The sequence below is a fragment of the Ptychodera flava genome, chromosome 14 (genome assembly GCF_041260155.1).
Source record: "Ptychodera flava strain L36383 chromosome 14, AS_Pfla_20210202, whole genome shotgun sequence".
NCBI lineage: Eukaryota > Metazoa > Hemichordata > Enteropneusta > Ptychoderidae > Ptychodera > Ptychodera flava.
Genome location: NC_091941.1, coordinates 34515657 through 34575162, shown reverse-complemented (window position 1 = coordinate 34575162; position 59506 = coordinate 34515657). Strand labels below are relative to the sequence as shown.

The 59506-nt window shown below is 36.8% G+C and overlaps 2 protein-coding genes across 4 annotated transcripts; one reads left to right on the top strand and one right to left on the bottom strand.

Annotated features, from left to right (window-relative positions):
- Positions 1-7441: 7441 nt before the first annotated feature.
- On the bottom strand, positions 7442-30446 carry LOC139150268 (serine palmitoyltransferase 2-like). Its single transcript, XM_070722527.1, has 12 exons — positions 30283-30446; positions 28435-28605; positions 21274-21428; positions 19895-20040; positions 19159-19283; positions 16844-16937; positions 15517-15622; positions 14800-15019; positions 14290-14416; positions 13607-13742; positions 12524-12653; positions 7442-11896 (listed from the first exon to the last, which is right to left on the bottom strand). The coding sequence occupies exons 1-12, from the start codon at positions 30400-30402 to the stop codon at positions 11777-11779; spliced, it is 1650 nt and encodes a 549-aa protein (XP_070578628.1). The 5' UTR covers positions 30403-30446; the 3' UTR covers positions 7442-11776.
- Positions 30447-30968: 522 nt separating this feature from the next.
- Positions 30969-58632, top strand: LOC139150267 (reticulon-1-A-like). Of its 3 annotated transcripts, none has more exons than XM_070722524.1 (9): positions 30969-31565; positions 31976-32014; positions 33377-33487; positions 42230-42437; positions 44628-44766; positions 52723-52792; positions 53887-53933; positions 56638-56696; positions 57137-58632. In XM_070722524.1, exons 1-9 carry the CDS (start codon positions 31166-31168, stop codon positions 57177-57179), a joined length of 1116 nt encoding a protein of 371 aa, XP_070578625.1. In that variant the 5' UTR covers positions 30969-31165; the 3' UTR covers positions 57180-58632. The 3 variants fall into 3 exon arrangements, with proteins under 3 accessions (XP_070578625.1, XP_070578627.1, XP_070578626.1); XM_070722525.1 differs by having other exon boundaries at positions 30991-31565; positions 33380-33487; XM_070722526.1 differs by lacking the exon at positions 33377-33487 and having other exon boundaries at positions 30974-31565.
- Positions 58633-59506: the final 874 nt, after the last annotated feature.

Genomic DNA, 59506 nt, shown 5'->3' with positions numbered 1-59506 from the left:
TTAGCCTTAGGCCCAAGTGTTCAGTTGACAATTGAATTGCTGGCATCGCTTGCTAAAATCCACTGCAGTTTTATAATAAACCACCAATGAAATCTTGTTCGCGATCTCAATATTTCACGTTTTCGAGGCTCAAACTGCCATAAAATTGAATTAGAGAGCATAACATAACAAACAAAATCGCAGCTTGAAAGAGACAACAATACGTCTTTTATATATATGGCTTATTTTGTCTTTCAGTTACAACGATAACCCGGTGGCACACCGTAAACGCAGAGTGATAACGTCTGAACGATGGAAGCCAAATCTCAGGAGATGTACGTTCGAATCCCGGTCGGAGCCACGAGTTTTTTTTCCCTCTTTATTTTTCTGTCAGTTACTTTGTAATTTTTCCCTTCTCGCTCTTTTACTCTCCTTTCCCCTTTTTTCTATTTTCTCGCTAAATTCATTGCATTTGACAATTTCCGCCGATCCACTGCCAGTAATTTGAGTCAAACTAACAAACCCCGCAAGCAAAGCGCTACAGTACATACACAGCCGATGTATGGAACTCACCATCACTCGTTTGCGACATTTCCAGGATAAAAGATGGCCGTCAAGTTTGAAACGTCGCGCGTACATTTTTTTTGCATTTTAGCTTATTTATATGTAATTTAGGGGGTTGCATGCTGTAGGGATAGAGTCGCCATTGAGTCGCGGACATAGTCACCCAAACATGCAAACCTTTCTAACTCCATGACCAGACCGAGTACGCCCATATTTTTTTTAAGAAACATATTTTCTCTATATTCAATATTCAAGTTTTCTAATTGAGATGATAATTAAAGTCTTGAGATGTAAAAAACTGTAAAAAGGATGTTTCAGGAAAAGCAAAATGATCGTGCAAATAAGTAAGAAAACCCGCTTATTTGCACGATGATCGTGTCTATAAGAAGCATTTTCCGCCTATTTGCACGATGATCGTGCAAATAAGCGGAAAATACTTCTTATAGACACGATCATCGTGTGGATTATCCGTTTGTTTTTCTTATCTACACGATGATCGTGTCGGTATGTGTTGTTCTTTATCAAAACGATGATCGTGTCTTTAAGAAGCATTTTCCGCTTATTTGCACGATGATCGTGTAAATAGGCGTAAAATGCGTCTTATAGACACGATCATCGTGCAAATAAGTAAGAAAAACTGCGTATTCGCACGATCATCGTGCAAATAAGCGGGAAATGCGTCTTATAGACACGATCATCGTGCAAATAAGTAAGAAAACTGTGTATTTGCACGATCATCGTGCAAATAAGCGGAAAATGCGTCTTACTGACGCGACCATCGTGTGGATAGGTAAGAAAAACCACGTTATCCACACGATCATCGTGTCGGTAAGCATTTTTTTTGGGTCTATTCACACGATCATCGTGTCGGTAAGCATCTTTTTTCGTCTATTCACACGATGATCGTGTCGATAGGCGCCACCGGAGTGTTGACCGCCCTTCGCAAAACCATGATATATACCGGTTATCGTCGAAATTGCAAGCATACCGACGAAAACTATGTAGTCCACGACACCATACGGCACGGGATCGTTCATCGATACCGTTGACATTATAACGATACTTCCCTGCAATATCGTAATAATGACTATAAGGGAAAATGTCTGAAACAGTTAGGTGGACTTGGATAGCAATTATGGTGCTAGTAGCAGCGATTTACCATGTTTGTAGATAACTACCCTCGTACAATGAAAGTGTCTGTATTGTAAATACACAACTGTGGAACACACGCAACGCAGTGTAGCCCTTACTTTTGAAAGAATCGTCTGATGAATAATAAGCTTGTAATTTCTATACAGTTCAATACATGTTGTTCAGAGTGCCTTCCAAAAAATGAACTTGAGGAAAACTAACACAATTCATTGGTTTTGACGCAAATAAGGTAACTTTAATGTGTTGAAAACTCTTACTAGTTCAGCCATGGATTTTCCGTTTGTCCATTAATATAGTTATATTTGCAAAGGGAGTGAAACACACTGTTTACAGGGAGCTACATATATAAAAGTTACAATTATAGCAAAAGCGGCAGTACGGAGACTTACCTATTATGGGCGCAATCTAGACAGTAGTTTACAAAATGCATAGACATTCACGAAACCCCATAAAAGCGTCGTTATCGTCCATGCGCAATCAGGGTAATCAGTTTATTGTAAAGAACTGAAAAAGAAGTAAACACATATTTTAGACGTCAGCTGATATTTGCATACGTTATACCGACCTGTAACGCCCCCCAACCGTTATAGAATCTCCATATTTGACGAAGCAGTGCATATGGAGAGTTACATACATGTATCGATTGTATTCAAACTACTCTAATACACATCTTTCATGAAATTTTTTTCTGTTCTCTGAAGGCTAATGTGCAGATTGTCGGGAGCTTTTAGCCTTTTGGTTGGCTCAAACTCATTGTTCTAATTGAATTATTTTCGAGCAGCCAATCAGGTTGAGGACAGCCCTAGTCTCAGACTCTTCGGTTGCTGTAAATAATTAGTCTCTAACAATCAGATATTAGCTTAACCTACCTATGTAAATTGCCAGAGAATTATTGGCACATCAGTGATGCAGCATGTGAGTAGAATCGATGTGATCGAATCATCACTTTTCCATCGATTATCTTTTTACGTCTCAGTGATAAAATTTGAAGACAGTCTTATCGAGGCAGAAATCATTGACATGGTGAATTGCAAACTTCGCTAGTTAACAGTGCCATGTGTACGACTCCGAGGGCGGAAAACTACGGTGCCATCTCTCAAGCAGGCTATAAACTCAGGCTAACTCTCAGCTAGAACGGCGCAAACACCGTATGCATAATAACCAACATTATGTAAAGTATACCAAGCCAACTTCCTTCCCGGTGATATGGAATTTATTCCTGAAATTGAGCACAATTCAATTGATATTGACGTGACATATTGCTGAGGCTAGTATAGTAACCATCTTTAAGGTTAGAGACGTTTTTCACTAGTTTTATAAATAACTAAATTTCAATCATGAAGTATACAGTCACAGTATGATATATGGGAGTGACAGTAACTTTAACATCGTGTGCTCATTATTACCGTCTCTGCGACGCCACATGGAAAAGTTCACCAGTCCCACAGTACTAGCATGTTACCAGCTAAAATTGTCGCCGTATCTTCAACACTTTACATTGATTCTCCCAGCTCACTCTACAGAAACACATCTATGATCAGAACCTTGCTCGCAATTAAGATAACGACAGCGTAGTATGCACTGATGATCTCAGAGTTATCATGCTAATAAAATTGAAATGTTATTACCATGAGAAAATATTGACTGATGAAGATATTTATTGATTACACTATAAAAAGAACAGATGAACTAGTTCATCCGTAAGGTCTTACATCAAAATTAATTTTAAGTTTTAAAGTAGTTGAATAATTAAAGAGTTCCGTGCACAAATTATTGCATTCTTAGAAATATCCGACGTTCTTTTACTTCCTTTATAATCTAACACTGGTTTACTGCACCAGTGCACTGCTCATTGGAATTCTTACCTGGTAGTCCGGAAATAGTCACATTTTCACTACAATTAGAAAGCGACCTCACCAGGGACAAATAACAATTTCACTTGCTGACAAGTCTTTGCCTGTACCGACATTGTATACATACAATGTAAGTGACATCAAATTTTCATCGCTGTCTCAGATCTTTGCAATGCCAAAGTATCTGCCCTTCCTGTATCTGTATTCATCCTCCACTGTTTCCTCGCCTTGAAAAGTCCAATTAATTATAAAACCGGATACATCAAAGAATCTTTAGCTCTACAATGACGAAATGGCTTACGGGTTTGAATTAGCGGAATCATATGTTTCACTTTGTTTCGAGGTTCTGAAATGGATCAGCACATGAAGTTCACAAAAAACCCGCATTTGCATTGAGAAAACGAAGTCCCGATTTCGGAATACGAGAATTCTTTCAGGAATATACAAGTTTTCCTTCCTCAATCCACTGCCGACAGCTTTTGAAGCTCAGGTATCACTTTGTTGCATAATTGTAAAATATTCCAGTAGGTACAGTTCTTCGAATACGCAGTGTGATTATACATCATACGATTACGTACCCGCAAACGGAATTTGGTTTTGTCACGGTTCCACTTGGTTCACGTGTATAGGCTGAAGAAAATCTGTCACTTACAGTTTAGAAATAACTGCATTCTGAGAAAGAAGGGTATATTGTTTGAGATTGACCATTAAATCGTAGAGCAACTAATGGTGATTAAATCTACAAAGTAAAAATTGAGATAAAACTGCAGCGTTGGCATTTATTGCTTATGCAAAATAATCACACAATAGGAAGCATGGAGGGAAAGTGTACAAGCTTTGCCAACTCACAAAAGATAATGTTTTGGAACGCGAAAAAGGGCATGTCCCTCTTCTTACTAACCACTCCAATATCTAATGATCTGGCCCTCAATACGGATTCTTCCGTTCAATGTGAACCTTACAACCAGCATAACGTCATTAAACAAACCTCGTCAATGTTCGTACACGCTAAAATACACAGAGATTGTCCCGGTCCCAATCGATACTCTCATTGCTTTGCTCCATACATGTTTACTTTCTATCCATTCATCTCAGCTCCCAAATTGATATTCTTGCTTATGATCCTTTATCATTTATTTGGTTTCCCCTTATTTATTTACAAAATCACTGGTCAGCAGGTGTGCACCTAATAGCAGATCTGGAAGAAACGTGTACACAACGAAAGTTGGCAGAAAACACAAAGAAAGCAAAAAGAAACAAAAACTAAGAAATCACAAGACATGTAAGAAACACTTTAATTAATTGACAGCATATACATTATATACACGTCAGCGAACCTTAGATAAGATTTGCGGAAATGCCTAAAGCTAGTCTTCTGAGAAAAATATCTCGATGCATGTGAGAATGGTTTAATTTCGACGCTGATTACAAGCTCCAATTCTTCTTGCTAAGAAACGAAGATTTTCCAATAATTATTTATATTTTAAAAGGTTTGAGGAAAAAAAAGTCTTCAAACAGTATGTGTATAGAAACGGAATAAGCCTTCACGAATGGGACAATATGATTAAGGCTATTGTTAATAAAATAGGCAAAACATTACATTTTAAAAATCCACGTTTATTATATAATAAGGCCAAAGTTAAAGCATAGCGTCAATGACACTTGGCTCACATTTTGTTCGATGTGACAGGCTAGAGTGAGTATACTTAACTAAGTTTACCCCTGGGAACATGCATACCAAGTTTCAAAACAATTGGACGAACGATCTCGGAGAAATGATTTTTGGACTAAAAGTGGGAAAAATTGGCCCAAAAAATACAAATACGAGAATTTCACCACAATTTGAAGACACTCAACTAATGCTGCCTTTAGGTAAATGAATACCAAGTTACAAAGCAATCAGAATTGTAAATTTTGAGAAAATTATTTTTTGACCAAAAATCTGAAAAGTTGCCCAATAAAAATATGGAAATTTCACCACAATTTCAACCAATTCGACAGACGACAACCCTTGGATCAAGAGTATCAAGTTTCAAACAAGAACTTTGTAAGAAAATTATTTTTTAAACAAAAATGGCGAAAATTGCCCAAAAAATACAAATATGAAAATTTCGTCACAGTTTGAACAAATCTAACTGAAGTCAACATAAAGAATCTACATACCAAGTTCCAAACCAAATCTGGCCCGTGATTAAAGAGTTTTAAAAATTTGCTGGATTTTCCCTTTTACCTCATTTGCATATTTTTGACACTGACATGTTCATTTGAACAAATTCAAATCTCCACCCTTGGTTGCACCTGTACACCAAATACTAAGATGGTAGGTGCTTTGGAGTTTTTGATGTGGACGGACATACATCCACACATATATGTACTAACATGCGTACAAACGTACAGACATACAGACACTGCCAACTTACTATATGTAAAGCCCTCTTTGGTATATATACATATACCAAATGTGAGCTAAAATTCATGTAGTTCCGGCTATCTGACCTATTCTACTTTTTACCTGCCAACCCTAAACTTTTTAAAGCCATACACAAACACAGAACTAAGAAAATACAAAATTAAGCCAAAAAAATACAAGTTAATTCGCGAACGTTTGGTGAGATTTGTCAATTGTTGCATGCTACAAACAAGCCACATGGCAGCTAGTGATCCCCCCACTCCCATAATAACGTGATTTCATTCTGCAAATATGATCCCGGAGATGTAAAAAAATCTTTAGCCACTTTTTCTGGCCGCTGTTCAATTAAGTGGACTTTCGAAGAAATTTTTTAGGAAGGTCATTCAAGTTGTCCTTATTGTACAACTATTATGTGTTGGATGTGCTGGCATAGTTGCATAGGCTGTGACTACTGCTGTTGCATGTTGGTGAGGCCATGGAGAAATTCAACATAAAATATATTCATTTCAGTTTTGAGCGATTGCAAAAATTTTGAAGATGGCAAAAGCGAAGGAATTGTGATGGAAACTAAAAAGAAAAACAAACTTAAGGGTTTCATGTTAATAGATGATTTCATATACTTTACAACAGTGTTACAGTTTGCTATCATTTTGGGTATGGCGATTCATCAGACCATGGACAGTAGAGAAACTTTGTCCATGATCAGACTAAGAGTTTTTGAAATTCTTTCACTTATACTTTGATTATACGAAAAGTTGATGTTTTTTATTCATTTTAAAAAGGCACGTCAGTGAAAAAGTGCGAGTTCTCAGCGACCCTGCTCTAACAGAGTATACTACATACTCATGACTACCAGTATGTATAATGTATATGTTCTTGACTGCACGATGCATGTTGATAAAAAAGTTAAAAAATAATTAAACGTCGCAAGATGTTAACTCTTTTTACCAGTTTCTTTGGTCTGAAGTGGTTTTTAGCAGCTATATTAATTTATAATAGCTTCCTAACCCTATGCACTGCGCACCCCTTATTAGAAATATCCTTTCACACAACACACACATACTTCTGTCATTGCTGTATTGCTCAGTTGACATCACCCCGAGATACAGCCTGTGAAGACATCTTTCAAATCAGCATTTGGTCAATCGGCTGCCAGTTCACATATCCGATCGATCTAGCCCTACTCTCGTTGATTTTTTGAATTCTATATTTTAGCTAAACTAGCCAGTTAGGGTAGGGACTTATACACAGATGTTCAGCATTTTCATGTGAGCACTGATTGTTATTAATTTTGATAGAGAATTCTTTCAACTTTAAAGCATACATACTTTAACTAGAGATGTCTTGCTACAATACCCGGAGGATGGTTACAACCAGACTGGCCATTAATTGGCATCTTTGGTGGGAATCTATCATTCAAAACAACAGCCTGAAATTGAAGGGCAGTCAATTGTGCACAAAGTACCATAGCCACACCGCTAAATTGTGAGAATCAGTCATTTTTTTATTTGCAGTGAAAAAAGTGCCTTGGCCATAAAATCAATGCACTGGTATTTTTGTTCTACTAGCTGGATTTTACTACTTTTTGTCATTTACAAATTACTCATTATGATCATTCATACATTAAAAAAATTACAGTGATACACAATTTTATGAATGAAGCTGCAAGAGAGTATGTGGTACTGCATACATATTTCATGGAGTCATAGCTGTAAATATAAATCAATAATAATTTTCTTGTTAAGCCTTCGTATACAATGTTACAGATTAGATTTACTGTCATTTTCTCAAATGTAAAAGACTAGACATCTAACAGAAACAACACAAAACAAAAGCTAGCATGATTGCACAACACAGTAAATCATAAATTTTGAATGTAATTTCCCCAACACAAAATACATCAATGCTCTACTCTATGTTTCAGGTTAGTTATATTGCAGTTACAATGTCTGCATCTTATGACTTTTTTCTCCCACTCATAAAAATTTTACCTGAGCGCGGCTACTCTACACCAAGAGTAGCCGTGACTTGAGTGAACACATTCTTTGATTATCAGCGCCACACATGCATTAATATCAAGGATGGAAAACTACAGTCTTTGTTTGACTTGTTTTCTCTGGCCTTTCATTGTAAAATGAAATCGACATCGTATGAACAAATGTGATTTCATAGAATTTTGCATGCATCAATTTTATGTGGAAATTCAAACGCACTCCTTTTAAGGAAAACACAGCATATGTTAGGTCACTTTTGCTGCAGGGAATGTGTAAGGATTAGTACAGACATGTTCTGTAATACCCTGTGCAGGATATGTATCAACTGCAAGGTTATATGTGTAATCATTGGCACAGCTGGTGACCTTGATGTTAAACTCTGTGCAGTCCTGAGATGTTAAAAAAAATATGACAAAACCCTTCATAAAAAGTTGAAAAACATACAAATATAAAGATAATTGGTTTAGTTCACAGGTCTGATTAAATACCAAAACAAACAATCATGATTACTGAAAGACCTTACTTTACATAAAATGACAAACTAAACAAAGTCACACAAGTAAAAGATTGGTTTTACAGTAAAATAAAGTACTGCCCCCTCAAGCAAAGCATAGCTCAATGCCATAACAAAGCTGCCCAATGATTGGTGCAAAATTACATATCCATATCCTTCAGAGCCAATCAAATGACAAGGCATCTCTTTTTAAATATTGTTTTCCCTCTATCAAATCTAACATACAGTTCAATGTGGTACATATTGTTCTATACATATGTACAATGATCTAGTTCACAAGTTCACACTAGGCTGAACCTATCTTTTATACTGAAATTCACAACTAGCAAAGTGATCAGAAATACGCCTCTTCACTGGTGTCAAAATCTAACACCGTTCTCTATATACTCACACACATTTACACAAAATTTTTTCACTCATGAATATTTCTCTTGACTCCTAGACAAGCAATACTCTTTCTTTTCCTTTGATTACAGCTAGGAATCTATCTAGTTGATGAAATCTATGATCAAAAGAACACTTTTCAGTTATTTCGTGGTTGCAATGATGGGAACAACAGCACTGCAGAACTCCAGTTCTGTCATTTTGACAACCGCAGCATTCTATAACCCGATGTTCAAAACAATAGACCACATTATTTCATTGAAAAGCTGTTTTTCTGTTTTTGACTCATTGAGAACCACTACACACTTTACAAAAGATCACGTCAACCTCACTTTGTGGTCAAAGCTTGATCCCTGGCAGACGGTTGAATATTTCAACAATTAAACTGAGAAGATGCAGTACAATTTAAAAGATATGGGTCCAAACAGACTATTCCATGTGCAATAACACTTTTGGGGTATATACTTTTCACAGCAAAGTGCACAAAATCACGCAGAATCACAAAACAGTGTACAGCTATTCATTGAGCCTGCCCTTTATCCTCCAAAAACATGCTGTACACAATATATAACTATCAATAATTTACATCCACTGTCACTGAAATTGAAAAAAAAAAAGTGAAAAAGTTCAACAAAAACAATCCAGTTTACAATGTGGAGAGGATTGTTTTGACAGTGCAAAGGATAAATATTCCGTAATTATGCTCAGTATGGCATTACAATTCTCAGTTGAAAAGGAAAACATCATTCTGGATATCAAAAATTGTATCTGTTCATATCAGACAAGCTATTTGAAGATCAACATACACACACATTCTCACCTGTACACATGAAAACTAACAGCACAGAATGTGCTGGTCTCAGTGTGGCAACTTTGTACAATATTGTCTTCACACTATGACTTGTCATACAAAATACTGAATAAAAGAGAACAGAACCACTTCAGAAATTTAAAAAAAATTGAAACTGGCCCCACAGCTTTGAGAGTTGGAAGAACTATGAACATCAGATGAACAAACAGAGCATTCAAATCCCTGCAATCCGCAGTTTTCACAGATCAGATCTGACACTGGATTGTCATTCACTCTGTTGTCGTCTTGAAGGGCCAAACTGAAGTTATGAACATGTTGACAAACTGCTCTACAGGTGCACAGGCCAAAATGAAACACATATTTTATGTACCTTAACTACATTTGCCGTACAAAAAAGCAAGCATTAAAGCTCTGGAAAATTTGACCAGCGGACTCTGTGATAGTTGGTTACACCTGTCAAAAATGACACACTGATAAGTCGAAGACTGAGTAACATACACAGAAATCTGTTATAAAAATTCATTGAGGGTTTTACCAACTTTGTCAAACTAATAAATACAGAAAATACTAAAACTGCAACGGGAAGAAGCATGGGGGGTCACAGTGTAAAGTGTTATACAATATAAAACAAACTATCATTACGAGAAATATTTCTTTTCACTCTCTTCTTTGTGGTGGTTTGTGATCCAAGAGAATTTCACTGTGTATAATGAACAGAAAAAAATACATACCAGGGTGTGTAGGTGAATGTAACAAAACACTGCAAGTATAAAATGTGAATTTTCAAAACTGACAGATTTGCATAACGTATGCTAATTAATATCTTGATATTACAGCTGCTTGTTACCCATCAGAATGTACATGAATTTTTCTGTCTCTAATGACAGTTATTGATGTTTTTCTAACTGTTTACTGTCATGAAAGCTACTTGCCGACTTGTTCTATATTCTGCCTAAAAGTAGACTGAGTGCTAATTTACCTATACACAGTTCCACACTTCAGAATTTATCTCAAAATATTGAGGAACCACATAAAATCATTGGATTACTCAGTAGTTTGTGACTTCATATGGCACTGATGGAAGTATAGTATTTCAGTGGTTTTGGACAGTTGTCTTTAAGTCCATTGTCCTGATTTGGAATTATGAAGCTTTGGATTCACCGAGGAAGACATTTTAAATACTCAGGAATAAGTCAAGTGGGTTTCCTCATCATTTTGAGATAACAACTGTACACCATAACAATATCAGGCTTCAAGATCGCCCTCAACATGTACAATGTGGCCTTACATTACTTTCACCTACATCACAATATCTCAATCAATAGATCAGTACACCCCTCTTGTATTATGCATTCTACCTACTGTAGATGAGTATAAAAACAATTTCTTTGATGATTCAGTGTAATACTCTTTGGTGCAACAGTTCTGTTGGTGTAATGGTTCTTTTGTTAATTTTCCTTGCTGTTACAAATGAAGTCTCTCAATCCACTTCAAAAAACAAAGCAAGTAAAAGTAGACTGAGTGCTAATTTACCTATACACAGTTCCACACTTCAGAATTTATCTCAAAATATTGAGGAACCACATAAAATCATTGGATTACTCAGTAGTTTGTGACTTCATATGGCACTGATGGAAGTATAGTATTTCAGTGGTTTTGGACAGTTGTCTTTAAGTCCATTGTCCTGATTTGGAATTATGAAGCTTTGGATCACCGAGGAAGACATTTTAAATACTCAGGAATAAGTCAAGTGGGTTTCCTCATCATTTTGAGATAACAACTGTACACCATAACAATATCAGGCTTCAAGATCGCCCTCAACATGTACAATGTGGCCTTACATTACTTTCACCTACATCACAATATCTCAATCAATAGATCAGTACACCCCTCTTGTATTATGCATTCTACATGTACCTACTGTAGATGAGTATAAAAACAATTTCTTTGATGATTCAGTGTAATACTCTTTGGTGCAACAGTTCTGTTGGTGTAATGGTTCTTTTGTTAATTTTCCTTGCTGTTACAAATGAAGTCTCTCAATCCACTTAAAAAAACAAAACAAAACAAAAAACAAAACAAACAAACATAAATAAATGGCCAGATTGCAGTATATCAGTCTTCCCTGGGATATTCTTCCAGATCTTTCTCAGTGAGCATGGTTTTCTTTTCCATTGGTAAACGTGAGTAGTGAAGACGCAACAGGTACACAACTTCTGCGATTCCTTCCAAAGCCTGATGGGAAACAGCAAAAATGAACAGGTTCTTTTTCAATTTTTCAGACTTTGACAGATTAATTAATTTATGCAGTCACTTTTATAGACATTCTCATTCTCGGTATAGTTGATGGCATACTGATGACAAGACTCTGAGCACCGTACATGATATACAGACACACCGCATCTTAAAGGTACAAAGCCCAGTTGCAAGATGTAATCTTTACATTTGAATGCGATGCAATGATTTGTCATGGTTGTGTTGTATGAGATCATATGCTAAGGAGAACTCTAGCAGACATTATAACACCTGCCAAATATGAGTAATACACACACATAATTAAAGGAGTAAGTTTTTATTAAATTTTATCTCTACACAAATTGACTAACTGGACACAAATTTCAAATGAGATCAAATAACTAACTTCACAAAGTCAATGTCAGAACAAGGGATAGAAGACTACAGCCCTAAATTACTACTCTACATACTTACTGACAACCACTGCAATAGAATGTACGAAGATTTATGATACATCTTGTGCAATGGTAATCATACCAAAATTACTTCCAATAGAAAACCAATGGAGGTCAACTGGGGATGAATGTTCACCGCAGACTGAATTTATAAATCAAATGTAATATTTACCTTGTCCAGAGTTTCTTTGGTGTGTGCTGCTGACATACAGAACCTAGCTCGGGACTCTATGATTGGTGTGGCCGGGAAACCAACCACCACTACTCCCAGGTTCCTCTTCAGACACTCTCGACCAAAGCATCTGTGGCAAAATAAATGATGACAATAGATAACACTGCATGTGTTGGAGCAAAGGCAACTCATTACAAGTCATGGACACCAAAGATTCAGTGAAGGGAGAGATGCTGTAGATACATTGGGACCTGACTTGGAAGACCAAAGGGTAAAACTTTTCTCACCCTAAACATCGAACAGAGTCATGTGTTTGTATCAATCTTGCAAAATCATAGAAATTTTCAAGTAAAAATTACTATATATCTGACCTCTAGTTCCCTAGAAATTTGTAAAAGTACAGGAATCTACATATAGATCTTGAGTTTGGATGAAAACTAGGAGATTAAATTGTTTGCCAGGTGATTTCTTAAAAATTGGATCAAGTCCTAAATTTAGCACAAGTACACTTGGTATTTTGAGTGAATACCAGTCAGCATGGCTTGACATATGGATTAGACACCTTCAAAATCTATACATAATTTGGGTATGAAGGTACTTTTAGGGTTACTGTGTGGGATTGGTTAAATATCCATACAGCTAGCACTTTCTAATGGTACCATAAGTAGCTACAAGTTTTGATGACTGTTGGCCAGTATCTATGTTGTTGAGAAATCATAAATGGAACAGTAAAATAACCTGTGGGCGTTACACATATTGGCATGCAGCTTCATGTAACTACACTGCATATCTCTTTAACGGAATAGCAGGGTATTTGTACAAATCAACAAGCGCTGATATACAGCAACACTGCTCAATTCAGGTTGACCATACTCTGCAGACTGTATCCAAACTCCATTCTTTGAGTATTACAGTTACATAGTACAGTGATGTACCTACATTTACCTCCGTCAGTGAAACAAGACATTTGGTTTGTTGTAGAACACACTGCAGATGACAACGCAATGATCGGACATCGAGTCCTTTCAGACCATTGCACCATAATGGCAGATGCAACCCTGATAGCTATTTGAAGATACTCACGCTATCTTTGCCGGCATGTACAGCAACAAAGGCACCACTGGCGAATCATCATTACCATAGATGATGCAACCCATCTCATGCAGTCGACGACGGAAATATCGCGCGTTCCAGTTCAGCTGTCGAATCCTGTTTTGTCCTGTGCAAGACAAAGTTTTGAAAAATTTAGTGCATATACTGGGAATACGCTTTTCACCTCTAAGAAGATACATGGAAATGTTTATGTGATCTTCCTAGCTTAGGAAGATCCATGGTTTACGGCAGATACTTGAGACGAATGAGCGCCTTACTGATGACATCTATGACTGCCCTTGGAAGATCATGGATCTTGTGCAGACTTTATATCTCGCACAGGGCAATAAAACATAATTAACGAATCTAAATCTCAGGTTTTGCCAGACTATACATGGTAAGATTTCCATCTGGACCTCTACAATTTCTGGTATCAAATTGCAACAAACCTAACAGAACTTTTTATTCAGTTGCTGGTATCTATGGTTATGCAATACATTCCTGCAAGCCTTACTATTGAAATCTGTTTGGCAGTGCTGTGCATATTATAGCCGTTGCAAAGATTTGTGCTTGACTCAAATACATGGGAGATCAATTGAACACCTTTCCGGGCAACATGAAAAGCCTTTGCACAATGCAGATAGGAGGTCAACGTTACGATATGGAAAACTGACCTAAGTTTGTGCCATCCAATCCCATGATGACCTTCATACTTGAGATAATTTGCTTGGCAACTGGTGCTGACATGGATGTGGCATAACATGTGCTGTGAGAACACGCCTTCAGATGGTCTATCACTTCCTATCAAAGAAACAAACAACAAACGTGATTAGACAACTGATATAAAGCCTATACTGAAAACATACTATTCTGGAGTAAAATTGGTTGCTTTATGAGGAATTTTTCTTGATCAAGTTGTGCAGTACATGTGGGATCATTTCTTTGTTCCTTTAATATCATATCCAATGACTTCTATGGTATATCTGTGCCTTCATACTTATCCTACAGCAATATTACAAATAAAATTACTCTACAAAGTGCAGTTATTCCTGTGGAGCACTTAGAAATTTAACTTTCTCACATCACATACAATTAGGAAAATATTTTAGAACATGAAATAGGAACTTTGTTACTGCAGCTATATCATAAACAATAAATTCATTGAAGATATTTGTATAATTTACCTTGGTTCCTGCAATGTAACCTCCAGCCGCACCAAAACTCTTGGTAAATGTACCCATCAATATATCAATGTCTTTGGGATTCAATCCATAGTATTCCACAACACCTCTACCAGTTGCCCCTAATGCTCCAATACTGTGTGCTTCATCCAAATACAAATAGGCTTTGTATTTCTTCTTCAACCTCACAATTTCAGGCAGGTTGACAATGGAACCTTCCATACTGATGAAGAAGAGATGTGTTTCAATTTTCCACAATTTTGGTTTGATGGATGAAGATTGACCAGCGTTTTTATCGGCCAGTTGTTGATTGTTTTTATTGTTTATTTACACCAAAGCAATGACTCTGATTGGCCAATTGCACATGTACTTTGGAATGTAACAAAGTATTTTGCAATGTCTTGTGTCATTTTTATTGCTTTTGAAAGAAAGATACACAAATTCACCAAGTATACCATTGCCAGACTGACACAACCTGTTCTGCTCATCATACCATCAACATACTGATAAAAGAAACATGTTAACCTGCTGTTCATGATAAGCCATAACCAGCTCTGTTTCTTTTTTTAAACATCGATATCTACTAATGTAAAATATAGATACAGGCTAACAACAATAAATGCCAGTTTTGTCCTGCCAGATCCTGATTGCATTGTTTATTGAAAATATTAGAAAAATAATAATTCCAGTTTAGGAACTTTTCACCAGTTCTGTCATTACCTGTAGATTCCCTCCGCAATGATGAGAATTTTCTTCCATGGTCTGTGAGTACGGGGCTGGCCATTCACTACTGCATCGCGTAACCTGGACTCAAGGCTCTTCATATCTATTAGTGTCAGACAGAGTGATAGGTCTATGATAGCGGAATTATTTTGGTAAGGGTGCACTGATCCTATAACCTTTGGCCTTTCACCTTGGTGAGCGTAACAGAGCAGGTTAAATTTTGAAAAGGCAGAGACCTCATTCTTTGAACATGAATATCCAATCACATGACAGCCATTCTTAGTTGTTGAAATGTCTAGCTGTTGGCTACAACAGTACAAAGCCTGTATAAGTTCGGACTTTCATGAATGAATATACAAGCGTTATTCTTTGGGTTTAACTATGTTTTGAATGACTGAATTTGATACATGTATGTCCTTATTGGGGTAAGCATTAGGGTACCCCTTATCTACAGCTGTCGACCTAATCAGTGTTTGTATAGATATGTAAAACAGGGGCATGTCAAGGACAGAGTTTATGGCTCTCACTGTGGCATGTGACACTATCATTTCTGAAATTAAGAAAATTCAAAAATTTGCACTGTTACCATTGTAACACTGTACATACATTATTGGACAACAATGCAAATAGCAATAATGACTTGAAGTGTGAAATTCATGGTCATATCTTGACCAGAAAATATTGGGAATGATTGTGAATATCATAAAAATCTGATTGATATAGAGATTTCATGTCTCCTTGAAACTCAAAACACAGACTGGCTGAAGAGTGAAATGACACAATAGACTGAACCACATGCTTAAACTGGCTGTAATCCATGGCTAGGCGTACATGTAGCTGAAACATTTCTGATGCTACACTGCACTGTGTCATGGAGAGTTCTAATCATGTGCATCAATGACTCAGCAAGCTGAAAATCAATAAGTTTTGTGCAGCAAGATACAAAGTTATGCAATCCTAATGTTTTCTCTATTAAAAGATGTGAAAAGGCAATCAAATTAAATCACTCTTAAAACTAATTATTGGTACCCATAAGAATTCGCAATGTCTTACAGATATTGAACAGTGACACTCTAAATGATTTTCATTGCAATGGTAAAGCCTGACAGCAAAATGCACATAAACACTTCGTAAATTCCAAAGCCCTCTCGTGAAAATAAAATGATGCCCTAAAAAGACAATGGAAACCACACATTTCTCATACATAGATGTTTTCCATTTTGAATCTGATGAAAGGTTGAGGCTAATGCTTATCGCTCTGAGCATTCAATAAAGTTAAAGTATTGATTATTAATGAGCGGAATTTTAGTTGCTGGTGACTTACCATTGTGTTTGAAGGTTCTTATGGAAGCACCTGACAGACGACATCCCAACACTACCGAGGCATGGTTCAGTTCATCGCTCAGAATCAGAGATCCCTGGATACAAAAGAATGACTTTATTAATACATATACATGGGATGGACTGGGCTATAAGGACAATTTATTTGAATATGATATTATTCTTATCATTTAAATTACATTACATTTTTAATTTCCATGCATTCACAAACCTAGAGTTGACTGACAAGAACAGACCACAGTAAATTGCCTGAGTTTGATTCACTGCATACCTGTATAATAATGCTAATTCAAATGCTCCTTAATTTCATAAAATTTTAATGTATTCAATTCAATTGAGAGTTTATACATGTTACACTATCAGAATTTAATGTAGCTGACCGGCATGAAGACATTTCCTGACACTGTCGGGAACATAAGCATATACAACAAGATTAGAAAGTGTCCAAAAAGATTGCGTTACATTTAAGGGTATTAAACAACCAGCACTTTTCAACTAATCAATTACTTATCTACATCGAGATATGAATGAGTATTCAATATTTGTAAAATCACAACCATGTTCTTTTTAGCTGTCACAAAAGGCAGGATGCGGGATACCTGCACTGTTAAGCATGTCTGGGATGTTATTACGTATGCCTATCATGAATCTCTAAAAATAGATTCCTGTCTATCAGAATAACAGTGTGTTTCATGCATGGTAAATTATTACATTCCCTTTGCAGTGTTGCAGCCAGGATGCGCCCATGTAACAATGTCCCCAAATGGAACCCGTTGTTCTGCATTCTCACGCACTGCACTGAGGTTACCTCGGGTGCGAGTCGACTGTGTTCAATGGATGTAGTCTGCAAGTAATGTCTGTTACTGACAATGACCTTTGTTTTGCATTATCATTTTTGAGCTTGTACATTTAGTACTTTCAAAATTGTGATTAAAAGTGATTTAAACGCTGCACTTGGTTGTAGTCCGTCCGACTGAGCTCTGAGTGGAGGTAGATAAAGTATACTGTTACGATTGCTAGAAATTAAAGCATAGCAACATTTTGTCCCTAAAATGTGCAAAATGTCCAAAAATATAAATGGTAGTGGGACACAGTGTCCCCTGCTTTAAAACTTCTGGCTGCAACACTGCCTTGTACAAAAATTATTTTCCTATTTCTTTGTGAAATTGCTTTATGTGTTTATGTTTTGGATTGAAATCCACATCATTTGAATAGATACATACCATGACTACATCATTTATTGTGACTACCTCTTTGCCATTTTTTATCCAATTCTTTAACTCTCCTCTCCTTATATTATCACGAGAACAACTGAACAAGTTGTCTTTTCATGAACATTATATGTAGATGGTGAGAGCAAAGAAAGTAAAGTGTCCAGTTTTTCCCATATTCATCATGGTAACAGGGAAAACAATTCATGTGAAAATGGCATATACATTATGCACTGTGAAAATATTATTATAACATTTCACTTGAGTATACAGTAACCAAAAGTTAAAATCAGGATAGTTGCTGTTTCGAATTTTAAAAATATTTGCAAATATTACACAACTTGTTTTTTCTAGTATCAAAATTTTGTATAGTGACCCTTGATTTTAACACTGAATTTCAGACAAGAATGGTTAAGAGTTTCCTTGACGAGGCTTTAACCCTTTCACCACCATGGTTTATCCCAAATCCATTGTTTTCTATGGTAAAGTTGGACATGTGTATACAGGGAACTGGGGGTGAAAGGGTTAAGCAAAGGTTGAAATCTTTGAGTTTTCAGGCACATACTACACAAGTCATGTCACAACAGAAATATCACATAGCCTCATGCATTTCAGTAATATTAATCATGTAGAAACTAATAGCGTCGATCGCATTTCCAGGTTTGTTACCAAATATAGCTCCACACGCCCAACTTTGGACGACGCTGCCTTAAAGATTTGGACAAATTTTGTTGTTGTATGCGCTGCTGCTGTTGCAGCTTGTAGTCTGAGCCAGAAATTCATACAAATTAGTGTGACTTTGAGTAGCCATTGAAACACTAGCAGGTTTTATTTTCATCATTTATGCGGAAAATGCTGACAAGTATTTATTTATTCATATTAATGACAGAAAAAGTGACATCATATGCGATCAGCGCTATTCTGACATTATGTGTCCTGTGAGTTGACAGAATACCTAGTAAAGTTTACATTCTATGCATCTTTTGATGTAACTCAATTTATCATTGAGGATTACCTAATTTTTAAAAAAAGAACTTTCCCAAGTTCTGGTAGTCACTCCATTTCTAAAAAATCATGCTTGACTTACCTTTCCCAGCAGTGTCGGAATGTTGAGAGCATTGGTTGCAAAGCCCATTCCAAATGCCATCGCAGCCTCCACTCCAAGAAACTTGGCAATCAAAGTCTCCAACTCCTCATGTACGGCCAGATTGCCTGCAAGAAAAATACAATTGACAGAATGCATTTTAAGTTTACACATCAAACTGCTAATGGAAAGCTGATGCCTAAAGCTGTAAGAATCTTCATGAGTACTTTGATAAGATGGCACTACATACACAAGTATATGAAAGATTACACACACAGAACTAGCAAATGGATGTTTCATGAGCAATCAACTTTTATTTGTCAACAGCAGAGAATGTTTTTACATCTAGGCTAAAAATTAACATTTTAACTTTTTATGTAGCATCATTTTCTTACCATGAAAATCTCACAAAGGTTGCAATTGCAGAGAATATATTTTGAAGTTCCATAAAGATCACTTTTCCGTGGACCTACACCAAACTGTGATAAACCATAGTCACTCCATGGAGGACCCATTGATAAACCTATGCTTTGGTGATGTTTCACAATTTTTTAGTCAGTCACTCCGACAGTTTTTCCAAAAAGGGTTTCTATACCTGCAGCAGAAATATCCCGCAAACTCTGTGTTTGATGAAAACTTTTAAAACTAAATTACAGAAATGATAAAGAAAATATGGTATTCTAAAATATTTGAACCATTCTAAAACATTGTGTCCTACATTTTCTGATCAAATTCTTACCTAATTCTTGTCTGGTACTACAAACACCAGCCCCGTACTCTTTCAAGGATGTCATAGTTGCATCCACGCAGTATCCGGTATTCTCCGCAAATCCTAGATAGTTATAGGATCCAAGATTGATGCAGCGTATTGTCTTTCCGGTCAAGCTGAAATTCAATTAATCAAACCAGTCATGAAGAACCTGGTGATCATTTTTAAAAATTTGACCAGCTGGGTCTGCTAGATTCTGTCTAGCTGTGTCTCCACCGGGACTTTACTTAATTCATACTGATTTGCTGTGCCGAATAATAAAGATATCATCATGCCTATGATTAGAATCTCCAACACTTTCCACACATTCAAAGTACTTTGGTGTTGTGGTTCAGCCGTGCAGCTGTTCAGACTGAAGGTGAAAGGTCAAATGTATTTTTATCACAAATGTACAAACACATCAAGTAATAACCATGTGACATTCTCTGCTTCTATCCTGGCCATACTAAGTCATGGCCTTGATATACATGTGAGAAATACATGTACCAACATACCATGTTTACTTTGAGTCTGTTGCTATACAGAAAGGTTTGAAGATCCAGCTTCAGAACAAAGTTTGACATTCTAATACAAACACTAGCATTGTTTAAAACGTTTCAGTCAACAGACACCCATGTTTCTGATTTCAGAATTAAAATTGGTATATATGGTTCATAAAACATTTGTTTTTCTACTGCATTTGTTAATTAGCTGCTATTCATGACATAGACAAGGATAAAATGCTTTAACAATGGATGGCATGGAGTGAAATGACATACAGAAGTACTGCTGAACTTTGCCATACATCGTTTGCCCTCAAAAGTTCTTTTGTTTTCCTGTTACTGTTTACAGTGAATGATGTGTCACAGCATACAAATAGAGCTGGTACCAGGAGATACCGTCAATTTCATCACAATTGAAAATATACGCAACTCACTTGAAACGCAGTGATTGACAAAACGTGTAGACTGAAAGACGTCATACATATAAATGGTGATATCTAAACTATTCTAATGGATTTCCAGTCAGACCAGAAGAAGAATTTACTGTTTTATATTTGTTTTGTCCAGCTTTGATTAGGAACAATATGCACACAAAATACTTCCTCCTACATAGTTGCCACCTTAGTTAAAATGCCCTGAAAAAAATTCTTCATATAACATTGTGAAGTGGACATTGAATGATTTTTGTTGATTTTTTTTTCCTGTTTTCTGGATTTTTTTTGTTTTTGGTTTTTTTAAGTTGAAAAAATTTATCACAGTTAGATATTGGTGAGCATTATAAGTATTACTCTGGCATAGCTTTGAATATTAATGATATTTAAACGAACAAAGTCGTTGACAGGTGAAAGCTGGGACACATCATCTCACCTCATGTTCCAATTATAATCTTTGCTGCCTCTTTCCATAACATCAAATTCACCACCTGGAACACTACTGATCGGCCGGTTCCAACAGTCTCTGATACGTCTGTACAGGTTTCTGGTGTAAAAACTCTCAAAGTCTGAATACAAGGGCACAAATCCCTGTGCAAAGAAAAAAGGCAATTTTAGTTTTGTATGGATAACAAAATCATATCTTAATATTTTTTATGAGGGTGTGCATTTATCAGGCTTTTCTGCATGTTCTGATATTTTTGTACTTTTGTTCTCTGCTTAAAATATGCTGAGCCATTACAGTTCATATTATGTGTTGAATGCTGAATCACATATCATGTGATGTGTGAGCGTAAATGTACATGTGCTGTACTTTAATGATTTGCAAAATACATGTCTGGATTTAGATGAAACTCTGTTTTTCCAAAACAAATATCACGCTCTAATTCACATTTTAAATAGTTGTTAATTCATGAGGTAACACTGGTGGTGTTATAGGGACATAAGCTGTAACTTGTGGCAAGTTTTTCAGTATTCTGCTTCTGAATATCAACTACCGTGTCTGACCCTAATCCGTTTGTCATGCTGAAATTTCAAGTATTCTTTTTGTCAACACAGCTTGTATGTGTGTAGTGTTCATTGTTTATTGTTTACAAATGAATTCTAGTCGGACTTGAATACAATTTTCAACAATAACAATGGAGATTATACTCATATAGGTTGTGTTGATATGCTAAATACTTGGCATAGGGATTCAATGCAGAAAGTGTAGGGAAACCACGAAACAAAAGTTCTGAAAAAATTGCCAAAAGATACAGCTTGTGGAGCTTTATTAAGTAAGAAAACGTTCATGACACTGTAACAAAACCTCACAGGTTTACAAAGAATTTCATCTTTACCATTGCAATATTCAGATGAAAGGAAACTATCATCTTGTTTGGATGCTCCTGAAATTTTTAACTTAGGAAATCATGCTACAGTACTACCATAGACAAACTTCATTTCATGTTTTTTGATTAAAGCATAAGAAGACATACATTAATTAATGTTGTTGTAAACTTATTACAGTACACTGACCATTAAATTAAAGCTGTCATAAAACTGATGAAAACTGCCATCTTAAAGTATAGTGTGGGGCAGAAGATTTGTCTTTTCATTTTATAATACTAAAATAAGAGTTAGTATTTACATGGATAGATTTGTAGCTCAAGCAAAACTGCCTCAGTCAATTCCTATTTGCTCAACTTCACTAGTGTAAGAAGAACTTGAAATAAACTGTTTGACATAATTTCTTAAATTCATACAGTAATTTTTATGATTTTTCAACAATAAAACATGTTACTTGGTTTGTATTAAATATACGTCTGGATGTATGGTGTATGTTTTGAAAACTTTACTTTCTTTATAACTTTTGAGTTACACTCCTTTGATTCCAATGCAGTCCTAACCTAAATTTAGCTTGATACAATGGTACATGTACAATGTACATCATGGAGTTGAAATACAGAAAAGAGATTATGCAATACCATATGACGTTTAACACTGAAAAACACATACCAGTAGGTTTGAACTTTAGCTTGAATATGAAGTATTCAAGCGTCAGGCTAATCTTGCCCCAAATCTATGGGATTACTACTGTATTATTGGAATAAATTAACAGGGCTTGACAATTCCTATTGCCCGACGCCCGGACAAGTGAAATTTACGTTCGGGCAAGTCAAAAATAAAATCTGGTCGCCCGCCGGACAAGTTGTTTATACAACTTCTGGCGCAATCAACGCGAACCTAAGTTGCGGTGTCGCCCGATTTGCATTGTCGTTCACACAAAATAAATGTCAATCACTGACTTTTTTAGATACAATTGTGACGTTCTTCTGCGATTCATTTGCCGACTCACACAATGTTGCAATTTTTCGATGATCGACATGAAATTGTTTCATCGTCCAATTAAAAAGTTGCTTAAAACTTGACGTAAACAGCATTTCTTTGTTGTATGCTGACTGCTCCGCCCCAACAAATTAGGTAAAAAATTGCAAAACCCAATGCCATAGTGCTTATTGGCAATCGACCGTGCAGTACTTCAAAATCATTTATGCGGCCTCGCGAGGTAGATGAACATTGTTGGCAGATAGTTTGTGGAGTGATCGCTGTAATATGAGTATTTTACGGAAATATTTCCACTAATGCAAACAAGGCATTGTGCATTTTCGCGAGCCAGAGCGTAATTTCCGCTCCGCAGACCTACGCAAAAACCAAGCAAAGTTGTTGCCGTAAAGAGGCACGTAGTTTACGACGATGGGCATTGTGTAACTCTGAGAAACGACATTGTGATGATTTACGACGGCGCCACGAGGGCCAGCGTGAGTGGGATCGTCTGAGAATCGACGACTCGATGTGATGATCGATGTTTCTGACAAAAGATCTAAACATAAGCGTTATGATGAGGAAAAACGCCGTAGACGTTATCTCCCGAAATGGAATTTGAAAAGCACAGTGGCCTTGGTTGAAATATGACGGTTCCAAAATGTTCAGTACGTTGTGTCTCAAATACCCACCATTGCCAAAGCATGGAGGTAGGAAGAGACTACCTCCATGACCAAACCAAGCGAAATGCTTTTCTTGACAGATACGACATGTTTCGCGTTGAATCGATAAGGTCTCACGAGTTTAGTCAACCGCATTTGGACTGTTTGGCGCATCGCAGATGAGATCGTGACGGGGACAATGATTGTGGAAATTTTGGGGGTCCCGCTGAGCCCGATAGAACGGTTTCACTTGCCAACAATCCCGGTCGCATGCACTCGCAATGCGTGAACCGAATGACGACGACCAGCGATAGAAACTGACCAATCTTTTTACGACGGCATTTATGCTTGCCAAAAACGGGAAGCCGATGTATGATATAGTACCTTCAAATTAAATGTTAGCTCTGCGTACAGGTCTGTGAGTTCCCAGCGTTATACGGCCTCTTGTGGTGGAGGCCGTATGACGCCGGAAACACACAGACCGTACGCAGGCCTACTTCAATGTAAACTTTTGAAAAAAATCGGCGTCAACATCGGCGAAAATTACCAAGATAAGAAAGCCCTGAAAGCCGCTACGGACTTCGTCGCAAGCATTTTGGTCTTGATTATTACAAATGGAGGACAAGTAAAATTTTTGAGAGGACAAGTGAAATTGAAAATCCACTTGTCCGACGGACAAGTGAACTGGAAAAAAAATTGTCAAGCCCTGATTAACCGAACAATTTTTGTAAAAGTTGTCATCTTTTTTGGAATATAGGTTGACTAAAACACTTGACAGTGGTATGATACACTGTACCACTCTCCATTATTTTGAAAAACCTATTCAGTCCATGATTTGGTGTGCTGCAACAAATAGGCTACCAGTACAACAACTTAAAAGTGGGGCTTGTGTGGTATCCTGAATCATTTCTATCACCTTTTCCACACAATTACTACATGTACAGTTACAAAGCTTGGACCTGTCAAGATTAAATTAACTGGTCACAACTGTGAGCATGTGCATTTCTATAAAAATACACGAATTTTCCTGATGAAGCAAAACTAACACAAATAGGTTTGGAGAGAGTAGATGACTTCTTACGCTTCCAGAATATATGGCAATATACGCAAAAGGATAACCATATGCTGAGTGACATAAATCAACATATCACGATGCCAATCGGATGAAAGCTGAATGAAGTTAAACATTAACTTATTGTATAACATCTTTGACCAATATTTGAATGATTCACATTTTAACACCTAGTCAAATGAAGATTTCATATCATACTAGCTACTTGGTTAGGTTCACCATGCTAAATTATATTGCTACTTGATCTTTGCTTGTTATGGTTCTACGGTAAATGGTCAATTTTTGTACCTCGTTTATAAAACGTCTATCTTTTTTCCCCATGCGGGGGTCTATGTACAAATGTGCAGGCCACTAATGTACATGTATGTCAATTTGCATGGATATGGCTGACATTATTTTACTTGTGTGCCAGAACTGTATTGAAGCACATAACAGTATGCTGCCCAAAGCAAGCAAAGCACATTGGCAACTACTTTTTATTTTGGGATAAGAAACTATAGAAATTCATTTACATAATGATAATTGTAGTGTTATTCAAATTAGTTGTTATGCTATCAGAAATTCCTGGGGAGAACACTACATAAAACCGTTTTTTTTTTGTCTTTTGATCACCAGTATTTACAGTGTTAAGACTTCAAACACTATCTAGTGTATTTATGACCATCAGACTGTTTGAACTTTTAAGACCAAATTTCCTTGATCAACTTGACTTACAATGTAACATAGTAAACCTGTACCCCTACTGACTGCCACAGACACTGTATATGAGCACTATACAGGTATCATTAATGAAATTGAATGTTCACTGCTTCTCTGACAAGCAACATCACCAAAAGATACACTATACCTTGGGCTAAGATGGAAATATCATTCAAACAGCAGCAAGATAACAGTAATTTCCTAAACATATGGAATGACACTTGTCTTTTATTCTTTGTCCAATGAAGTGCCCCTTAGGGCCCTTATGTTCACAGATAATAAGCATATAGCCAAAATGAGAAAAAGAGTTTTAAGAGAAACTTGTGTATTGCAGAGTTTACCTCTTTCTGTCAAAGTTTCGATATTGTTTGTGTTTTGGAAACGTTTTGTACAAAAGAAGATACTCGTCATTTTCTTTCCAATTATAACTTGTTTTCCTTCGCAGCCACAAGATAGCAGTGTTCTCCCCAGCGGACAAATAGCGTGGCGGTGCCGCCACGCTTACGGCCACACCCGCCACGCTTTAATCAAGGCCGCCACGCTTACCACTTGACCCGCCACTCTGTGATCACGGCCCGGTTCTTTGTAAATCTTTTCATTTTCACCGACATTCGTTGTTTGAACGTCCTGTTCATTGTCCTCTTTTTTGTTTACGTTCTATAGGCCCTAATTATCACGTTTACACCTCGTTTTGTCAAGTTCAATTCCAAAGAATCTTAATTTTGAAGGTGTTATAAACGCAATTTGATGGTGTAAACCATTTACCGACATAAATAAAAGACGTTCAATTAAAAGACGTTGTCACCGCGGCCAGCGGCAACGCTGATTACTTGGCCTGGGGGTGACAAGGATGGCGGTAAGGGTACGGATAAAGTACTTCAAAGACTTTTGCCGTGAACATGAAAGGCCGTGAACTCACCATCATCACAGAACAAGAGAAGAGTAACTGGTGTTGACCCGACATGGGAAAAATTATTTCCATGGTTGATTGTAACTCCAGATGAAAAAGGTAGGTGAAATAAATACAGTCGCCCGTTTTCGTTTACTCAGATTACTGTACAGGCCTGTGCTACGTCCGTATAAAATTTAAATACGTAAACATAGTTTTTGTGTTCGGCATGCGGCCGATTACCCGCAAATTTCACTCCCCGTTCACCAGTTTGAGGGCAAACTTAACTCTAATGATTAAAAAATAAGAGATCGCGATTTCACTTACTTCCAAATGCAATCGTAGCACGTGTTCAATGGCGGCCATTTCTTGTTATTGTTTACTATCCGTCAATCATGTGATATCGTTCGAGACGTGTTTTGAGTTTTATTCATTCGTCCTGTCATGGGACTAGTTGTCTTGAGATTTTTTTCGCGATTTTAATAAACTAAATGTCAGATCGGTTCGATAAATGTCTTTCGTCAAAACCTTGCGTCGTGTATTGTCAAAATTGATCTGTGTGTTTCGAGGGCGCTCGTGCCGATCCGAGCACTGTATGACTGGAGGAGAGTACTGGAGAGTACCAACTAACAGTTCAAAGTGAGAACGCAGAGATCGTTTGGTTCGGCGTGGTTTCTGATATCTCTCATCCTTTCAGGGGAACAAATGTAGGTCTCCTATTCTAGAAAGTTATTTTTAAGTTTCAAATGCCACCGTAACTTGTGAGTGTTGATAATTGCTATGTCTCTCTAGAATCTATCGTGCAGGGCGGCGGCCATTTTGTTTCATGTCTGTTTACGTTTATGGCTGTAGGGCTTCAATAACAATTTTCACTGGAACGAACGGCTACAGCGTTTTGTAAATCATCGTCGCATTCCTTCGTTTTACGTTTTATGGCAAATATTGCCACACTATCAACCGAAAATAACAACTACAAAATTATATTCGCGGTGTCATTTTTTGTGGCAAGTAAGATTACATTAACTTTCGTGTCACAACCAGACCCAAGGAGGCAAAAACTCGGGGTAAAATCGAAGTGTCCGGGATACTTTTCATATTGTACAAAGTGACCTTTTCGTCTTTTCTTTTAGGAATGCTGTGGAGGGCATGTCAGAAGTTCAACGTGAAGGCCTGAAATGGTTCTGGTGTGTGGAGTGTTATTCTGCCTGTCCAATATGTTGTTACCATTTATGATTAAGTTTTTGATGTCCTCTGTTTGAGAATGTTAATAAAAATAATGATCATGTAAAGCAAATGCGTCTTGTATTAAAAGTAAGATGTCTTCAGTGTAGTTGCAGTTGCAAGTAGAGATCCCATGATACATGTGCAATAATCATGCAAATGATATGTAAATATTATGCAAATTAATATGCAAATTAGCCGCCACCCTATTTCAAAATCCTGGGGAGAACACAAGATAGTCTCGAATATAAAACGAGTGGTACAAACAAGCGCAACTCATGATTCTTATCCCTTGTCAAGTTGGCTGAAATCTTATCATTCATATTGTGGCTCTGCAAACTACAAACTATAAAGGTAAATGGTGACCAGCTGGATTCTAGACTGCCTTTCACAAGAAATAATGACACTTCATTTCCTGTTGTATTTATTCATAACCTGGCAAAACTCTTTCAAAATATTCAATGATCAGTGTCAAGTTACTCACTTTTCCTGAACTATTTTAACAAACAATTTCTAAAGAAAATGATCATCACATGAAAATGGTGAATTCAGTATATAACATGTCCCAATATGAGGTACAGAACAATTAGGTAAATGATAGATGAGTGATGAAAAACTACTGTTGGTGAGTACACGTATCTCATGTATTTGATATCACACATCTACATGTGGATGTCAGTAGATGTGTAATTGTAAGTTTGTTTCATAATATTCTTTTCTTTTGACATATTCTCAAGGTTTTCAGCTTACCTTATTTCCTTTCTCTTTGGCAACAGCTGTCTTCTCTATGCCAAATTTCCTGAGAAAATCACGGATGTGTCCAACGACGACCAAGAGTGCATATGCCATGTATGTGAGGACAGCTATCACCATGGGTGGTTCTTCAAATGATTCCATAGACTTTGGAGCTTTATACGCAGTCTACAACCGAACAAATGAAGATCAATAAGAGTTTTTCCTTTCATGTTCACAGCAACCTTGCCACTTTCAATCAAATTAAAAATACAGTCAAATATAGTACTGTATCTGAAAATGTGTGCACTGGGTATAAAAATACCCAAATACTGTACATGTCTTTCCATAAACCTGTGTCTCCTTCAATAAACATAAAGCATCAGTCACTGAAATTTATCCATACAGCACTGTTATATATAAGATACACAAATTTCTTCCATTGCATGCCTTTGATATACAGAAAAGTGAAATTGTGACATAAGCTGGGTTTTATGTCTATACATGTATGCATCAGTACCCTTCCTAATAAGCTAATGATCATATATGATCATTAGCGTACAAGGAGGGGTACTACTGCAAGATATTGATAATGCAATCAATGATGATAAGGTTCCAGACAAAAAGGTGGTCAACCATACCTACAAGCTGATACAACTGGGCAATGGGACATCATATACACTAAAATATGACTATGTGGACATGTAGCCTTTGCCACACCACCAAATTACAAATATGTAGTGCACAACACAAATATGTAGTGCACAACACGTTTGGTTAGAGTACATATGTAGCTCTTGAAGTTGATTGCAAATCTATGCCTGTCTAAGAATGGCATGATGACCATTTCATTATAAGAGACATACTGTACATGTACATGCATAAACAGTGGCTTATAAATGACTGTTAATCTGCCAAATCTGGCTTATTATCTAATAAATCCATTTACGTTATCAGGAGTGCTGTAATGTTCAGCCATAGAATTAGGGTGTATTGACATTATTTTACTCATCAGGGGTTAACATTATTTGCATTAGTGACCTGCCATATGTAGAATGGAGCACAGATCTTGTCTGTGAGTGGAGGTAGCAGGATGGCTTTGTTATACCAGTGATGAGATCGATTTCAGCACTGGGATGGTATATTAATGGTAATTATGGGCAGGTACGTTTAATATGCATACTGTACATTCTCTGTCAGCAAGTATCAAATGTCCCAACACATCAAACAACAAGGACTAAATAAATTACAAGTTATAAATTGTTCTGGTTTACACCATGGTCCATAAACAGGGAGCCATGTTTACACGTATGGACCAGGACATGATACAGAAGTGTGTACAGTGAGTCACTCGATAATCGGTAACCAAGTGTTGAGAAGTTGTTGGTTATGCAGATGTACACAGGGTGGAGTCGGGGCAAATCTGTGGAGAACCTCGGAAATATTATTAGCTAAAATGCGAACAGGTCAGGAACAGGACAGAAGGGAAAATACATGTATTATAATAAAATACAAATGTAGTACGAGTATCGAGGGCGGGTGCGGCTCTTTGCATCGTAATACATGTAATTCCTCGAGAAAGACGACGACACGTGAGTAAACATGATACCGAAATGAAAATGGCTCCCTTTCTGGCGACAAGTTTTGACATTTTACCACTAAGTTGCATAGATCGCCAAAAGTCCCACAAACGAGCCATGGTTGTGCTACGACGACGTAATTTACTAGAAGTTTTACGTGCAAAATATGCTGTTTACGTTTCTTGGTCACGGACCAGAGCACAACATTGGATCACTCAGTAAAACATTCCACCTTTAGAGATATCGTTATATGTAAATAACACAAATTTGCAAGACGAATTGTCACCTCCTTAGTGTCCACTTGTCTGACATGGCCGTTTTTGGTGCCATTAGGCAAAGATTTGTGGTTCAACCCATTTCTTCTTCTGACATCACCATTTACTATCGCTGTTCCGTCGGTCGCCATTCTGCTCTGACCAACTTGGGCTTGGGCATGTCAATGTTTAGATAGCTTTGGATTCACATGAATATTCGTTCCTGAAACCATTTTCACACAAATGAACAGATCCTCGAGATGTTACGGGCTACACAAATATTTCGGTCAGTGTTTTTCAGTCTATATTTAAAAAATGAATGTTAATCACCCCGATTTCCCATATTACTTTCGTTTTTGCTGAAACTTAAATCGCAATATTATTGAAGGGAATGGCAGTCTGATTCCGACGCGAGTTTAACCTAGATTTGTTACCTGATCAAGCTTATTTACATAAGTGTACGGAGAGCAAGTGAAACGTTGTCTGATTGGTTAATATCGAGAATTTCTTAATGATTTATACAGTAAAGCCAATTAAATAACCTGTGACAAAAAAAGGGCACTTTTGGTATATCCGATGCTTTAAATCGTTATAATTGGTTTATCGGAATTTTGGGCACAAAATTTTATTTTTAGCAGTTGAGAACCTCATTGTGTATAATAATATACAAGGTTTGAACGGTATATTTTAAATTAGCATATATGACGTCATCGAAAATACTACGCAGGCGTACTGTACCTTAACTGTGCTGGTCATTGCATTACGTCACACTCCCATTATCATCTTTCAGCTTTCATACAGGAGTGCACAGATACCGCCATATTGCGTCTACATAGCATTGCACAAATTTTTCGTTGACAATTGTACAAGGGCATTATTTCCACAGTGTTCTTGTAACCTGTTCCATTTAAGGCCATGTCGGGGTTTGATGAATTTGATCCTATGAGTAGTTCGCCTCGAAATGATGCCGCTCCATTTGACAACGAATTTGTTCAGCTCGATCCTGAGCCACCGACAGTGCAAGCTGACGAAATCGGTTCGTCTGGCCGTGGCGAGGCCGCCGAAGAGGACCTATACACAGCCAACCTGGCGGACCCCGAGCCATCAAATTTATTAAATTTTGAAGATGATCAGCCGCCACCCGTCACCTCTTCGACCGACGACGATTACCGCATGGAACCAGAAAGCGTGAGTCCGGACACTAATTTCCAGGAACCTGAGACAGAACCAGAGCCAGCGCCAGAGTTTGTATCGAAACCGTCACCAACTGTGGAAGAGTCCCCTCAGTTGACGCAAGAGCCAACATCCCAACCAGGTAGGTCTTTTGTTTAATTTCCAGTTTTATGTTTTCGCAAGGAATTCTCTTTGGTTGAAGAAAATCAAATCGTAATTTGGATTTTGCAATATTTCATCCAATAAGGCACGCCTAGAAAATTTAATGTTAGCTTGTGCATAAGGTAGGGATGATAGTTCTCTTCCGTATAATTTGAATAGAAATTCTGTGTCTGTAACTTGTCATGATCGGTTCGGTACTATCATTGAGAAATTATGCAGGGTGTTTGTATATTCAGAATGTGAGAAACGGCCAAGAGTTCACGAATGTCCATGATTTAGAACATTAACACGGCAGACAATAGAATGAAAATTGCAACAATCAACATTATTAACAGATATTTCCATTTGATTCATAAATTGCTAGACTTCTGTCATATTGTTTCTTTTCAGGGGGCATTTTTGCTGGACTACAGAATCTTGACCCTAGAGGTAAGACTGTTATAATGTGTGTACGCGTTGTATGTCTTTGCGTAGGCGTTATATGTCTAGAGGTAACCATATTATTATCACACGAGAGAAAACTCACATTGTCAACGTTTTGTGAACAAACTCTAAAACATTTTTTTTATTAGTTGTATTAAGTGATTTTGATTGCAGTTTTAAAAGTTTACAATGTTATAATTTGTACCAAACTGAAAATGCAATATTACTGTTCCTTACAAGTCATAGCTGAACTTTATTTAGGCTTGAAGGTGCATTTTTTGTTGTTGTTGCATGTGCTACATATGGTTGGTTCATTAAACTTCAGATTTATTCAAAAACACATAAAAGTCATCTTGCAATGACTTGATACAAGGTTCAGGAGTATAATAAAAGATGACGCGTCAGTACAGTCTAAATTTGAACTGTGTGTCCAAACTATTTTGGAGACTAATAGAAACAAAGGCAATTATTTTTGTTGATTTGCACATAGCAGCTATCCAACTCAGATAAATGTTACATCCTGCAGTTTAGAGAGTAGCAGCCCAGAAAAGCCTGACATTTTGCCTTCTACTGTTGGTATAAATTGGGATAGTACATATTTGTAAAATTTCACAAAATTTACTCTTCATCTTTTATCTCTTGTTAGTCAGCTGTGCATTGGCATTGGCAATATCAATAGATATTCCAAAATAGGGTTTTCAGGTCTTTCACAAATCTATGCCTGCAAGAGTAATGTAATGAAGGTAACCTGTATATGCCGTGAAAAGAGTGTTTGGAGAGTAATTTAACGAAGGTTATATTTGCTTGCTATGAGAAATTTGTGTAAAGTCTTTAAGGAACATATGAAATTTTCATTCTGCTTTGACAGTCAGTTGATGTCGAAATACGTCCCAAGGATAAAGGAATATTGCTCAGGCCTTCAGACATCATTATTTATTCTTTTGTGCAACAGCCTGTTTCAGAGAGTTGTTGTCGTTGAGCACAATGAACCCTAAATCAATAGGATTAAATATTTGAAAAGGGTAGCCTTGTCTAATATTTGTCATACAGATCCCTCTCTGTCTTCAGAAAGTGAAGGGAACAGTGATTCAGTGGTTGAGTCATGTATCCATTGCAAGAGAGTGCTCAGAGTAGGGAACACCTAGAACTAGCCTCCCAGACAAGCAGCTCATGAATAACAATAGAGAATATAACAGGTAAAAACATCAGTATGCAAACTGGGCTCCATCTACATTAGCATTTAATGTGGAACGGCAGCCAACCTAGTGCAAGGCCACTGTTGAGTACAATTCTTGCGTGAGATGTTACTCTGAAAGGCCAGAGTTGGCACAGCGTGGATTTTTCCAGAGATTGTTTTCATATTATTAGCAGAGATGCAGGAACCAATTGATGATGGCAACATCACTGAGGAGACAAAAGATGCAGAGGAGGAATCTAGAGGGGATGACGCTGTCACGAGTTGTGATAGTCATCATCAAGGTAATTTTGGACTCCGGTTAGATTCACACACCTCATGGCTTGCTATGCCCTGCCTGTTGTATCACACAAAAGTGGCAAAAATTATAATTTCCTGTAATGATTTTGAAGAGCGCTTTTCTCCTGATTTTTGCCGCATGAAAGCCAAGAATCACGATAGGAAATGCAGTACTGCTGTTTGCCCCTTTCTTGGAGAACCTGACAGTGGCATATTATATTATGTATTATATATTTAAGTAGGTCTTGCTAATGACAGAGCTGTTGCTTAGCAGTTGGAGTTCATAGTTGAACTGAATTTTAAATGTGTAGCACCATAAGACTGCATCTGAACTAATCTTCATTTAAATTCACCTTTCCCCGTCATACTATTAATTTTCACTACATATCTTCGTTATATGTAAATTTAAGTAAGCCATATTTAGCTGTTGGAAGATGAATTCAAAGCCATACATGATGCACAGAGTAGCTGTGGTTTATTTGGCGATTAAGTTGTTACAATTTCATGGCTTGATGTTGATTGATGAGCTTGTTGGCCCAGCAGCATTTCAACTAACAGATATGAATTTTGTTTCAAATGGAAACGTGTGTGCACCATATACCCTATCCCTCCCCTTTACCGCTGAGTGCTGTTAAATATTGTTACTGCATGATCAACTGATATCCAGTGTATTTAGCATTCTTACTATGATTTGAGTTCTCTTAGCATATGAAATACAACACTTTGAAAAAATATGGAGGCTATTTGCCTAGAACCAGAGGATGAATGACCTCAACAGGAAGGTCATCCTTCGGCCACAGCACTCTCATAAGTGGCTTGCATATTGTGCTGCAAATGTGCAATGTAAATTACTTTCCAAATAAGAGTTAGAGCCTGTGGCAGTTTTAAAATGGTGCCCACCTGGGTAAAATTCTCACATAGAATATTTTAAAGGCATTTACAAAGTGTATGGAGAGCCAGGATAGGTGTGGATGAAATGCTGTCAGAATAGCATGCCCTTTATCCTGACCCTGTTGAAATCTACTCAATAGAGATAAAGAGAAACATGCGGGATGGTCTTTTACAAATTTGAACCAAAGGAAGTTTACATAGGTAAAGTGCATGAAAAATGTTAATGAAGGTCACAAGTCTGTGAAATATTTGATTTTGGTGAATTATTGATCATCGGAAGTATTGCTGCTTTAAATATGAATTTATTTTTTACCATCACAAAAATTACTTATCTTTGGAACAAACCAACTGTATGCTTGTCATACACTTGACCCAAAAGTGTCCTCTGAAAGCGATTGCCCAAGTGCCAGTTCAGTCTCAGGTTTTCCTGCTTACAACCTGTTTTGCATAGTCATCAGCTTGTGTACGTGAGCAACCAGACATTTACTGACTCCTCGATCAATTTAGTATGCTGTGTCCAGACATGCTGTTTTGGCGTGAAGTCAAAAATAGCAGACGACCCCATCTGGGAGAACCTTTATGAGAGACCATGTCTACATACTTAATGAACATTTATGTAAAATCTCCAAGCTATCAGAAAGGAAAAAAGGCATAGATAAACTTCATTTACAAGTTTAATGATAAGAAGGAAATTTTGCCGTGCAAATCTGCAGTTGTTAGTACCAAGTAGAAAGGGAATGTGTACAAAAATTTGTGCAATTTTATCTCTTCAGATAATGCCATATTAGAAATATCACTGTAAGAGTTCTGTCATGGATGATTACAACAAAGCATTTCTGTGTCTGCATCAATCACTCAATGGGGTAAAAACACAAGAAGAGGGTATTTGAATTCTTTGTTGTATTTACACACAGAGGGGGAGTGGCAGGTATGCTGTTTTTATCGTTAATACAAAAATAGTCATCCTTGAATGTTACCATAGTACCAGAACTGCTTTTTTTAAATCAAACCTGTGTTTTTCTAGGATTGTACCTTTGATTAGCTGAACCCTCATTATGATCAGTTATGCCTTTTCCTGTGCAGTCATCTCAATTGAACTTGAGGTCTTCCGTCATGAAGCATAATTTTCCTTGTGCTTTAGGACTATCAACAAGTACAAGTTAACTCTGATTTTCGTAATTTTGCTCACTGTACGTTTGAGTTTGGTGTGGTGAGGTGGTTTTAGTTGAGGTGGCATAACATTGGTTTCTGCCGAATTACACACAAGAATATTTCATACCAAGCTTAAACACATCAAGGCCATGAGTCACTGCATTCTGCATTCTACTTGCTGAATTACAGAATATTATCATTTGCATCTGCTCTACTGTATTGATAAGTTCACAACAGCTGTCAGTGAAATCTATGCACATATAATGTGATACATCCAAAAAATGACTTATCTATACAATTCCAATATTGAATTGCAAACAAGCTTTGTTAAAAAAAATTGCATGGTTAAAGTCTTGCTAATAAAAATTACAAATTGTTCCCTTCTTTTGGATACAGAAAAGACAGCAAAGATTTTCATTCATGTTATCTGGTTTGGCAACCTGTGTGCACCCTCCCATTTGATAGGGTTTGTAATATTCGTGCGAGATATGAGTAATGGACAAACAGAAAACAGGCAGAGGCCTTGGTTAAGGTGTGAGACACGCCCCTTCATAGATTTTCTCTAAGGAAGGAAATATTAGCACAAGCTTTGATGGCGTATACGTCTGTATGTACTGAGAATTATAATATGAGAAATCAGTATCCACTCAGATTTGATAAATGAATGTGTGTTGACAGAAATCCTCTGGCAATGTACAATCTGGCTGAGGTATCTTGATGACTTGTGCCTTGCACAAAAAACACACATTGCACAATTTACTTCCTTCCTATATTAAAATGAAATTATTGTGTGAATTATGGTTACAAAATAAATGGGTGAATTATGAGTTGTGTAAGGAAGGGATTTTCTCATCTTTACCACAGAGGAAGTTCAAGGTAGTTTGATGGGGTCATTTCAAATCCCTTGTGTTGGCTAATAAATAAATAATAATTTCTTGATGGACAGTAAATTCCTGATATTGATAATATAAATCGAGTGTTGTGAAATTTCAGTGAAATATGAGAGGAAATAGCTGTGTAATAATTGCTGTGCGTAATTTGTACATGTCTTTCTTAAATTTAATGAATAACAAATAAATTTTGATGATGGCTGGTTTGTAAAATGTGAGGTCTGCTTGTTAGCAGTGTATGGGTACTGACTGTCACACTTTCAATGAAATGCCTGACATTTTGCAATTTAATGCATTAGACATCAAATGCATTCAGGGATTGACTCCAGTGTCTGGAAAGGCTTATCCGTCTGCCTTGACAGTAATCAGTTCTTTTCCCTTTCCCCTAGCAATTATCAGGTTAGGTTAAAAAGATTGGTCTAAATTCACCATGACAGGCGCGACTTACATTGTCCTGACAAATGAGCTGTCTGTACATGCATGCTCCAACGGAGAAACCAAATGTTTTCTCAGCAATGAAGCAGTAATTTTCAGAAAATGAGATGCAGAGGCAGCGTAATCAAGCGATAAAATTTTCTTTTCTTATTTAGATTTCCATTTACCGAACATGGCCTCATCAGTGATACATGTGTAAATTGTGAGAATACTCATTTGACTTTCCATTTCCTCCGTTGTAAAATGACACAGTTTCAAGGATAAAACCCCTGTTCCCTGGGCCTCTCATTTGTTGATAACGCAGTGAGCATTTATTATCAGTTTTGCATGATAATGAGTGTCCCATTTTATCTTGGCTGCATAATTACATTATGAAGCCTCTCTGTAGCAGTCGACATGTATCGGTGTCGCCCCGATGATACCCAAAACAATTAATTTGTGAATGGTGAAATGAAATGAATACATATTTCATGAAGGTGCCCTCATTGTGCAGCATGCTTATGCTGGGGTTGCCTCTGGCTAGTATGATGAACTCTGTGGCATGGAATGCACCATAGAATCTTCCTTTTATTACTTCTGCAGTGAAAATATTTTCACTAATAACACTTTGCTGTTTCACTGGGAAGTACAAACAAAATGCTCATAAACGCCTATACGCTCTAATTGAAGGGTTTTTAATTCCATGCAAATTTATGTTTCTTCTGTAATTTCTGTGTCATCAGAACAATGATATCCATAATACATGTAGGTGTCTATCTCCTTTGATATTAACGATCACCAAAGTGTCTAGCTAAGTGTAATTTAGGTAAATGCAGACTATCTTTCTCGAGAAACACAATGACAGATACAGTACTTCTGTGAATGATATTCAAATAAGATTATAAATTCCTCTCAAGTGCATTCCTAAAAACAAACATTTTAAATTCCCAACATACAGCTGACATCTCACATAGGATGAAAGTGCAATATTTTTAGACAAGATTTTGCGATGCATGTAGAGCACCTGGGTATGTCAGTCAGGTGTATCATAATGAATATTGTATCCATGGCATATAATGTATCAGATGAATAGACAGCGTTCTTACCAGGCCGCGATTCCGCGACATTCTCGCGTATTTTTCTGTTTTGTCGCGGATTTCTTGGGCGTGCGCGCCAATAGTGGCGCGCCTTTGAAATTATAAACTTTGGTGGTGCCAGCCGTACGGCGCGGCCGGCCGTATCATACAGCCAATACTTCTCACCATGGACGTAAATGATTGACGCAAGTAATTACACTTCCTGGTTGAAACCGAGGCAATCTGGAGGCAATAGCCGTCAGAGTGATTCGATACATGATGGCCGATGTGTGGATGCATTATCATTATGTATACCACACAGCGGCCGTCGTGTATTGAACCACACGAGACTGTGGTAGTCTGACGCACTGGACGTGTTCGCCTTGCATGCATACCGGTACATGTCCACGGAATTCGCGGAAGCTGGAGGCGTCATGGGCACGATAAATATTTTAATAGGCTACGACAACGATAATCCGAACTACGAAAACACAAGAATGTAAAGCTTGTATATCCCTAAGGAATTACATGAACATTTTCGAAAACAACGAACTCGAAGCTGGTAGCATTATACTGTGAGTTCCGCATGGCAACCAGGGTCTTGAAGGGAACGACGTTATAGTGTTCGTGCCGTTGAGATTCAGTGAATTTTTGTTCTCGAAAAATAACGCAACTTTGTCTGAGATAATTTTTAGGTCTTTGCTATGTTTGGAATCATGTATAAACTTCGCGGGAGATACGTGTTGTGTGATGTTATAAGGCATTTGCTCCGTTCCTCGCCCACGCGACCTAGTACCTACGACTGGAAAAGATCGACAACTGGCCCACTGCCGATTGATAATATTATTCCAAAAGTAGTTCCGAGGTTTAAATGCGGAATAGTTGGAGGAAAGTTCTCTTATTATGCAAAAAATTATCAATTCTTGGCTTGCGCATGTGATAAGTATATTATTCCAGGCGAACTTATACGTAAGAACATGGACGTCTTTTTTCCATGCTTCAATCAATTGACAAAATTTGTAGCCTTGGCTGGCGACCAAAATTTCACGTCAAAAGTTGATAATTGTTTACAAACATCATAGGGATATGTTTCCTGATCTAAATAGATGCTGACTTGGCCTGTTCCTTCTGCTGGTTGTGAAAGGGGGTTTAGTGTGCGAAAAAAGTAACTAATGACAGGAATCAACTGGGAGCTGAACAGCTGGACACTCTAGCAACTACTGTTATTGTAGAGGACCCCAAAATGGACTTTCACACTGGAAAGAACGAAAGTCCCATAGACTTTTCATTAAAAGGCACTGATATTCAATATCAGTTGATATTTTCACCGAATGTTTAAAAAAAAGTTGTTAAGTTGAATGAGTTGTTGAGTCCTTTATTTTTTCCATGCATAGAATAAGTTTCGTATTTGCAGTTTGACTTTTTTAACATATTTATATATTGTCTCACAAAAATCATCCGTTGTCCCGCTTTTTTTTGGTCAGCGGGACAAAATGTCCCACAAAATTTTTTTTCTGGTGAGAACACTGAATAGTACCAAGCCATCGTAAGTTCCATGGTAGCAAATTAATATGACAAACACAAATAGCACATTGAAAAACAGCAGGGGCTTTTATTCATGTTTTTAATTGTCATGAAGCCAAGAAATAGTGTATAATTACTGTGTAAAGTGGTTTGTGAAACTTCAAGTTACAGCCATTATAGCTATTGCAATTACATTTTTAGTTCAGTAACAAGAAAGGACCAACTCAGCAATCGCAAATTAGCAAACTTTTCTGTTGTACTGATAGGCGATTCAGTGCCAGACAAGATAACAGTTTGGATCAGGAAAACTGATGTAAGTGCTATGCCCAAAATCTATCATTGTCCATACCTCTATATCGCCCGGAGTCAGTGTGTTACATTCCTCTTTGCCACAGCCTAATCAAAGTACATGCGTTAAAAATCCATTTGTTGGTCATATAAAATATCACTTACGGTCAAAATGTGGTTTGTTCCAACAAAGATGCATTTTAGCATTAATAAGACAAGACAGGTATTGAAAAACTACACCTGATACCCACTTGGCTAGAGATGCAGTATACATGTATACTGTCTTGTATTTACAATTGCAAGCTTTCATTCCAACAGTTGGTATCAGATAATTACTGTCATGGAGAACAGTACCATAATACCACTAGATCTTTTGAGGAAATTGTCAAAAAGAAAGAAAGCCTGCAATAGAAGTATTTTGCAGCCATATTGGTTTTTGGAAAAAAAAAACAATTGACGTTAAAGATGACCCTTAATAAGTGTTCAATAGAAAAATATGTCAGCAATGCTAAAGCAAAACTTTAATTTGTCAATTTTACACAACAGAAAAAAAATTAACATATTGACATCCTCTACCCACCCCCCCCCCCTCCAGAGAGGTAGTAGTCAATCCGTAATTTCCAACATTGATCACAGAAAGTAACAGTAAATGAAAAGATAATATCAACAGTGCATCGGTTTGCATACTTACTACTTTGCATATGAATAAGCAGAAACCATCATCACTTTGTTGTGCTACGAAATTGTCAGAACCAGATGACAGATAGCTGTGATACAGTTAATGATTTTCTTTGTTCTCAATAGGCAATAAACGGAAAAGCTATTGACATCAATATTACTGTTTACAATTGATATTTTTCTTCTCTCTCTGTTCTTGTTTACATAAGTATGAAGATGTTTGGTTTCATAGTTGTCATTGTCCTGTTAATTGTTATACATGTATGCTATACCCCTAGGCAGTGACAATAAGATCAAAATTTGATGTCAAAGCTGGGCCAGTACTTCCCTCCCTCCTCCCCACTTCCAAATTATACTGTGAGTGTGATATATATACATGTATACCCTGGTAAATCTGATGGCTATCTACTGAAGGTGTATAACAGTATTATTCAAAAAATCTTGTGAAAAATTTAGATTCTATGTAAAATAAATGTAAACAGAAATTTGTGACTATGTTTACAGTCAGCTTTGAAAAAATACACAATCCTGAGTTCAATACCGTAATCATTCTCATTTTGACAGTGATGAGTAATTAATGGAAACTCAATAGTCTGGCATCTTCCCATAAGACGTTATTACACAGGTTGCCATTGAATATGGATTCATCTGTTCATGGTCAAAGTGCAAGTTGATCTGTGTGCTTGGTTACAGTTTGTGTCCTTGAATAGACTCTTTGTGGTTTCAAGGCAGTCACCTTCCTCAATGTATCATATTTCTAGTCCCTGTTTTCCCAGTTTATGTTAGGGGTTTTTTTTGAGGACGTTAGGGATCTTTATTGCTATGCATTATTGATTTAAACATATCAATTTATGCTAATTAACAACTTCATGGTAGTTCATTATTGCAGTCCTGTTGCAATTGAAATTGACTGAAGGAGCAATGTCAGCGATAGCATGTTGCTGTGAATTTCAGAATGTTTTGTTCCTTTTGACAATCTGCATTTGAGTTCAGTTGTACTTACATATGTTCTGTTAAGCCAAGATTGCTATTCTACTTTTCATATGATAATTCTTTTAATTAAGTTTTGTTTGTATTATTGTATAATAGTTCAGCAAACATTGAAATTTGACGTGTACTTACAGAATTGTTAAAATATTGTATGATTGAAAATGAAAAACTGAAGTAGCCATTGCTACAAAAAATGCAATTTTCGTATCAGATGTACGTCAGCTGTGTATAGTTTGTTTGCATTTTTATGCCATAGATGGGCGTTTACCGTCTAATTTCCATAGCAGGTATTTATACATTTGACAATATTAGTACCAGTTCAGCATATTATACCCAGAAGGGTCACTGCTGATTGTTACGTTTCATTTGTTTATGATAATTGCTTTTATGTTCAAACTGCATGGATGACTAACAGTAAAAAAAAGCAGCAATGCTTTATCCCTGTCATTGCATGGTGTCTCTCTGAATCTCCCAGCGTTTGCCTCCAAGCTGTACAGCCTCTCTCATGCAATTTCACAGAGTATATCACTTTCATGGATGCCACCTCTGTCAAAATAGAGTAAAATCACAAAAATATACAGTGACATTGTTTCTAAAGAAAAAATGAAATATCAGGTGTTCTTTTTTGTAGAGAATTGTTGCAAACATGTAGTTTGAGTAACCTAGAGATCAACAAAATATAAACATTTGCCATTGCTGTGTTGCTGTCATCTCATTTTTCCGGCAAAAAGCAAAATTTCATACTTTCAATTCAAATTTTATACTTGTGAATTAAGCAATGACAGCTTACGATAGTTTGTTCAATCTTCTTGTGTGCTACTTACATTATTTTATGTTTTGACAGTTGTAGAATTAATATACTGGAGAGATCCCAAGAAATCGGGCATTGTTTTTGGCAGCGTGCTGTTCCTTCTGTTGTCCCTCTGCTGTAATTCACTCATTAGTGTGGTAGCGTATCTTTCCCTGGCTGTTCTCACTGTCACCATCAGCTTCCGGGTGTACAAGACTGTCCTGCAGGCTGTCCAGAAAACCGGAGAAGGAAATCCTTTCAAGTAAGTCTCTGAATTCTAATCTGTTTTCCTAGCTCTCCGGGCTAACTTCTTGACGCAATATTCTACATGTAAATTATGCTTTGCACACACCAACGAAGAGGCCCTTTTAACAGGAAAATTGTATATGGAGTAGTCATAGACCCTCGAGAAGGGTCTATGGTATAGTACATATCATAGAAAAATCCATAGCAGGTCACAGCTATGGTCAACATGGCAAGGATAATTTTGATGTGCAGTCAAATAGAAAGCAAATTTACAAAAGATACCTGTATGTGAAAGATACATAATTTCCAGGTGCAATATCCCTGCAGCAACAACAAAACGTAATCAAATTTTGACCAACACCAGATCATTAAATCCTAATTTCAGTAATGTCTAGCCCCCCACGCCACCCCAGTGCTGTTTTACTTCAGACCAACATGAAAGAAAAATTGTACTACATTGTACCAAGTGAAGAATGATCAATCGTGCAATGAAAAGTTGCTATACATCAGATATTTCAAACGGACAGTCAGTGTGCGGAGTAAACGGTGCATAGGCAGCATTTCTGTGGACTATGTTGTCATGACAAATTCCCGTTACTCATCTCCTACTGACCACATAGAGCATTCACATAAATGTACTCACCCCATAGTATATGTATATCCAAGGGGGTATTTGGATTGCTGTTTTGCTGATGTCATGTCTTATTTTTAAACGTCCTTGAAGTCATCAGACAGACGTTACATGTGAAACATCAATACAACTTACAGTAACTGATGTACATCTTGGCTGACTTATTGATTTTTGAACTGAAACTAACATAAAAAGTTCAAAAGAGGCACACACCTTGTTGATGTGGCTGCAAGCATCAGTTATAGCAGAAACCATCAAATTTCAGTACACAATCAATAACTGCCAGGAGAGAAGAAAAAAAGATTGTACATAATCAGACTACTGCACTTCGAGGAGGGTACATGCTAATACCTAAAAGTGGAACGGAATACCAGAGTACAAAGATAATGTTATTTCGTAGATGTTACATTATCATGAAATAGAAGGCAGAAGGCGGTTTGTGACTGCATAGTGTAGTTTCCCCTGGCATAATTCTCTGCTTGGAATGTGCATAAGGGAGTGATAAATTACAGATAGTATTACAGACAGTGGGTCCGGTGCCCGCTGCAGCTGTATGTTACAAGTGTACAGCCATGGGATCGGATATACAGCTAGGATGATTTACTGAAGCACTGTCACATGATCAGCGTAAGATCCTACTGCATAAATGTGTGGTATTGCAATGTGGTATGATGTCGTCGATGAGGTGTAAAGTATTCCAGGGATGTTTACTAAAAATTTTGATTGAGTCTGGATGAAAATGATAAAGCTGTTCCTACTTCTTGAAAGCTCTGAAATGACTTATAACAAAGCAAGGCATCAGAACTGAAACCAAACTTCCATGATACCATAGAGCTTCCAAATTCATGTGTATTCTTAAAGGGTATACTTGAATCATTTGACAAGAGGCATGTGTATGTACAGTGGATTTTTGTCCTTGTTTATCAATAGCTTGCAAAGAAAAAGACCAGGTGCCATCGCTGTTACATTACTGTTGCCATACCGACAATGATGAATAAAATACTCTGTTAAAATTAATTGAAAGAATTGTATTAATTAATTGTATTAATTATTTAGTATGCATTGTGGATATAACTTCAATATTATTTTATTGCCCTGTATGGTTTTTCGTAGATAAAAAAAATACAAATGAAGATTGGAAGTTGGCCTTTTGAAACTAACGAGTGCTGTACAGGAACTGACCAATAATTCACACACGCTATTGTTTAGAAATACAACATGTACTTGTTAACCGGTTAGGATTGTCAGTTCCCGATTTGTTGAGTTATTAAAAAAAACAGTGTTGAGCCGCACACTATACACACTGTCACTCTTGCCACTGTTTACAGTGTTTGTGCTTTTAGGGTCTTCAAATGTCCATAGAAGTCTTTGTTAACATGTCACATATGGGACATGTCATGACCTAATGGTGATTTACGGTTAATATCGCCTTTATCATGTGTTCATGTACATGTCGCCAGTGCTGATAATTTCATGACTTTGTAGTTTACTAAGCACAATGTCCGTCGCTAAGTTTGGTTCATTTTGTTATTAAAGAAATGTATATAATTAAACATTATATTTCTCCTATTGTAGGGCTTTCTTGGACACTGATATTGAGATTCCAAGAGATAAGGTGACTGCTGTGGTTGATCACATCTGTGAACATGCCAACTGTACTCTTAATATGCTCCGACGCCTCTTCCTGGTTGAAGACCTGGTTGATTCCATTAAGGTAAAAGTCCTGACAATCTACTCTCTGGATATCCATTACTTTGCCATTGCCATTACCCATTTGCCATTCACTTGTACTCATTTGGTGCTTTCTGTGTGTGCAACTTGTCAAAATAAATTTTTAGTTTTCATGCTGTGTTAATCTCTGAATGAAAAATATATTAACTGTTACGCAATTAATATATCAATTATGGTTAAACTTTAAAATCGTATTATCTTGTTAATCATTTACCGACTGCAATCTTCTCCATGGTCATTCATTGGTCTTTCAAATGAGTCTCCTCACCATAAAAATTGAGATTTAGTTTCTGGAATGGATTGAACATTTCATGGCATATATCTTTATTGGAATGAGATTTCCTCTACATGTACCTAACCATAGGGGCCACACATAATTATGACCAGCACATAGAAAACAAGACTCACTGTGTTCAACCTCAAACCGCCACCACTACATTGAAATGTGGAAGTGCGAAAATCAAACAAAGGAATAATAATTTCAACTTCCCCAACTCTATAAATTGCTGAAATATAGGCTGTCAGATTTTTGAACAACAGACATTTCACAGCAGAATCTAAACTATGGTTGTGTATCGCATATGTACTCGGTCTTCTTGGCATAATTGTTGCATGTAGTGGCAATACTTATATTAACTTATGCATGATAATCAAAACTGAGCTGCACCAACTCCTGCTAAACACAATCAGTTTCATTTGCTGTGTGTACCATGTTTTAAGGCATTATGTGGCTCAACTCAAAACTTGACTTTAACTCTTGAACTACAACTTTACACAGGGAAACCTTAAACCGTTCTCTTTTATAATTCAAATTAGGGGTCACCATGGAAATGGTGATACTAGAATAACAAATTTCCTGAAAATTTAACAGAATTAGACATTCAAAAAGGCTGATGTTCATAGGTTAAGTCAATGGGGAAAATGAAATGTCAATTTCCAAAAAACAAACTGTAATGACTCCACAAGCCTCGGAGTGAGTTGACACAAGCAGAATATCAGCAAAGTCCTGTGAAAATTTCAGAATCTAAACATCTGCCTCAAGGCAAATTCTACATTAATTATCCCCAGCCTGCCAGGGTAATCTACAGAGATAACAATTCTTTGTCCTTGACCGCTATTTGTCGTTAATTATATATTAATATCATTGATAAGTCAGTTAGATTGGGCTGACCCTTGAAACATACAGAGACTAATCTGTACTGTACAAGAAACATGCAGGGCCAAAAATTCTGTCATAATTTGTTGTAGCGATCAGAATATACATACAAATACCCTGACAGCTGCTGTCGCAAACTGCAATATCTAGTGTAGAGTGTAATACATTTATGGTTAGCTTTAACACTCACCATGTAACAGAGGTGTTTGAGTTTGATATTGCAAGATATAAATGTCGTTGTTGCTTGAAAAAGTCATGAATTTACATCGAGTCCTCATTTAAATATTTTTCCCAAACTTCACAGATGATTATTCCATGCTCATTGATCAAATATAATTGGATGTCTCATTTTAATCCAGTGTAATAACATAAATGATATAGTAAATGAAAAAAATTAAGTGTTTTGTGTATAATCAGTCAAGTACGTTGAGAAACACAGGTATAGTACATGTACATGTAGTACCTAAAGCCAAAACATGCATCTTTACCTCCTGCAACAATATATACATACCGTAACCAAAGGTCATTTCCGGCCTGTTTCATGTATTTAGGTCAGCAAAGGAGTGAAGTACTAATACCATCAATATTTGATTAATTATTGCAAAGCAATTGGTAATACCTGGAAAGGCCCTTCTCCCTCCACAACAAGTAACTTTGCAATAATAGGCAAACCATGGTGACAATAAATTTGAAATTTCAAAACAGTGCCCAACTCAAGGTCAAGCTGTTCCGAATGAGGTTAGAAAGCAGGTTGTCTTAATAAATTCCAAATTACATGGAAGCAAAAATTTACAAAGTTTGAATCAGTTACATGTAAGAATGCACTAAGTATAGGATAAAGCCCAAGTACGAGGGCTCTTCTGGTATATAAAGTCCAACCCAACGATAAATGTCGAGGCCGCAGGCCGAGACATTTTATCGTAGGTTTGGACTTTATATAACCAGAAGAGCCCGAGTACGAGGGTTTTATCCGACTTAAAAACTATCGCCCCGAACTGATATATTTTCGTTTTCAATGTGTTTACGTCAACCGTCCCCTTTGTCAATGTAACATGTTTAGGATATGAATTAAAACTTTTATTTGTGAAATGGAACGTCCTATAAATGCCCTAGGGCACATTATATAAATGCCCTAGGGCACAGCAGATTTTGTGTTGCAGCTGGTTTCCGCTGTGTTACCAAATTTGAATATTAAAACGTACCAGATGTCTACAGAATATGACATGTTCACTTTTGATTAGACAGTACTTTACTACGGCGCTGTCATTCGTTTCTAGAATTTGGTGACCAAGGCTTTTTAGTCCCCGCGGACGAAGTCCGGCGGGGACTTATAGATTGGGTCCCGTCCGTGTGTCCGTCCGTCCGTCCGTCCGTCCGTCCGTCATCAACAGTTTCTCAGACACAGCTAAACTGATTTTGTTCAAACTTGGCACAAAGGCATAGGACTATGACCTACAGATGCACGTCGATTTATTTTGTGATACGACCCAATATGGGCGCGAGGCAGCCATTTTATTGCGATTTTTCATGTCTTTGGACCATAACTCAGACATCCTTGAGCACATTCTGCTCAAACTTGGCACAAAGGCATAACATTATGGCTTTCATATCCATGTCAAATTTTATTGCGATATGTTTCAATATGGGCGCGTGGCGGCCATTTTGTTGCGATTTTTCATGTCTTTGGACCATAACTCAGACATCCTTGAGCACATTCTGCTCAAACTTGGCACAAAAGCATAACACTATGGCTTAAATATCCATGTCAAATTATTTTGCGATGTGTTTCAATATGGGTGCGTGGCGGCCATTTTGTTGCGCTTTTTCATGTCTTTGGACCATAACTCAGACATCCTTGAACAGATTCTTATCAAACTTGCCACAAAGGTATAACACTATGGCTTACATATCCATGTCAATTATTTGTGATACAATCCAATATGGCCACGAGGCGGCCATTTTTTTTGCGATTTTTCATGTCTTTGAACAATAACTCAAAGATCCTTGAACCGATTCTGTTCAAACTTGACACAAAGGCATAACACTATGTCCTACATATGCACATTGAATTATATTGCGATACGATCCAATATGGGCGTGAGGCGGCCATTTTGTTGCGATTTTTCATGTCTTTGAACCATAACTCAGACATCCTTGAACCGATTCTGTTCAAATTTGGCACAAAAGCAAAACATTATGCCCTTCTGACATATGAACACCAATTTATTTTGTGATATGATCCAATATGGCTGACAGCAGCCATTTTTTTTGCGATTTTTTCATGTCTTCGAACCATATAACTCAAACATTTTTTGAACCGATTTGGTTCAAACTTGGCACAAAGGCAAAGCACTATGGCATACATATGCATGTATCAATTAAGCTCGCGATAGGATCAAATATGGCTGCAGAACTGCCATTTTGTTGGAATTTTGCATGTCTTTGAATCGTAATTCAAAGGTCATTACACCCATTTTGTCCAAACTTGGCACAAAGATCAAGCACTATGGCATACATATACATGTCAATTTACTTTGTGACATGTTCCAATATGGCTGCCAGATTGTCATTTTTTTCCAATATTGCTGTCAGATGGTCATTTTTGGATTTTTTCATGTCTTTGAGGCTTAATCATATGCAAATATTCTTAACCAATGTTGTTGAGACTTGGTACAAAGATAAAGTTCTATGGCATACATATGCATGTCTACTAATTTTGTACTATGATCCATATGGTCAATAGACAGCCATTTGATTTAAATTTTGGTGTGATTTTTTATGTCTTTGAAACATAAACATAGGTCACTATCCCTCGATGGACTGATTTTGTTCAAACGTGATACGAAGATAAAATACTATGGCTGCATTTTTGTGTACATTAATTTGTTTCATTATATGATCCGAAATGGCTGATTACAACAACATACCCGATCCCATACCATTTCGAAAATTCCACCAAACCATGTGTATAGTATGTGCCATCATGACACTGGAGGCAGTAAGGGCATCGTTATGGGTGATGTAATCAAAAGTTCCTCGAGTGGTCATTACCGGCAGAGATGGGTCAATTTTATTGAACGTTCCTCAGATTACTTTATTATGCAAGTCACAGGCCTAATGCACCCGTTGCATCAATGTCATTCCACAGCTACCTAGACCACAGCTACCTAGACACCAAAGATTATAACAAAATGGACAAGCGGGGACTGTGTCATCAACGATGACTTGTTGAGTAAATAAAACACCCTGAATTGAGCACTCTGATTGGTCAATCAACAGTAGATAGTTTTTAGTCCCCGCGGACGAAGTCCGGCGGGGACTTATAGATTGGGTCCCGTCCGTGTGCGTCCGTCCGTCCGTCCGTCCGTCCGTCATCAACAGTTTCTCAGACACTGCTGAACCAATTTTGTTCAAACTTGGCAAAAAGGCATAGCACTATGACCTACAGATGCACATCGATTTATTTTGCAATACGATCCAATATGGCCGCCAGACGGCCATTTTATTACGATTTTTTCATGTACAGAGCCATAACTCAGGCATGTTTCAACCGAGTTTATTCAAAGTTGGTACAAGGACAATGACCAATGTCATTTATATGCATGTCGATTTTTTTTTTTGATAGCATCCAATATGGCCGCCAGGCGGCCATTTTGTTTTGATTTTTTCATGTACAGAGCCATAACTCAGGCATATCTCAACCGATTTTATTCAAAGTTGGTACAAGGACATTGACCTATGTCATATATATGCATGTTGATTTGTTTTGTGATACGATCCAATATGGCCGCCAGGCGGCCATTTTGTTTCGATTTTCTCATGTACAGAGCCATAAGTCAGGCATATCTCAACCGATTTTATTCAAAGTTGGTACAAGGACATTGACCTATGTCATATATATGCATGTCAATTTGTTTTGTGATACGATCCAATATGGCTGCCAGGCAGCCATTTTGTTTCAATTTTTTCATGTACAGAGCCATAACTCAGGCATATCTCAACCGATTTTATTCAAAGTTGGTACAAGGACATTGACCTATGTCATATATATGCACATGGATTTGTTTTGTGATGCGATCCAATATGGCTGCTGTGCAGCCATTTTGTCATGATTTTTTCGTGTACAGAGCCATAATTCAGGCATATCTCAACCGATTTTATTCAAAGTTGGTACAAGGACATTGACCTGTGTCATACATATGCATATTGATTTGTTTTGTGATACGATCCAATATGGCCGCCTTGTGGCCATTTTTTTTTACGATTTTCCATGTCCTGAACCATAACTCAGACATGTATCAAGCAAATTTATTTAAAGTTGGTACAAGGACATTGACTTATACCGTGGTATACATATGTACTTCAATATAAATATGTACTTTGATTTGTTTCTCGATATGGTCCGATATGACCATATGGTGGCAATTTTGTTATGTTTTTTTCTATGTCGAGAGCCATGACTCTGGCAAGTCTCAACTGATTTTATTCAAAGTTTGTAACTGGACATTGACTTATGTCATACATATACATGTTGATTTTTTAAACAGTAAGATCAATATCGCTGCGTTGCGGCGATCTTGTTACGATTTTCTCATATACTGAGCCATAACTCAGACATATTCCACAAGTATCATTCAAAGTTGGTACAAGGACATTAACATATTTCATACATGCTCGTCAGTTTGTTTCAGGTCATGTAGCAGTATCATGTCAATTATTGAAGTTTCATAATTAGGCTGATATGTCAAGAAATACTGCATCAAATTTCATGAAACTTTGTACACATGTTAAGCTCACATTGCTTTAACAGTGAAAAAGACATTTATCAGTGTCATTTTAATTAATTTGTAATTGCATATGTAATGAACTTTCCTAATTAGAGTGATATATCCACAAATACAATCAAATTGTCAATTTGATAACTTGATACAGACGTTGATCTCATAGTGTTGTAAATACTGCATTAAACTTTATCAAATATGGTACCGGTGATAATCTATTAGTGTTGAGGATAGTATGAAAAAATGTTTTGCAACATCCTGTCAACTAATTCCCAATTGACTCATTTAATGACCTTTAGGATAGTGGCCTACATCGGTTTTATGTTTTCATCACCATGGAACTCATTCTTGGCCATTGAGTGCCATCTGTATCAAAGTATTTTTATCACAGGACCTGTAATCAAAGTACCCATTAGCAAGCGGGGACTGTGTCATCAACGATGACTTGTTAATTAGCATGCCAACCCTGAAATATTAACTGGGAAGTACAGTATTCTGTTCTGGATACATTGTACATGTAGGTGTACCATGTACATCTACCAAAAAAAATTGAAGCACAAATTGTTGCTCCTCAAACTACATATAACCATCATACAAGCTAATGAAAATATAGAAATAAATATACAGTACATGTAAGTTACTGTCAGTCTAGTTATTACAGTGCTTTCAACGTATTTGTTTGTATACATTTCATTAGATGCATAGTATTAAACCTTCAATGACTTATAAATAATGTCACTGTTTCTGAAGTGTGAATTTGAAAAACTGAGCAACGTCACATCCACTAGGACTGCACACTAAATTGAACTCCCTAGTGATTGACAGAGAATGCTTATAGCTTTAGGTCAGAGGCCATTTCATCATACAGTGTACCAGTAGTTGATTCATCTTTGCCAAATGCCATGTTTCAGTGAGAGTGAAAAATGTGTCTTATATTGCAACACAGTCATGCTTAGTCAACTACCCATCATTCATCATTCATGTGTGTGTAGTGATGACCCCTGTTGCAATGATACTGCATAGAAATAGAAAGATAAAAACTGTGAATTGAATCATCCAACTACTGTACTTATACATGTACTTTGTAATTACAACCCCTTTGTAGCAAGAAGTTGATCTGACAGTGGCTCTTCGTAAATGTCTCTGAAAGCTTTACTGGTGTAGAGATAGGTTTTGATGTGATCATCTGCAGTGTTACTAGTTAAGACTTTGACATGTAGCTGGCAAAGAAATTGTTTGCCTCTCCTTGTGTCAATGAGAGCCTGAGAAACCCAACAACTGTCTGGTGTTAAGATGTGAAAGATAAAGGAACAGAGTTTCTAAAATAGAAATGTCAGGATGTTGAAAGCAAAATGATGCACAGTTTCTGAAAATTTGACCTTTCATAATGAGTCATCAATGGATTTGCTTTCTTTCATAGTACACACGTACATGTACCCATGGAAGGGACACAGGCAATGGCTTTGTGGGATTTTTCTGTGTCATAAATTCCTTTTTCAAACCAATAGTGAACTTAGAATATATTGATAACATATGTTAGGAATCTTAAATAAAACACTGCAGTACTAAACACTGGTGTGTATAGTTTGTGATATCAGAGCCTAGCTCATTAGCATACATTTCCGGTTGATGTATGTAGATGCCAGAAAGTGTGTTCACTTCTTTCTCAGCTCTGTCTGTGAATAGACATGATAATATTTGTAGACTGTTACTCTCCTTGTGTAATCAAAGGGTTTGATCAAATAATACAAATTGACAAATATTGTGTAGCAAAACACTGACTTCAGCCAATAGATACACTTTGCATTTGCAAACACTTTTATGACACACTTCAAGCTGTAGAAGTGTTCTGTGGCTGATTTGGTTCATCACAAAAGCCAAAAGCAATTTTGAATGCCTAGTAAATGTGTATTTGTTCAAGCATTAATAAAACACTCATAAATATTACAAAGCAGTCTCATGTTGTTATATAATCAACACTGAAATTATCTTTTATCAATAGTTTGCCGTTATGCTGTGGTTGTTGACATACATTGGGGGATGGTTTAATGGTCTTACTCTTCTGATCTTGGGTAAGTTTTTTGTCTCAGTGCTTCATATCTATGTGTGTGTCTGTCTGTGTCTATGTCTGTGTACATAGGGGGGTTGATTATGTGTGCATTTCTGTATGTTTGTATGTCCCTGTGCAAGAGTCTTTGTCAACACTGCGGGAAGCCTTTATCTATACCAGACAATATATCTATATCCAAGTGTTAATATCTTTGGATGTATTTTCTTCTGTCTATGTTCTTGAAGTATTTGTCAGTGTTTGTGTTCACATAATTAAAGCTCAAATATTTGTTTATTGTTTGTTTTATTACGAATGAGGAAAGTAATATTTATTAGCAATTATGAATAATTACACAACTGGACATTTAACTGCAGTTGTGTATTGTTGGTGCAATGTCATAAAAAAAACTGCTGCATCATCAACAAACAATACAGTGTTATAACTGCTAGCATGTGAGGTCATTCAACCAGGAAAATCAATGTAGGAATTTCCAGAAATGTCTTTTTATTCATTCTTTTACAAATACATGGAATTTCAAAACATCAGCAAATGACAGAATTCTTGTGTATCATTGAAGTCTAATATTTCAGAGAAAGCAGTCTAAAACTACATGACCCGCTTCGTTAAAAACACACCAATTATTAAAACCACAGTTCAAATTAAAAATGGTGGGAATACCCATGAGAATACCTGATGACCCGTTCTCAATATAGAATAAAAATATAAAATATTATTTTTTACAAGGATAAACCAGTTTACATATACCCACTGCAAAATCAGGCAGTTGCGTTGAACACAACCACCCAACAAGAGTATGATGAACGTCTGTTCTTTTTCTTTTGTTGCACATTTAATAAAATTTCAATTATAGTATCATGGGGCGCGCAGTCACAGGAATGCTTCAGGGTTTAACCATGTATCAGACATATTGATCATTGTTACATAAAATAGTGACAGACCCAGTCTGAATCAGCATTCCTACACATAGTTCAAATTTTATTGTGACGTAAAGAAGGTCAAAATATCTTGGTATTACATCACCTGTACAATATAACAATCAGGGAATAGAAATGTAGCAAAAAACCTGCTTTCTAATCAAATATTGTCTGTTTGCAGGATTCATTGGTCTGTTCACTTTGCCCAAAGTGTATGAGCTGCATCAGGTAAGATTTCCAAGTCACAGTGTTCTGGTCGTGATGTTGAATTTGTGTCATATTTTGCCTCATCAAATGTGTCCTTTGACCATGTATCTGTCCTGTAGGTCAATATCTTCACTTTGTGTGTTCTTTGCAAGTCTAATCATTTTTAGGTTTTTTAAGACAATTCTTTCATTGTTCATTCCAATTTGCTAGCATAACTACTGCTTTGCAGACATAAAAGAATATTTTTACAATGGCTTCCAATAGTAAAATAGGAGTTTAAGGAAATATTGTCACTGAGTCTTGTCATAGTATTGTGCATTAAACCACTTGCACTTGATTAAAATGGAGTTTGTAGTTTGGTGAACTTGTACTATAAGGCAGATATCTATGAAAACATTAAACCAAATATGACTCTACTTGAATCTGACAAAATAATGTAGGTAAGTGTAAAAGAATTAGCATGATGTATGACAATTTAATGAACTTTGGCAAGAAGCAACATCTGCTAAAATACTTGAACCAGTCCGGGTTATGTCCATAGAGAGGATATTACGATTGACCAATCAGCGAACCTGCCGCCCGCAACGTCATGAATAATTAACCTTGCAAACCTTAGCTCGTACATTGCAACGAGTTTGGAACTTTTCGGCTTGATTTCGCCCTTTATTTTTAGCACTGGGTAGTTTTTAGATGTAGACGTTACGCACAATGTTCAGTGCGGCCGAGATGGTGACCGACACAAGTGGTTAGTACATTGAAAATTACTTATTTGGATGAATTTCCTGGCCGGGTACGGCTCCTAGAAATCAGCATTTGACCCTTGTAAATCTACAGTAAGTTATTTGTCGCCAAATATCGCCTATTTTTGGTCAAATTTCAATTTAACCTTGCCATCTGCAGTATGGAGAATTTTTCAAGCTTTGCAAAGATGGGTCAACTGTTTTAGTCGGTCATCGGAGCACGATGGAGCACGATTTTTTCGATCACCATGCGTTGCCCGGTACGATTGACCCTTCGCTCAGAAAAACGTGCCCCGGATCAATCGCCGAGAAGTTACCAAAAGCTGGAAAAGAGAACGAAAAACGTCCAATAACTCTTTGTCGAATATGGTCAAGGGTTTAGAAACTCAGAAAACTATTCCTGAAGAAATCTTACAATTTTTAACACGGTAGAACGTCGCCAATCGACTGGAGCTAGGATACTTCCGGGTAGCCAACAGTCTCACTCGATCGTTGGATCTGACGTCAGGTCATATCGCGATCTGAACGAAGTGAACCAATGTAACCTTTGACCCTTGTACATATACAGTACGTGATTGGTTCTTGCCTTTATTTCATTACATATACGGTACGCCATTGGCTCTTCCCTACTATCCTCTATATGGACATAACCCGGACTGTTGACAGAATATTATTCAATAGATCCTTCCTGTTTATACCTGATAGTAATGCAGTCAGCGTTAACCCTTTCAGTGCTGTAATTTTTCCCACCAAAATTTTAGTGCAACATTTTACCAATTTTTGTGAATTTTTCTGTAATTTGTCTGATAATTTTGGACCAAACGGACATCACATTTCACTGGTTCACGTTTTCATCAAAATTTTTGCAAAAAATTTGAAAAAATTTGACCAGAGTACATTATATAAAGGCAACAAAAATTGACTTTGGCACTCAGAGGGTTAATATGTAAATTAGAAGACTATGTAATAAACTTTTCAATTATGCTAATATTTATTAAAAGACCTGAAGCATTTATAAACAAGTCTAGAAAAAATTCAGAATATTCAGGGTGATGCTGATTAGATTTTGGTCAAGACTTGCTTCCAAATTTTCACAAATTTGAACACCAAATATTGTTCTAAATAGAAGCTTCTTCATAAGGTGTATGTCCACATTCCTTTTGTCACTCTTCCTATTTAAATAAGAAAATTTTCATTTGTAAACAAAATTTTCAATTACATAACTACATGTATCTGTTTAATACTCAGGGTTATGTCAAACATGTACAAGTTGCTACTGTACAGCATTTTTAGGATAAAATTTAGACTTCAGAAGGATGTTTTCTTCACTGCCTGTAAATTTGTAACCAATTTGCATATTTAACAAATATTTGCAATGAGGCAAATATTCAGTAACGTAGTGTGCTAAGTTGGATAGCGTAGCACACAAAATTGGGGAATATGATAACATTCAAGTTTTATCAGGTAGTTTTATGTGATGTGCTTCTCTTATGAAAAAGGCATAGGCTGTTATTTTGGCTTGCTCAAGTATCATGATAGACTGATAGAATGTAAAGGTATCACTATATTCACTTTTGGCAGTGCAATTATTTGGTATCTGCTATCTACCCTGTCTCTTTAAATGGTAATGACCCTATTTGCCAGAAACTTTGGATGGCATTCAGGTGACTTCCCACTGGAGCACTATTCATTTTGATCCAATTTTGTTGTTTCACTATGAACGCAACTTGAGTCGACCAAAGGTCAAACACTAAGCATATATCCCATGGTTACTTACAGGAGTAGGCAGGTCTAGGTCCTTGCTGACTACAGATAGATCCACTTTACACGTCCAGTGTAGTCTGTCACTGAAATTGTTGCTTGGCGTAGCAGTGAAAAAATCTGTATTACTCCTGTGTGTATTGATGATAAAGAATTACCTATGAGAACTTCAGAAACATAAAGACACATGTAAGCAAACTTTGGGCTTTTCTTTCTCTCCATAGGAAAAGATTGACAACTACATTGACCTTGTGAACAAGCAAGTCAAGGAAGTCATGACAAAGTGAGTTATTTAGAGTCACTGTTTTATTACCTCGTGGTCAGTGTGAACCTGCAAAATATTTTGCATGTATTGAGTGCAGGTGGCCCTAAGCCCAAGGGATGAGGACATGTTCCTTGAATCAAGAAAAACACTTGTGACTAAAGTCATTCTCTTTTTCTTAATATGCTCTGACAGATAGAAGGCTCTCCACCCCCTGCTTGGCACACACCCAAATACCTGTGCCACACCTGAAATGTACAGGGGTGTGTTATCATCGGTGATCTATTAAATAATTCATAATGCCAATGCTAGATTTTGCATGTCAACAAACTGAAATTATGGCTCTGTTTCCAGCTTGTTAATCCCCTCCGGTGTCATAATGTACTGTTTGCCAAGGGCGCAAACACTTGACTGTTGCTGCATCAGTTATTGTTACGGTCACTCTTTTTTCTGAATTCCAGGATTCAGGCCAAAGTACCTTGGTTAAAGAAGAAGACGGCATAAAATGCTGGATAGCAAATTCAGCACATAGATTAGGAAACAAAAAAATTGCCTTTAGCAGATATCAAGGGAGGGTATGTTAATGTTGGGGATAGAACAATGCAAAAATTTAGTCAAGTTAAATCAAGACTGAAGATGTCACTCAAAAAAACTATGGCCACCAATGACATTGCGTAATAAGTGTCATCTTAGAAACATGCATAGTGTTAGTCATAGCCCAGAACTACCAGTAAGTCCATCTTTACGCACCAGTACATTTCTTGTAACTGTAAAAATATCCTTTTCTATGAAATAGTTACGTCATTTGTGCTTTATTGAAGATGAATTTCATGTTTTTTGTCATTGTGACAAGTTTCTTTGCCAAGTGAAAAATGACATTTATTAATGTTTATCTAAATGAACCAATACTTAGATGAGCGTATGGTTGTCTGTGAAACTATGGAAGTTTTATGCCGATGTTTTGTTACTTGTAGTCAGAAAAAGTAAACTTACAACTCGATAAGAAAAGGAAAGCACAGAGGCCAAGGTATTATTATCAAGTAAGAATGAAATTGTTGCCTTCAGCCTAAATAGGGTTTTCTAGTGTTTGGATTTACAGTTATTTTGTGGCAATACACGGAGTATATATGTTTGGATGATATCTTATTACCAGCTTTATCTCAATAAGTGTTGTATTGAGTTTGTTAGAAGACTGCTTTAGAGACAAAACATTGATGTACAGTTTGCTGTGGTGGCTTTGTAGTGCTGCTGGCCCTCTACAGGCTTGTCCATTCTTTCAGTGCTTTGTTATGTGTGTATGATAAGCTTATCTTTCTTCCATCAAAGCAACGAACCTCTTTGGTAATATCACTTTTTAAAAGAACATTTGTGTGTGAAATCTATGTGTTTTTTGCTATATCCGACTGCCACTAGCCAGTATAAATTCTCAGAGTCTTGTACTATAAAAATCTGCTAGACTTTCAGAGCCTAGCATTGCCCCTCTACTCTTGTACTTGAATTTAGGATAGGCCTAGCAATTGTTGTTGTTTTTTTGTAGTTTTTTCCAAATGTCAGTACTTTTCATTTTAAAATGTCAGAAGAAGACATTTTGTCCTGTAACTACATCATATCATTTTGTGTGTTAAAAAAAAATGTTTTGTAGATATGGATTTACATTCGAAACTTTATGAAAAGAATATTATTAGATATCCATACCTGTTAGGATTTTTGTTGTTGTTATTTTATTTATGTTTTCTTTTTTTTTTTTTGAATTTGGCATTATCGGCGGACATTTTACTTACAACTTGTTTCGTTGATTGGAACGCAAAGGGAATGATACGTACCTGGTATTATTCCTCTTTTAATCAGACACCAGATTTCCTGCAGTCCACCAGAAAAATAATTGCAACATCGTCGTTACTGTAACCATTCAATCCAACATCCTTGTTAATTAATCATTAAATATGTAGAAAAACAATCTTTCTATGTGGTTGTCTTTATTTCAAGCTAGTTCACATCTGACAGGGCGACTGTATAATACAATGTAAAGATTTGTGTTTTGTGAAAGGGTGTGAATGTGACTTGGTTAGGTCGAATTCAGTCTTCCATATTTTGCAAATAAGCTCTTTTCTCCTCTGTTTTACAGTAACGTTTCAATTTTCTCTTATTAAAGGCCTAAAACAGACAAACTGATTCCGGTATCAGCCGAAATTGATGTACAGTTAGCTGATATAAAAAGACAAAATTGTTGACAAAGCTGCCAATGAGAATTTGTAATATTAAGGAAAATAGAATAGTCTCTGAATTCATGTGTAGTATAGGAAAGATCTTGTATCATGAAATCAAATTGGTGCAAAAGTTGCCAATTTCTGATTGTTTCAATCTGTGAGATTATACCATAATAATTCTGAACTGACAGATTAGTGGCAGGTAAATCTACAAAAAGAAGGAACAATATCAGTTTTGAAAACCAAGATATTGGATGTCAGTCACAGACCAAGTGAATTGGACAATGGCAATTGAAGATGCAAGATTTTAACAGATAAAGTTGAATGTATACAAATACCACAGTAAAAGAAAATGCATACTCTCTTGCTATGTTCTTGGCAACAGTATATACGTGTTGTCTTGAACGCCACTGCATACACAGCCAGCCAATGAGAGATAAGTTCACAGCATGTACACATTCTGAAGGGTACCTGCCCTGGTCAATGAGACTAAGTTGACAACTTTCAAGTATTCAGGTTAATACAGAAGTATAACGTCAGAAGATATTTATTTTGTACCACTAATGCAGCATGACCTGCAGTGACTTACCTGCCATAGAGGATGTGTTACACTGTTACTACATT

Coding starts and splice junctions, on each gene's coding strand:
- LOC139150267 (XM_070722524.1), top strand. CDS start 31,166: ATGTCGGGGTTTGATGAATTTGATCCTATGAGTAGTTCGCCTCGAAAT. Junction 33,488..42,229: donor TTGTGATAGTCATCATCAAG/GTAATTTTGGAC, acceptor ATGTTTTGACAG/TTGTAGAATTAATATACTGG. Junction 44,767..52,722: donor ACCTGGTTGATTCCATTAAG/GTAAAAGTCCTG, acceptor TTTTATCAATAG/TTTGCCGTTATGCTGTGGTT.
- LOC139150268 (XM_070722527.1), bottom strand. CDS start 30,402: ATGGCGACCGACGGAACAGCGATAGTAAATGGTGATGTCAGAAGAAGA. Junction 13,743..14,289: donor ATTGGATGGCACAAACTTAG/GTCAGTTTTCCA, acceptor TGTCTTGCACAG/GACAAAACAGGATTCGACAG. Junction 12,654..13,606: donor TACATGCCGGCAAAGATAGC/GTGAGTATCTTC, acceptor ATTTTGCCACAG/ATGCTTTGGTCGAGAGTGTC.